Source organism: Carassius gibelio, chromosome A8 (assembly GCF_023724105.1).
Source record: "Carassius gibelio isolate Cgi1373 ecotype wild population from Czech Republic chromosome A8, carGib1.2-hapl.c, whole genome shotgun sequence".
In the NCBI taxonomy this organism is placed as follows: Eukaryota; Metazoa; Chordata; class Actinopteri; order Cypriniformes; family Cyprinidae; genus Carassius; species Carassius gibelio.
In genome coordinates, this window is record NC_068378.1 from 4,000,944 (window position 1) to 4,073,032 (window position 72,089).

At 42.0% G+C, this 72,089-nt stretch overlaps 1 protein-coding gene across 3 annotated transcripts; it reads right to left on the reverse strand.

Moving 5' to 3' along the window:
- Nucleotides 1-13,492: 13,492 nt before the first annotated feature.
- On the reverse strand, nucleotides 13,493-46,648 carry LOC128018204 (cytosolic sulfotransferase 3-like). 3 transcript variants are annotated; one of them, XM_052603574.1, is made up of 8 exons: nucleotides 46,453-46,648; nucleotides 44,441-44,579; nucleotides 31,088-31,216; nucleotides 24,993-25,093; nucleotides 16,115-16,241; nucleotides 14,457-14,554; nucleotides 14,197-14,371; nucleotides 13,493-14,106 (listed from the first exon to the last, which is right to left on the reverse strand). In XM_052603574.1, the coding sequence occupies exons 2-8, from the start codon at nucleotides 44,577-44,579 to the stop codon at nucleotides 13,994-13,996; spliced, it is 882 nt and encodes a 293-aa protein (XP_052459534.1). In that variant the 5' UTR covers nucleotides 46,453-46,648; the 3' UTR covers nucleotides 13,493-13,993. The 3 variants fall into 3 exon arrangements, with proteins under 3 accessions (XP_052459534.1, XP_052459533.1, XP_052459535.1); XM_052603573.1 differs by having other exon boundaries at nucleotides 46,442-46,648; XM_052603575.1 differs by lacking the exon at nucleotides 44,441-44,579.
- Nucleotides 46,649-72,089: the final 25,441 nt, after the last annotated feature.

Below are 72,089 nucleotides of genomic sequence, written 5' to 3' on the forward strand. Positions count from 1 at the left end.
ATCTTTGAAGACTTGAACTGTCACTAAGATACTGGGTCAATATAATGGGACATGGTCAAGAACACCCAGCTAGGGTAGTTCTAAAACCTTTATGGGAAAAAGGAAAGAAAGAAATCAAACGTTTTGGATGGGAAGTGCCTAGAGTGGTAAAAGATATAGAATTAGGAGAAACTCTAATAAGCCCCACAGTTCCATTGTCAACAAATCCCTCTGTGGTTAATATACTGTATCAACCTACGGTGGATATGACATTGTTAAGTAAGGAAAATAAGGATAAGTTCAAATCAAATATTCAGGTAATACATAAGTACATTCATGAAAATTATTATGGTTATGTTTAAATATATTCTGATGCATCAAAAAATATGGAAGACAAAGTAGGTGTGGCATTCAGTACCCCAGAATTTAATGTCAAAATCAGTAAAAGAATCACAGATAATTTGTCAGTGTACACTGGTGAAATAATTGCAATTTTACTGGCATTCCAATTCGTGGAGGAAAATAGGGCCAATGCAGACACTAATATGTTCTGATTTAAGTTTATATTTTACAATTAAACTAATTACAATTAAAACATTTCATTCAGAGAGCAGAGTAGATTTAATGATTGTGATTCTTCAAACAATAAATAGAATCCAGATGATGGGAATTTATGTAGCTTTCTGTTGGGTACCAGCACATGTGGGAGTAAAAGGAAATGAGTTAGCAGACCAATATGCAAAGGAAGCAACAAAGAAAGTAGACAGATATGCAGAAAAATGATGGTAAGAGTGAAATGGAGTGTTTTATCAGGCAACATATAAGGAATAGATGGCATAAATATTGGGAAGAAGAAAGAACAAGGAGATGGTTTTATAGCATTAAAAGAATTGTTGGCAAGTTCAGAGTAACAGGAAGAAATAGACAGGAGGAAAATATAATCTCAAGGCTTAGATTTGGTCACACTGCTCTTAATAACAGTTTGAAGAAAATGGGGAGACATGTGAGTATTGTAATATGAAGGAAAATGTAGAGCATGTTATAATTAAGTGTCCACAATACAGAAAGGAAATAAAGATTCTGATTGTTTGACTCAAGGAAAATAAAGAAAAACTTAATTTGATGAACATTGGGGGAATAAATCAGGGGATAAAAACGTTCAATGTTTAATGCGTTATTTAAAGAACACATGATTACATAATAGAATTTAGGGAAGATTATGCTCCTGATCCACACTCCTAATCAGTAAGTGGCAGTAATGCACCTAAAAGTTGTATGCTATCTGCCATTAAACACCAAGAAGAAGAAGAAGAGAAAAAAAGTAGAACAAGGATCCAGTCTGTATCCAGATCAGAGGGTGGATTTACACCTAGAAAGGACCTCTACAGCCCTGAAAGACAGCGGAGACCAGGACAACTAGAGCCCCAGATACAGATCATCTGTAAAGACCTTGTTCAGACGACCACCAGATCAAGACCACAGGAAGCAGGTGATTCTTCTGCACAATCTGACTTAGCGGCAGCCTGGAATTGAACTGCTGGTTTCGTCTGGTCAGAGGAGAACTGGCCCCCCAACTGAACCTGGTTTCTCCCAAGGTTTTTTCTCCATTCTGTCACCAATGGAGTTTTGGTTCCTTGCCGCTGTTGCCTCTGGCTTGCTAACCTGGGGTCACTTCATCTACAGTGATATCGTTGACTTGATTGCCAAGGAAGGATCCTCGGAAGCCAGTATTTCGAGGATGCTACGTCATCGAAATCCGTCGAAGGACTGTTCCAATGTCGAGGATCCTTGGAATTTCAACCAAGGACTGAGTCCTTCGTTCGAAGAATATCCCATACACAGGAAAGGATGCATATGTGTATCCTTCGCGCTGTTCGCGCTCTCAAATCACCCACAATCCTATGCGCGCTACTTTGCTATCTAACGTTAGCAAAGAGTAGTTCGAAAATGCAAAAATGTCGGAGCGTTAGCGGTTTTTATTTACGTTACCAAACATTTGTTATAACTGTAGTAAATATAAGTAAAGTTTGACATTTAAATGTATCCAAAATAATTAATGATATTATTATTTTTTTGTATCCAAAATAATTTAATGATACCATTCACAGCGTTATTCAAACGGACCTTTTCACTGATGTAATTACGCATTTACGTGTTCTCCGAATGCGAAGAGGAGTCTCGCCTAGCCTCTGAAGGAAGTGACTTGGAAAGATCATCATTGTATACTTGACATTGAGAAACGCCTACTCTCTGCAATGTATTGCCAGTCTCACTTCCTTACCAAGCATTCTAGTACCATTGCCTGTTGATAGTGTGTAAGACTTCTTGCATGTTTGATTCTACTTCTGGTTAGTGGATCTTCCCTCTGTTTTGGCTGCTGATTGGATTAACTGACTGTGTTTAGACAACTGCCTGTTTCTTATGCTGAATTGCCCTTTTAACCCTCTGGAGTCTAAGGGTATTTTTTGGGGCCTGGAGAAGTTTTGTCATGCCCTGATATTTGTGCTTTTTTCAGTTTCTTATAAATATCTAAATGGGTAAAGTCTAATATCACTGTAATCAGCACGAACTGGGCTATAATAATATGTGAAATGCATGTATGTACATGATTGTATTTTTGAGAAAAAAAAAATGTTATGCATGGTTAGTGAAAAACTAAAAATGTTAAATCACTTGAATAAGGCCATAAAACACATACATAACATTGGTTTCCGGGATTGTTGAGAACTGGAGTTTGTAGCCTAGAATTTTATTTTATAAATTATGTGAAAATCATCTTGTTTCCTCATTCACAGAAAACATTATATTGATTTAAATTTTCTAAGACACATTTTTATATTGACACGCGGGGGCGTGGTCACATTAAATATAATGAAGGGAGACATGAAAAATAGACATCGCGTTGTTTTCATATGGATTACTTTATCTCAGAATATTTGTTCGGCAGCACTTGTTTAGTTTAAAAGTAGACATGTCAGGCTTTCTATAGATATCTCTCTCATGCCTCTTCGTTGGGTATTCACGGAGTTACAGTTCATTTTAATGACGTGTTTGTAAATGAAGATCAGAGCACACAAAGGCTGCAGACAGCGCACCTTGTTTGTTATCTTTATTTTATAAGTGCACAAAGGTGTTTTGTTATTATGTCTGTATCCAAAAAAAAAGTAGACCCTTTACAGATTCGATTGATGTATTGCTCTTATCTGTATGATTAAAGCTGAGAGTGTAATTTAAGTTCTTTTCGGGGTTATCCGGAGAAAATGACTCAAAACACATATATGCGTTAATCGACTTCAAAGGGTTAATAAACTTCTGCATATGGATTCTCACTTGGCTTCAGCCTCCTCGTTAAAGAATACTTCACCACCTATGAATCCAGCGGAAGTTTCGGAGCTGCAAACGGCATTTGCCTATCAAAGCGAGGTACTCAAAAGCTACCGGAAGCCTGCAGTCCACAAACGAACACCAATGAATATGATGTGTCACTGAAAACAGTTTCGCAGTGAAGCCCAACCCTGGAACTTCGATGACTGCACAACTTGTGTTTCTATTGTGGTGAGGCCAGACAATATAAGCTGAAGTGCCCACACAAGACTCAGACGTTCTCCAATCCCACATCCCAGATAAATATTGATTAGTTATTTATCCTGCATTTAAAACACTCACCATTCCTGTTCAGTTGGCTTCTGATGAGAACTCAATTTTGTTGACTGCACTGATCGACTCTGGAGCTGCCTTAAACCTCATCCACCAAGACATCGTCATCAAATACAACATTCCCACGCAACCTTGTAAACAAACTATCAAGAGCTGACCAATTGATAATTCACCCATTGGAGATGGCATAATGGAACAAACTCGACCCATTCCTGTTCCATCTCCTTTTTATGTAATCGACTCTCCAAGAAATTGAATCATCCTAGGGTTTCCTTGGCTATCAGTTCATGACCCAGTTATTTCCTGGCATCATGGTGAGTTAAACCATTGATAACATTTTTGCCTTACCCACTGTATGCACTCTGATATTTCACCTCAGTGCCTGTCTATTGAAAGCCCTGTCACAGAGCAAACCACTGAAGTACTAGACTGTTATAACAACTATGCTGTGGTATTTAGCATGGTGAATGTCAGCCAATTGCCACTTCACCATCCATGGGATTGTGCTATTGATCTCCTTTCCAATACAATACCACCTAAAAATATTGTACCCACTAACCAATAACAAAACCCAAGCTATGTAGAATTACACCAAAGAAGCCTTAAACAAAAAGATTTTTACTAAATTGGATTGAGAAGTGCATGCAACCTGATCCAGATCCGCGAAAGGGGATAAGTGGATAAGTGGCACTAGGGGGCACCAAGAGTACCTTGTTTTGCTATATGAGCCATCCAATGCTCCAGCTGTGTTCCATTAGACCCCCAAGAACTAGTTAATTATAGACCGATCTCACATCTCCCTTTTCTGTTCAAGATACTAGAAAAGGTAGTATCCTCACAACTATATTCCTTCTTAGAGAAAAATGGTATCTGTGAGGATTTCCAGACAGGATTTAAACCTTATAGTACTAAGACTGCACCCCTTAGAGTTGCAAATGACCTGCTCTTATCATCTGATCGTTGTTGTATCTCTCTATTAGTTGTATTGGATCTTAGTGCTGCATTTGACACTATTGACCACAACATTCTCTTGCATAGACTTGAACACTTTAATGGCATTAATGGAAGTGCATTAGCATGGTTTAAATCATACTTATATGACCGCCATCAATTTGTGGCAGTGAATGAAGAGGAATCATATCGATCACAAGTGCAGTTTGGAGGACCTCAAGGCTCATTACTAGGGCCGCTACTCTTCATGCTTTATATGTTACCCTTGGGAGATATCATCAGGAAACATGTTGTTAGCTTTCAGTGTTTCAGCTCTATATTTCTTCGCGGCCCGGTAAAACACACCTTTTTGAAAAAAATAATGGAATGCATAGTCAATATAAAAAACTGGATGACTTACTGCTAAATTCTGGAGAAAAAAAAAACAGAGGTGTTAATTATAGGACCTAAAAACTCAGCATGTATTAACATAGAACAATGTCTAAGACTTGATGGCTGCTCTGTCAATTCTTCGTCATCAGTTAGGAACCTAGGTGTGCTGTTGCAACCCATTCTCACTCCAAAGGCGTCAAAAACCGAAGCATGGTCAAGCGCCCCTATCGTCACTTTTATGACGCCAAATGTGCCTCTCGGCGTCGAATATCGAAGCACTACGACCTTCATTGGTTTCAGTGGGAAACTTTTGGCGTCAGAATTCGACACGAGGACATGAGATGTTTATTGCTATGAAATCACGTTCAAGAAGTCTCATTCAGCACACATCGAGATACTTGCTATCAGTGACAGTTCCACAGTTTGGGTGAGTAGTCGTAAATACACTCTTTTAATGCCTTTTATTAAATGTATTCTGTCTTCTTTATTAATCAGATTAGTGCCATATGTTTAATCGCTGTATTATATCGGTCATCCGCGGCTGTCTTTGAGTTTCATTGCGTTTAAATAAATGAACACAGCTGCTAATTAGTCTGATTAAACTCTATCTGTCACGTGACGTGCCATAGACATTCGATCCGTTTTATATTATTATTAATTTCAGGATCAATGATGTAAGTTGTATTTGTAGTAAAATCATGGTAATCACGACACTTACAATAGTAATAAATGAAATGTGAAGTTAAAACACAGTAAACGGGACATTAGTAACTATAACTGTAGTTTTACTATGGTATATTAATAATCAGTACAACAATACAATAATCACCAAACCAGCTATGTTTGTATCACTGTAATGTTAGTGTTTTTATGTGCTTTTATATGACAGATATCACAGTAATCATATTTTCTGTACCATGCTTTTAATACCTTTTAATGTAAATCTAAAAATAAAATAAAATAATAAAATAAATCAATTTAAAAAATAAATAAATAATAAAACATGTATTTTTCCATCTTGCAGTTTATTCATATCAGTTTATATATATATTTATATATATTTATTATATATAAATATTTTGCTCACAGATCATTATTAACATTCTGTATATAATTCAATTTTATTTTCTCTCCCCTTTTTTTATTATTTTTATTTTTATTTTTAGCTGAAAAGATGTAAAGGAAGCCCAGTGGTGTTTCTGGAGAGGGATTCCTTCAGAAATGGAGAAGACAGAAAGCTGCGGAGGCAGATATTTGCAGCAGTAAGTCTGTGATAGTTTGTCCCTTTTATCAAACATTCCTGCTGTTATAATTTGTACAGCATTTGTTGTTTCTTAAACTGTTGTACTGTCCAAATACCCACACTTGCCATCTTTGCACTTGACCACTTGATTACTTATTTGACGTCTTTCCTGTATTTGGCCTAGTGTTCAAGTGAGCATGATGACCACAAGTGTGTGTCGAACTTTTCATGACCTGATGACTGTGTTTCCCAATCCTGATCCTGGAGAACCCCAGCACTGCACGGTTTTGGTGTCTCTCTTATCTGCCTTGGTGTCTTCACTGATGAGCTGATGAGTTGAATCAGGTGTGTTTGATCAGGGAGACATCTCAAATGTGCAGTGTTGGGGTTCTCCAGGACCAGGATTGGGAGCCACTGCCTTATGGGACACTTATGTGTTTACAGAGATTTTTAATATCTAATTATCAATATTTCACATACTGTACATTGGACAGCTTTCCGTGACCTCTTGTGAGATCTCGGCAAAAAGTCTGACGATTTATTCCAAAACATGATGCATGATGGGATACACTAAGCTTTGTATAGCGCTCTGGAGCCTGTATTGGAGAGGTTTAGTGTGTGTCAAGGACGCTGTGCTTTGGCATTATTAAGACCGGGGACAGTCTCGTTCACACACTGTCATGTACACACACTCTCAAGTGGCCAAGACTGCAAGTGTGGGTATCTCGAAAGGGTCAAAGTCTTAAAAATGATCCCTAAACACAGTCGCACATCACAGTCTTAATAATCCAGTTTGACACTTGTCAATTCACAATTTATAACATAACATTTACAAAACAGTGAAATAATGTAAATTGGTGTTTATATCAGCTAAACCAATTTCATGATACTTGTCTACTTTTAAAACAGGTGGTGTGTTTTTAAAAACATAATATTAAAAATGACCAGTCACACTTTGCTAACATGCTGTAAATGTAATAGTATAAAAAGAAATCAAGGCTGACATGACCAGTTCTGTGAGAGATCATCATACAATGCTGTATAACACAGCATTGCTTCAACACACACATACCAGAGGACTTTTGTTTGTTTGAGCTCAAGATGGCCATCTTCATTCCTCATCCTGAGCAAATCATTTCCTTGGTCTTCCTTCTCTTCTGTGAAACAAGATAATCTCTACTTACTCTGTGTGCAATTAGCATTGCTCATTAAACATAATTAAGTTAATTTAAAGTAAGATTCAGACCAGAGCATTTGATGAGTAAATGTTGATTAAAAAATATTCTAAACAAATGTACCTGGGAAGAGGTGATCATGGCAAGATTCGCTGAGACTCAGTAATAGCTCTTTTAGTTTTTAGGAAGGTTTGTGAGGGTTGGCTCTTAAAATAGCTGTTGAGCTTGATATTTTAGACCTGAAAAAGAAGAACAGCATTATCTGCAAAAAATCCTGTAAGACAGAAAGAAGGAAATATTATTAATTACGTGCAACTTGTACATTACACCTCTGTAAAGATGCTGTATAATTAAATGTTAAATGCATCCATTATTGAAAGCAAGTAATTAATAGCAAGCTATAGTCATATAAATTCTTTTGATAGTGTCAGATGAGACAGTCCTGGGGCTTGTACAATATCATACAAGTGTTAAACTGGATTATTAAGACTGTGATGTGCGACTCCATTTTTTGGAATAAATCGTCAGACTTTTTGCCGAGATCTCACAAGAGGTCACGGAAAGCTGTCCAATGTACAGTATGTGAAATATTGATAATTAGATATTAAAAATCTCTGTAAACACAAAAGTGTCCCATAAGGCAGTGGCTCCCAATCCTGGTCCTGGAGAACCCCAACACTGCACATTTGAGATGTCTCCCTGATCAAACACACCTGATTCAACTCATCAGCTCATCAGTGAAGACTCCAAGGCAGATAAGAGAGACACCAAAACCGTGCAGTGCTGGGGTTCTCCAGGATCAGGATTGTGAAACACAGTCATCAGGTCATGAAAAGTTCACACACTTGTGGTCATCATGCTCACTTGAACACTAGGCCAAATACAGGAAAGACGTCAAATAAGTAATCAAGTGGTCAAGTGCAAAGATGGCAAGTGTGGGTATTTGGACAGTGCAACAATTTAAGAATCAACAAATGCTGTACAAATTATAACAGCAGGAATGTTTGATAAAAGGGACAAACTATCACAGACTTACTGCTGCAAATATCTGCCTCCGCAGCTTTCTGTCTTCTCCATTTCTGAAGGAATCCCTCTCCAGAAACACCACTGGGCTTCCTTTACGTCTTTTCAGCTAAAAATAAAAATAATAAAAAAGGGGAGAGAAAATAAAATTGAATTATATACAGAATGTTAATAATGATCTGTGAGCAAAATATTTAGATATAATATATATATATATATATATATATATATATATATATATATATATATATATATATATATATATAAACTGATATGAATAAACTGCAAGATGGAAAAATACATGTTTTATTATTTATTTATTTTTAATTTGATTTATTTTTTTATTTTTTATTTACATTAAAAGGTATTAAAAGCATGGTACAGAACATATGATTACTGTGATATCTGTCATATAAAAGCACATAAAAACACTAACATTACAGTGATACAAACATAGCTGGTTTGGTGATTATTGTATTGTTGTACTGATTATTAATATACCATAGTAAAACTACAGTTATAGTTACTAATGTCCCGTTTACTGTGTTTTAACTTCACATTTCATTTATTACTATTGTAAGTGTCGTGATTACCATGATTTTACTACAAATACAACTTACATCATTGATCCTGAAATTAATAATAATATAAAACGGATCGAATGTCTATGGCACATCACGTGACAGATAGAGTTTAATCAGACTAATTAGCAGCTGTGTTCATTTATTTAAACGCAATGAAACTCAAAGACAGCCGCGGATGACCGATATAATACAGCGATTAAACATATGGCGCTAATCTGATTAATAAAGAAGACAGAATACATTTTAAAAAGGCATTAAAAGAGCGTATTTACGACTACTCACCCAAACTGTGGAACTGTCACTGATAGCAAGTATCGCGATGTGTGCTGAATGAGACTTCTTGAACGTGATTTCATAGCGATAAACATCTCATGCCCTCGTGTCGAATTCTGACACCAAAAGTTTCCCACTGAAAGCAATGAAGGTCGTAGTGCTTCGATATTCGACGCCGAGAGGCACATTTGGCATCATAAAAGTGACGCTAGGGGCGCTTGACCATGCTTCGGTTTTTGACGCCTTTGGAGTGAGAATGGGTTGGCTGTTTTATAGCAATCTTTCATTAGAAAGCCCCGTTTCTAGCATTTGTAAAACTGCATTTTTCCATCTCAAAAATATATCTAAATTATGGCCTATGCTCTCAATTACAAATGCAGAAATGTTAATCCATGTATTTATGACCTTAAGGTTAGATTATTGTAATGCTTTATTGAGTGGTTGTTCTGCACACTTAGTAAACAAACTACAGCTAGTCCAAAAATGCAGCAAGAGTTCTTACTAGAACCAGGAAGTATTAGCCTGGTCTTGTCAACACTGCACTGGCTCCCTATCAAACATCATATAGATTTTAAAATATTGCTTATTACTTATAGGCCCTGAATGGTTTAGCACCTCAGTATTTGAATGAGCTCCTGTTACATTATAATCCTCCACGTCTGCTGCGTTCTCAAAACTCAGGCAATTTGATAACACCTAGAATATCAAAATAAACTGCGGGCGGCAGATCCTTTTCCTATTTGGCGCCTAAACTCTGGAATAACCTACTTAACATTGTTCGGGAGGCAGACACACTCTTGCAGTTTAAATCTAGATTAAAGACCCATCTCTTTAACCTGGCTTACACATAACATAGTAATATGCTTCTAATATCCAAATCTGTTAAAGGATTTTTAGGCTGCATTGATTAGGTAAACCGGAACCGGGAACACTTCCCATAACACCCGATGTACTTGCTACATCATTAGAAGAATGGCTTCTATGCTAATATTAGTCTGTTTCTCTCTTATTCTGAGGTCACTGTAGCCACCAGATCCAGTCTGTATCCAGATCAGAGGGTGGATTGACACCTAGAAAGGACCTCTACAGCCCTGAAAGACAGCGGAGACCAGGACAACTAGAGCCCCAGATACAGATCATCTGTAAAGACCTTGTTCAGATGACCACCAGATCAAGACCACAGGAAGCAGGTGATTCTTCTGACTTTGCTGCAGCCTGGAATTGAACTGCTGGTTTCGTCTGGTCAGAGGAGAACTGGCCCCCCAACTGAACCTGGTTTCTCCCAAGGTTTTTTCTCCATTCTGTCACCAATGGAGTTTTGGTTCCTTGCCGCTGTTGCCTCTGGCTTGCTAACCTGGGGTCACTTCATCTACAGTGATATCGTTGACTTGATTGCAAATTAATGCACAGACACTATTTAAACTGAACAGAGATGACATGACTGAATTCAATGATTAACTGCCTTTAACTGTCATTTTGCATTATTGAATGTTGTTCAGATGCTTTGACGCAATGTATTCTGTTTAAAGCACTATAGGAATGAAGGTGACGACTTGACCAGTCATTCATTAATGAGATACTTCATGATTTGTTAAATCAACATGCTCATATCGATGACATCTTAATCTATTACAAGTCAGAAACAGAGCACATCCAACACATCAAGATGGTTCTTTCACGTCTCCTCGAGAATCAACTCTTTGTCAAAGCAGAGAAATGTGAGTTCCACATTAAAAAAAATATATATTTCTGGGGTATAACATCAGCCATAAAGGTGTAGAAATGGATGAATCCAAAGGTAAGGCAATCAGCAAATGGCCAAAACCCACTACCATCAATAAACTGCAGAGGTTCTTGCTTAACCAACTGGACCTCATCTACACGCGCTGTTGCTCTGTGGACAATTCTTCAGTTGCTCCACTGCACACCTCAGACCACTTCCTCATTACTACTAACCTAGCACTTACTCCTGAAGTCTCCTGTCCAATCATCCTACTACTTGTCCACTTGATCTGACTTGTCCACTTGATCTGATCCCCACTCACCTCCTTCAAGTGATCTCTTCTTCAGTCATACCTTCGCTTACTCACATTATCAACTCTTCTCTTCACTCTGGAACATTTCCCTCAGCATTCAAGCAGGCTCGGGTAAGCCCACTGCTCCAGAAACCATCTCTAAATCCAGCGCTTCTTGAAAACCGCAGACTTTTTTTTCCCTTTTTCCACTCATTGCAAAGACACTTGAGCGAGCTGTGTTCAACCTGCTTTCTATGTTCCTTGTACAGAACAACCTCCTGGACAGCAACCATTCTGGCTTCAAAAGTGACCTCTCAACTGAGACTGCTCTGCTCTCGGTTACTGAAGCCCTGTGACTAGCAAGAGCAGCTTCAAAATCCTCGGGACTCATCTTACTGGACCTGTCTGCTGCTTTTGACACTTTTAATCACCAGATTCTCCTATCCACCCTCAGAAAAATGGGTATCTGGAACTGCACTCCTGTGGGTTAAGTCCTACCTCTCTGACAGGTCCTTCAGTGTGTCTTGGAGAGGTGATGTTTCAAAGTCACACCACCTTGCTAGTGGGGTTCCTCAAGGCTCAGTTCTTGGACCACTTCTCTTCTCCATCATTCAGAAGCATGGCTTTTCTTATCACTGCTACGCTGATGACACCCAACTCTACTTCTCATTCCAGCCAGATGACCCGACGGTAGCTGCTCGCATTTCAGCCTGTCTGAGTGACATTTCTAGCTGGATGAATGACCATCACCTTCAGCTTAACCTTACCAAGACAGAATTCCTGGTGATTCCAGCTAACCCATTGCTTCATCACAGCTTCTCTATACAGCTGGGCTCATCAACCATTACTCCTTCGAAAACAGCTAGAAACCTAGGAGTTGTGATGGATCATCAGTTAAGCTTCACAGACCACATTGCTACAACGACCCCATCCTGCAGGTTTGCCTTCTACAACATTAGGAAGATTAGACCCTTCCTGTCAGAGCAAGCAACCCAACTTCTTGTCCAAGCTCTTGTTCTCTCCAGACTGGAATATTGTAATGCTCTCCTGGCGGGCCTTCCTGCATGTACTGTCAAGCTTCTGCAATTGATCAAGAATGCAGCAGTGAGGGTTGTCTTCAATGAGCCAAAAAAAGCTCATGTTACTCCTCTCCTCATCAGGTGACACTGGCTACCAGTATCCGCTCGCATCAAATTCAAGGTACTGATGCTTGCCTACAAGTCAACCACTGGCACGGCACCAACATACCTAAACTCACTGGTTAAATCTTATGTGCCCTCCAGAAGTTTGCACTCTGCAAGTGAATGACGCCTTGTGGTGCCATCCCAAAGAAGTTCAAAATCACTCTCACGGACCTTTTCCTGGACTGTGCCCAGTTGGTGGAATGACCTCCCAATCTCAATTCGTACAGCTGAGTCTTTACTCATTTTGAAGAAACATCTAAAGACTCATCTTTTTCGCCTCCACTTAACCAGCTAATACCAGCACTTTTCCTTTTATTTATTATATATATATATATAAACCTGGCTATGCATTCTATACTAGACTAACTGAGACTTGTCATGGCACTTGTATACTGTTGTTGTTCTCTTGTTGACCAGACTGCTTCTATTGTTCTCATTTGTAAGTCGCTTTGGATAAAAGCATCTGCTAAATGATTAAATGTAAATGTAAAAAAAAAAAAAAAAAACTGTCTATTTTTTCTGTACTAGACTAACTGAGACTTGTCATGGCACATGGTATTCTGTTGCTGTTCTCTTGTTGATCTGATTGCTTCTATTGTTCTCGTTTGTAAGTTGCTGTGGATAAAAGAGTCTGCTAAATGATTAAATGTAAATGTAAATGTTAATGACATTTGTTAGTTTTTCCTCATTGAATAACATGATCGTATAAATTGGAAGTTTAATGACATCTCTAAATATTTTGTTTACATCAATGATCTGTTAATCATTTTGCAATGTTTGTTTATGCTTCATTAATGAAGCTTTTTGTCATTGTAAATGATGTCAAATTAAATTGAAGATTTTCGAAGTGTATGATCATATGAATTGAAAGTTTAATGACAATTGTAAGCATTTCAGTTTACATTATACAATAATAATTGTGTGTTAATCAGTATGTTATATAAGTTCATTAGTCATGTTATACAATACTGATTGTGTCCTTGAAGTTTTAGTCAAAGTCAAACAGGAAAATAATTTGTCAATAATACAAGAGGACTATAACAGTCAAATTTATTTATTTGTATTTTTTCTATAGCCAGAATCAGTTAATTGATGATTTAGTGTCGTCATCATCCAGTTCAGCTATCTTCCAGTAGAAGTTCAAAGGGCCAGAGGAAACCAGCATGGTTTAATTTCAGACTGGCTGTGCTGAGGACTTGTCTGGTTCCCGTGGTTTTGATTGTCAAGGTAGTAAACATTAACAAGCACATTGTATCATAGCTATGTGAATATTTATTAACTAACAATCTGTTAAGCATTATATAACGTTTTACAATGATTTATTAATGAAAGTCAATGTGAAGTGTTTCCACTGGTTTTATATAAACAAATCAGCCTGTGAATGGCATAGTAATAGTTGTTTCTGCATACAGTATTACACTGGGAAAAATATTTGTAATATTAAATATTCTCTAAGTCAAAACAGAGAAGTCTTAATTAGGCTTCTGTCAGACTTGATTATTTTATTATTATTCTGGCAGAAGACCTAGATCTAGTATTAAATCTCAGTGCGGAACTTGACAGTAGTGTTCTTCATTTTTACTTTGTAGACCTCATCAAACTGTTCATTTTGTGCTACGGTGAAAAGATTTTTCCAGTCTCCAACTTTACCTTTTGGAAAGAAAACCAAAAGAAGATTATAGCAAGTGAAATAACTCAATTCAGAAGGACTAAATTAAATTGATTTTGTGGTTTGTTAACCTTTCCGCATGAAGGGTGAGATCTTGAAATCCATGACTGGGAGAGTGGAATAGTTGGTCATCTTGTTCTGTTTCATGGCATCAAACTGAACCCCTTTAGTTATTTTCTCCCTCTGTTCAGCTGGAATGGACAAACCCAAGAAGGAACACAAACGTTCCACCTCACGTCCTGTGTCCTAAGGAAGACATGCACATCTGACATACTTTACAGATTTTATGCTAATATATTTAATAAAATGTTTTTTTATATAATGAACTTACTTCAACCAAATCCTCATAGAACATGTATATTAGGTTAGAATAAGTCTGTTCTTTCTCCCACCATCCACTGACATGGTCGTACCAAGGACCAAACACATCTATAGGGTAATTGTGGATGTTAAAACAAATTCTTTAGTGAAACATTTAATGATAAATGACATACAGCCAAGTATGGTGACCCATACTCAGAATTCGTGCTCTGCTTTTAACCCGTCCAAAGTGCACCCACACAGCAGTGAACACACACACAAACTGTGAACACACACCCTGAGCAGTGGGCAGCCATTTATGCTGCGGCGCACACACACAGCACTGAACACACGCACACAACGTAAACACACACCCGTAGCAGTGGGCATCTATTTATGCTGTGGTGCCCGGGGAGCAGTTGGGGGTTCAGTGCCTGTACATGCACTCCCCCCACCTCAATTCCTGCCGGCCCAAGACTCGAACTCACAACCCTTGGATTGTGAATCCAACTCTCTAACCATTAGGCCACGCACATAATAGAGCAATCAAATCACTTTACTCTCTTAATGTTTATGTATTGCAGAATATAGATTGTATGGGGGTTGGGGGGGGGCAAGTTAGTAAATTGTTAGTTATGGAATTGGTGCAATTGTAGTGCTTAGCCAAGTGCTAAATACTCTCAGCATGTTTTTGTAGCGTTGAGTAATGTAGCCTATCACAGACATATCTGTTGGTCTCTTGAATGCAGTGGCCAATCAGAAACGTTTTGTCAGAATTCACTCACCATTGAAAACAGTTCGCGACCTGAGCAAGATCTAATTCATGGACCAAAAGAGTGTGCAAACTTTACTGAGATCAGGACATAGCAACCAGTTATTTAATTGAGTTTCCAGTCATGGACAGAAGAAAGTTCAGCAATGAATGATATGCGACTTATGACAGAATATTGTCCCAAAACTGCTCTTTTATTTTTTTCCTTGACGTGGGAAAAATACACAGAAAACTTCAGTGAACATCAGAAAAGCAGCGTGCACATTTCTCGTTTAAAATTAAAGGCCATCAACTGACAAACGGGAAGCATTGCCATTCAAGTCAGCAGCAAGAGTCAAAGCTCCATAGTTTACTTAATGGTTGAAACCTCTTTAAGTTATTATTGACTGTGTTGTATTGACTGCTTTAATGTGTTGCAATGCAATATGACATTGTTTTGATGCTTACATCAAAAAAAAAAATACTTTGCTTTTAATTATATATTTTATTTATTTATTTTTTTTCTTTGCCCCCTTGACACAAGAGTCAAATATCACCCATGATTGTATGTTTATGTAAAAATTATTTATGATCTATATTATAATGGTTCTGTAAGGCATTTTACCAAAATCTTGCTAAACACTTTTTGTCCTGATGATTGAGAACATTTTTATTCAGATTTTGCAGAGAAAAAATATCCGCCCCAGCTTGGCATGAAATAGAAAGGATGCCCTTTCTTTTTCCACTGTCATGCTATGAAATCAGAATAAATATTTTATTAATTAATATTTTCCCTAAATGTAAGCAGGGTGATTCAATGTTGAGTGGTGCTCAAGTTAAAAAGCAAAAAGGCTGAAAAGTAAGTTTAGTAATATCCACATTATTGTTGAACAATACGATGTTGTTTCATTATTTAACTTTTCAAATATTCTACTTACTCTTTCCTTCCATAAATGTCTGTAAGTACGTGTTCCAGTCTCGTGGTTCAGGCTGCGCCATGTTCATTCGATCAAAATGAAAATAGGAAACTGCATTGTCTTTTGCATTCCGTGCTACATACACAATCTGAATGAGTGCAAAAAAAAAAAAAAAAAAGACAAGAAACAAGATATTCATTATATTCAGCTAATAACGCAACTATTGCTGTCCCAATCAGATGTAGTCAAAATTGGCCTGCAATACAGACCATAACTTTATTTTTTTATGAAGTTCTAATGCTGTTCTGAGACAGTCATTTTCCAAGTCAAACTGACTTGCCTGTTTCAAGAGCAAAGTTCAATTATGTGCTGTAGTAAACTGCTAATTAGGCCCACCATAATTAGCAGTTTAATATTAATTAACAGTTTACACTTTTCTGAAAATTACCTTTGTCAAAGAAAAATTGCCTTTGTTTAGCATTTGTCTACCTCTGATTTATGTATAGTTGTTAGGCTCTCCATGAGCCTCCTTCATAGCTATCTTGAATATAGGCCTCCTCTCACTTTAGTATATCCATCATGCTGATGCCTTCATCCTTAGAGCCAAATCATTCAGTGTTGCCAGGTTGTTAGGCTACCTTAGAGTCTCTTCGTTAGCTGCCTTTAGATAGGTGTATTATTAGGCTTCCTTTCACTATAGAGAGTCTTCCTGCTGAGGCCTCTGTTCCCTAGAGCCCCACCTGGACAGCAGTTGTTAGGCTCTCTGTAAGTCTCATTGATAGCTGTCATGTTTGTTGGATGTAGTCATACCTCATCTTGTTTCAGAGAGTTGTCACGCTTAGGCCTCCATCCTTTGAGCTCAGTCAGGCAGTAATGCCAAGCTATTAGGCTCTCTGTGAGCCTCCTTGGCTAGTTACACCTGCAGAGGAGTTTTTCAAAGCTTCCTCTGACTATAAGAGTCTTATTGCTGACTAGATAATAATCTGAGATTTTATTGCTCTATTGCAGAATTTCAACACCATTAACATCAATTCCATATGATAGTATTAATTCTAAAGTATTATTATGACAATGAGTAGGTCCTGACATGTGTTGTCTAACCTCAGTAGAGTTTAGAATGTCTATAAATACTGATCCCAATGCATCTTTTTCATTATTTACATGAGTATTAAAATTAAGATATTATCTGCATCCAGCACTAACTCAGATAGAAAGTCCCTTGATCACACTCAGCTCTGTTCTGATGTTGTAGTACTGAGAACATTTTCTTCAAGCCCAGCTAATTCAGATGTATAAAGACCTGTTGCAGATATCTGTCTTTCTCAGTCTCCACTGCAATTAGATCGAGCTTCGTGTCTATGACTGGAAGAGTTTCAGCTACCATATTTTCATGCTGAGTCACCTCAACATCTTTTGAGCTTTCAGCATGCTTTCCACTCCATACTGCAGCTATGGAGAATCTGCCAGAGCAATGTACTTCCCTTGAGTATAAAATGGCTCCATGTCATACCTCGGCAGACACATCATTAGTCGCTGAATTCTTGGAGACATTTGATTTAAGTTCTTAAGACTATATTATTATTATGGCTTTTTATGGTTTGTGATCAGTCTCTGCCACAAATGTCGGTAAACCATACATATAGCTATGCAATCTATGTCTGTTCACTTTTCAGAGTGCCATCAGTCAAATCTATTCCACTTTATAAACTTTATAAATTTAGGGCATTTCACATTTTAGCCACAGCCTTGACTTCCACGCTGCTGCTTCCTCAAATCCATTCCACTTGGCTGATTCAGAGTCCATATAAATTAAACTCCAGTCCGTGTTTTCAGTACTTCAGTACTCTCGCTACACAGTAAGATAAACAAAACATCAGATCAAACAAAGCATCTTTGCCGCTCAGGTTAGTCTGGCTGTGTGTTCAAATAGGCTACTGTCACTAAACAAGCTGCTATTTAACTGAATGTTCATTATTTGTTCGCCTGTTGCTTTTAAAGGCATCATATAGTCTTTTTTGCAGCACTGAATAACAGTTACATTTACACTATGTTGGACCCACCCACATTTTTGTTGCTTCTGATGCCCATGCTCTCAAGCACACTGTTTTTAAAGAAAAGTTTGGTACAAACTTTCCAACAAACCTGATCATCCCCATGACTCTTAGTACAGCTTTTCTTTCTGTGGGACTGGACATTTAGACTATTGCTTATACTTTACTCTTATCTGGTTCCACTCCCCCTTCCATCAGCTTGTCTCCAAGAAACATTATTTCCTTAACTTCAAACTGACATTTGTCCTTATTCAATTTCAGGCCATACTTCCTTACTTGCTGTAAGAACTACCATGAACCTTTTGTTGTGCTTTTCAATTCTGGGTCCCTACAACATAATATCATCTTCATAAACACGCACACCCTTGATGCCATACCTAATTGTATGTTCCATGGCCATACTCAAGAAGCAATATCAGCTGAGGGGTGTGTTAAATGTGCAATACCCTGTGCTGCCGTTATTTAGCCAAAAGCTCTGAGATGCATCCATCTTCATAAAGAACTTTGCATATGCCATCTTGCTTATGATTTCTTCTTGCGTCAGTGTCACGTGAGGCGTTTCAGGAACGAGAAGAGAGAACCATGTGCAGGTATGTATCTTTATTTATAGGGCAAATCCAAAAGAATAAACAGTCCAGGCCGGGTCAAAACCATGAGATCCAAACACAAAAACACACGGGAAAACAGACCCAGGAAAGTACATCGAAACGACATTCAACAAGGACTCCGTAACACAGACTAAGACAGACTGGGTATTTATACACAGAAGGATAATAGGGAAACAGGAGACAGGTGGGGAAACAATCAATTACACAACAAGGAGGAAGGTGACCAAATAAGGGAAAGTGAGACCTCTAGTGGACACCCAGTGATACACAGACCAGACGCACTGTGACATAACCCCCCCTCTACGGAGCGGCTCCCAGACGCTCCAAGACAAGACAACACAGAGACCAGGAGGGAGGTGGACAGGTGGAGGCTCAGGGGGAGGGACGGAGGGCCGGAAAAGGAAAACATGGGAAACAACACCAGAAATGTAAACATAAAACAGGGATACCAGGAGGGAGGAGGACTGGAGGAGGTTCAGGGGGAGGGAAGGAGGGCCAGACAAACTAAAGGGAACAGACAGAAACATAACAGAACTCAAAAAACACAAAACAAAAGTCCATGAAGGACATGTTGAGGCGTCCACCAGGGCAGAGCAGATGACCACCACAGCCGTGTGGTCAAGGCCAGAGCCCTCCAGGGCGGAGCGGAAGACCACCACGACCTTGTGGTCAAAGTCAGAGTCCTCCAGGGCGGAGCGGACGACCACCACGTCCTCGTGGTCACCGCCAGAGTCCCCCAGGGCGGAGCGGACGACCACCACGTCCTCGTGGTCACCGCCAGAGTCCCCCAGGGCGGAGCGGAAGAACGCCACGGCCTTGTGGTCACCGCCAGAGCCCCCCAGGGCGGAGCGGACGACCACCACGTCCTTGTGGTCAACGTCGGAGTCCCCCAGGACGGAGCAGCCGGCCACCCAGTGACTTGACTTGGCTCTGGAGAGAGACCGGTGACTGGCCCTGGCTCTGGAGGGTCATCGGTGACTGGTCCTGGCTCTGGAAAGGTCTCGGGCACCGCCTCGGTCAAGGCATCGGGCACCGCCTCGGTCAAGACATCGGGAGCGACCTCGGACACTGCATCGGGAATGGCGACAAGCACCGCCTTGGTAACGGCCTCGGGAGTGGTCTCGGGCACCGCATCGGACTTGGCCTCGGGCACCGCCTCGGCCTCTGGAACCGCCTCGGGCACTGCCTCGACATCGGGCACCGCCTCGGCCTCCGGAACCGCATCGGTCACCGCCTCAGCCTCCAGAACAGCATCGAGCACCACATCGGGAACGACCTCGGGCACCGCCCGCCTCGGCATCGGGCACCGCCTCGGGAACAGCATCGGGCACCGCCTCGGGAACAGCATCGGGAACAGCATCGGGCACCACCTCTCGAACAGCATCAAGCACTGCCTCGGCCTCTCGAACAGCATCAAGCACTGCCTCGGCCTCTCGAACAGCATCAAGCACTGCCTCGGCCTCTCGAACAGCATCGAGCACCTCCTCGGGAATAGCCTCGGCCTCGGGAACAGCATCGGGCACCGCCTCGGCCTCCAGAACGGCAACGGACTGTGCCTCGGCATCGGGAACAGCATCGGGCACCGCCTCGGGAACAGCATCGAGCACCTCCTCGGGAACAGCCTCGGCCTCGGGAACAGCATCGGCCTCGGGAACAGCATCGGGCACCGCCCCGACCTCCAGAACAGCGTCGGGTTTCGCTTCGACCTCTGGAACAGCATCGGGCCTCGCCTCGCCCTCCGGAACAGCATCGGGCCTTGCCTCGCCCTCCGGAACAGCATCGGGCACCGCCCCGACCTCCAGAACAGCGTCGGGCACCGCCTCGGCCTCCGGAACAGCATTGGGCACCGCCTCGGCCTCCGGAACAGCATCGGTCACCGCCTCCAAAACCGTATCGGCCACGACCTCGGACACCACCTCGACCTCCAGAACAGCATTGGGCACGGCCTCGGCATCGGGCCCCACTTCGACCTCCAGAACAGCATCGGGCACCGCCTCGACCTCTGGAACAGCATTGGGCACCGCCTCGGCGTCTGGAACAGCATCGGGCACCGCCTCGGGAACGGTCCGCTCGGGAACGTTCTCCAGGCCTTGAGGGACGGTCGACGCCTGTCTCCTCGTCCTCCGCCCTCTATGACAGCGAGTCGGTGGCACCTGTACTGGCGACTCAGGCGTTGAATCAGCCATCTTGTGCTGTGGCTCTGGGCTGGCGGCCATCTTGTGCTGTGGCTCTAAACTGATGGCCATCTTGGTCTGTGGCTCTAAGCTGGCGGCCATTGTGTGCTGTGGCGCTGGGCTGGTGGCCATCTTGTGCTGTGGCTCTGGGCTGGCGGCCATCTTGTGCTGTGGCGCTGGCTCAGCGGCCATCTTGAGCTGTGGTGCTGGGTTAACGGCCATCTTGTGCTGAAGCGCTGGCTCAGCAGCCATGACGTGAACCGTCTTGGGAACTTCTAGTATTCTCGATAGCATCTCGAAGTAGTCGAGAAGGGTATCAGCGGCCCTCTTGGGCATTGGTGTTGAGCTGGCAGCCATCTTGCCCTGTGGGGTGAGGCTGGCTTCCATCTGGCCTCGTGGTGCGGGGTTGGTGGTTACGCACCACAGCGGCGCTGGGTCGGTGGCCATCTTGCGCCGTGCTTCCTCTCGCCCACCTCCTCCTCGACGACCTCCCCTGGTTCCGCGGAAAACCACCAGGCGAGTTCCTTCAAAATCGCCTCTGTCCCGCTCTGTGACTGGGGATGAGGCATGGGCAGACATACCTGCTGGTTCTCTTGGTGACGGAGTCCTTCTGTCACGTGAGGCGTTTCAGGAACGAGAAGAGAGAACCATGTGCAGGTATGTATCTTTATTTATAGGGCAAATCCAAAAGAATAAACAGTCCAGGCCGGGTCAAAACCATGATATCCAAACACAAAAACACACGGGAAAACAGACCCAGGAAAGTACATCGAAACGACATTCAACAAGGACTCCGTAACACAGACTAAGACAGACTGGGTATTTATACACAGAAGGATAATAGGGAAACAGGAGACAGGTGGGGAAACAATCAATTACACAACAAGGAGGAAGGTGACCAAATAAGGGAAAGTGAGACCTCTAGTGGACACCCAGTGATACACAGACCAGACGCACTGTGACAGTCAGAGTTTGATAATGTTCTCACTTAAAGTTTTCATTTTAAGTCCTTTGGTTCCAAACACACATGTAGATCACCATTTGCTTTTTTCATGCACACCATTGAATTGACCCGATCTGTAGGCTCATCCACTTTTTTATGACTCTCATTGATGTAATTATTTCCAGCTCTTACCTAAGCTTTTCAGAAAAAAGTTCCAGAAGCCATCTTGGGGCTGTGTATCTTTTTTTTTAACTGTATTTTGTAGATGAATGGTAATTCTCTGAACCCATCAGAAATGTCAGGAAACTGCTTCACTATATTTTCCACAATGTTTCTCCATTATTTATGATTTATATTCTTTTCACTAGACCTAGGTCTTCACATTACTTGTCTCCCAACACCAAATCATGTCCACCTGAAACAACCAGAATATCACAACATGAGGTGATATTCTTTATTTTGTTATTTGTTTTTATCTTGAGTCAGCATGTTCCTTTTGTTGGGTATTCTGGCCATTATAGGCTTTGAGTTGCACCATTTTCTGTTTTATACATGGCTTGATTGTCATTGCTCTGAAATTATCCTCTGAAATCAGGCTGACTTTTGCTTGAATGACACAATTATTCAATTTCTTTCCATCAGTATGTTCTGTTCTTTCCGGACTGGAATCGGCCTGTGCCACCATTCCAACAAAGAATGCGTCGCTGGGCATTGCTTTGGTGTTTTTTTTTTTTTTTTTTTTTTTTTCTGTCACATCTCTTACAGTTAAACAGTTCCTTCTACTTTGTTGTTTCAATTTACCCATTCTGCATTCCTGCATCTTGTCTGTTACTTCAGTCACAGCTGAACTCTCACTTCCACTCATCTTGGCGTTTTCATAAACAGAGCTGAAGAGCTATCTCACTGGCATGACATATCCACACAGCTTCATTCAAAGTAAGCTCAGTCTCTCTCTAGTGCCTCTCCCTCGCTTTTTCATCACTGATGACAAACACAGTTTGGTCAAGACTCGGATCTCGAAACAGTCCGAAATTGCATGTCCTTGCTTTCAACTTTAAATCCATTAATAAACTGTCTCTCCTTGTTGCTAAATATGAGAAACAAAGCATAACTTTCAAAAGTGTTTTTTTTTTTGGCAAGCAATTTGAATCAAACTTCTCAATTACCACGTCACATTTGCCTTTGTATTTGGCCTGTTCAAACACAAGCATGTTAAACATCTCTATAGATTGAAGTCCCACAACAGTGAGTAGCAGTGCAATCTGACACATTATCAAGGCCCACTGCTTGCAGGTACAGCTTAAATCTTCTTTAAACATTCTCCATTCACAATCAATATTCCAAGTCCAGTACACAGCTCTAGGTGGTTTAACACTTTCCAAGACGACTGTGGGTGTCGGTGATCATTACCAACCCATAGTATCATTTATTGATTTCTTGATCCAGTAAAGAAGCAGTTTTGTAACAAACTATTTTTTATTATATTTTCAGGACAGGAACACAGGTTCACTTCTGATTCATGATCTAGGCGCTCATAGTTAGGCCTCCTCTCACTTCAGTTGTCATGTTAAGGCCACTTTCCTTGGAGCCCGAATTAGGGTTGTGCTAGGTTGTTATTCTCTCTGGGGCTTCCCTGGTTACTGCCCTTAATTAAAACAGTTTATTAGGCCTCCCCTCACTATTAGAGTAATCCTTTTGAGGCCTCCCCTCCTAAGAGCTCCGCCTGAATAGGACATCAGAGTGTCCTCTCATTTTAGAGAGGACTTTGTCTCACTTTAGAGATTTGTCATACTGAGGCCTTCATTCTTAGAGCTCAGTTAGGCAGTGATACTGAGTTGCAGGTTCTCTTTGTGCTTTCTTGGTATTCCTGGGTTGTTAGGCCTTCTTTCACTAAAGAAAGTTGTTCTGCTAAGGTCTCCACTCCCCCGAGCTCCGCCTGGTTGCTAGGCCCATTCATAGGCCTCCTTGACAATAGTAGAATGTAGCTAGACTGCCTCTTACTTTTTCTAATTGTTGAATGTAGTTATGCCTCCTCTTGCTTTAGAGAGTCATCATACTGAGGCCTCTATTCTTAGAGCCCCAGTCAATGACTAAATCCCCTTAAAGATAATCTCTGGAATATCAATTCCTGAAAACCTGAAAACATTTTACTGAGTAATCAGCTTGGTGAAATTTAAGGCAAATCTCTGTGCCTGTGACCAATATTTACCCAGGTTTGATCCAAAATAATTCAAAAATAGTTAAATGTTAGCTATTAAAAAGAATACCTGAATAAGTTATCAAATAAAACATATAGTTTAAATTGTTACTGCCTTGAGTTATTATTTTGGAATAGGCCTAAATGTAAAATTGTTAAAGACATCCACTTAATGAGATTCATAATTGACAGAATATTGATTATATTGTTAAAATTAATGTAGAAATCTAAAATAGAATTGTTTCTCTCTCTCTCTCTCTCTCTCTCTGTATATGTGTGTGTGTGTGTGTGTGTGTGTGTGTGGTGTGTGTGTGTGTGTGTGTGTGTGTGTGTGTGTGTGTGTGTGTATAAGTGATGTTTATTTATCCAAGAAAATGTGACTGGGACATGAATTTACATATTTGATAAAAAAATAAAATAAAAAAAACCTTTGCCCCCCATTTTAGAACACCATTCACAAAAACATACACTTTCAACTTTCAATCTGTGAACTTGTCTCTCTCTTTCTTTTTAATTATGAGACACTTTTTTGTCATTGAATTATAAAAACATAAAATTATTGCACTGTAATTTGTATTACCAAAACTGTCAACATGATCCATCTATATTGCAGAGCTTATGCAAAAATATCCACATCATTCTGCTGGTTACTCACTCCTGTTATTTTTGTGCTTATTTTGTTATTAAGAGGAAAGGTCACAGCACATATTTACATCTAAATGTCACTCTCAGTAACATGGATGTTCGATATCAGTTCAAATATCACTTTGTATTTAACTAAGTTGAATTTCCAACTTATTTTAAGCAAAGAATGTAAAAATGCTAAATTCTTTAAAACAAATGTATAGGATGATCATAAACTGTGGTGGTTTAATGGCATGACACCTACTGCATCACTAAATGAAATAAAGCCCCATATACTTTACCTTTGAGTTTTGCTCCCAGAAGGATTTGGGCACAAGCTGAACAGGTAAATGAGTTTTGATGAGGCGAGGAGAGGTGGGCAGATCATCAGCCAGTTCTGTCCCTGTAAGTGAAAAATGTAATGTTCTAAATGAAATGTTCTAGTGGTCATTCCAGTGAAGCCACAACATACAGATAAGTATCATATAAACTGGTTATATAAACTGGTTATATATACATATACATATATATTAGTGGTGGGCATAGATTTTTTTTTTTTTTAAATCTAGGTTAATCTATTTGAATACATTTGAATTCTGCCGAAGGCATTCAGAATATGTGTGCTACCCAAATAAAATAATGACTAAAAGTAACATTAAGTCTTTGAGAACGGGTTTCTCAAGCCAGGTGGTGCATTAGACCAGGGGCTCATCTCCTGTTTCCAAAATGCATCAAAAACTGCTGTTAACGATGTTAACGAATTCCACATTCCACATTGCACAAGGTGCAAACAACCTTAAGCCTGTTTTACACATAATCCGTTTGCAGTGCGTATGCGTTTCATATTTTTTTTACGCACCCATGTTGACAGATTCCAGCATTCACGCAGAATAATACCTAAGTCATGGTATTGAAGGTAGAGAGAGAACTGTACATGCATTATTCACGCAGAATAATACCTAAGTCATGGTATTGAAGGTAGAGAGAGAACTGTACATGCACTCCCCCTCCCTACAATTCCTGCTGACCCGGGACTCGAACTCACAACCTTTCGATTGGGAGTCCGACTCTCTAACCATTAGGCCAAGACTTCCCACGACTTCCCCAAAGGTATGTGTCAGAACTCACGGGCGGGGTGATGTGAGCACCCAGGAAGCTATAAAAGCCCATGCCGCGCAGCTGGCATCAGCTTTGAGTACCAGCATGCGCCGGCAGGGGGGCTGGGGATATGGCATCAAGATGCAGCGTCTCGTTCCCTCGAGGAGCCATGGTTACATGCGTGACCTAGAGACGTTCCTCTTCAGGAATTCGAGCTGCATTGAAAACGCTATGCGAAAACTGTGCATTAAATATTTTAATGCTCAATGCACAGCTAGCACAAGGGCCATGAACATGTGGTTGATATAAGATACCACCGATGTGTTGTCAGTGCGCACCAACACATGGTGACCTCTCAGGTCTGGGAGGAAATATTTTCAATGCACAGCTAGCTTCTCTAGCCAACTGATATGCCATGTCAGATGGCGACCGCTCCACAGACCGTGGGCAAGGTGACCACTCATGACCGCACCCCAGCCGGTGAGGGACGCGTCTGTCGCTTGCATTACATGGTGACAAGGAGCTCCCAACACCAGGCCCTAATTAAAGAACCAAGGTTTCTTTCACGTGTCTAAGGCACGGATGCATCGCTGTGTGACCTTGATATTCCGAAGTGGGGTCCCCCTCCGGGAAAATCCCTTGGTCTTGGTCTCATGTATAGCAGGCCAACAGGTTTCACGTTTGACGCAGCTGCCATCAGACCCTGCAGTCTCTAAAACTGTTTGACAGTGAGTGACTGGCCTTCTTTGACTCTCTTGAATGACGTGAGGATCGACTCAATACGAGCAGGAGACAGACATGCCTGCATCGTGTCCCACACTACGCCTAGATAGGTGGTTCTCTGAACTGGAGAAAGTACACTTTTTTGGCGAAAGTGGGGCAGACATTGCGAGGAATGCTGGCAAAGACTCCCTCTCGAGGAGAGCCCTTCGGGATCGAAGCGTCCACACTGGCTCGTACACAGTGTAGGTAGTCGGCTCCCTCAAGAGCTTAAACAGCATACTTTGATCCCAAGCAGACCACGCACAGACTGTGATTATCCCCACTCGTGATGTAGTGAGGGCCGGGAGGAACACACAATCTGAAACGTGATCTGGATTCGCCTTTCAGAAGTTTCGTCTTAGCTTTGCTCTTTGACTATTGCTTACTCTTTGAGTAGCTAATAGTGACAAACAGCAATAAATAAGATTGACAAGACTGACAAGACTAGCTGCAAAGACTCATGTACTTTTATAGCGTCCTTGTCGCTTTGACGTCACACTGTTCCATGAGACAGATTACACATGATATTCAGAGTCGCCCATGCTAAACACGTTCCCCATAGTGTTTTTGACGCAGTTCCAGTTCCTGAAGATGATCTTAGTTTTGGCATCTGGCTATATAAGAGGGCATTTCGCCATAGGATCTCAGATCAGTTCTCCTTCAGTGACGAGGATATCCCTTCGCTGATCTCAGGGCCGCATACTCTTCAAGCTTTTCAGAGACCAGCGGAGATGCCAGCTCGTCCCCTGCTGTCATCCGGCAAAGCCTAAAAAAGCTAATTTCTCTAAAAGAGCAAATTCACAATGTTATTTCAAATGCTTTTACATCCTGCATTATGTCTCTACACGATGATTATAGCCACTCAGAGTGTACTTCCTTCTTGGGTAAGCCCCATGCGGAAGCTGCTATGACCAAGATGGATTGTTCACATTGTGTGAACATGAGTCTCGCAACTCTGCACGCTCAGATCGCTTTCTTCTTTGAGAGCTAATCCTCCCTTCACGCCATCACATTTTCTTCCTCCCACGGATCTGTTAGGAAAAAACAGCAATACAAAGGGACTAAGTGCTCCAGACCTGTGCACCTCGCCCCCGCCAAGCAGAGAGGATTCTCCCATACTTTTTCAGCACATAGACCAGCGTCCCTCAGCTCACGCAGGTGACATGGTTTCATTTGGTCCAACAGAGAAAAAGTTAGTAGATGCTCTAATAGCATCAGAAGCGGAAGAGATTTTGCACTCCATTGCCAACCCCACCCCTTTGTCGTCTGCCAAGATCATTGACTCTAGGTGGTCACAAGACCATCCTCAATCTCAGACACATGAACAGTGCCCTCATGAAACAGTCGTTCAGAATGACTACACTGAAGCAGATCCTCTCACAAATCTGCCCAAGGGACTGGTTATTTTCACTGTATCTGAAATATACTTACTTTCACATCAAGATACTTCCCTCAGCATAGATGATTATTGAGATTCGCCTTCGAAGGAGTCGCTTATTACACGGTCCTTCCCTTCGGGCTGTCTCTGGATCCCTGCACTTTTATGAAGTGCAAGGATGTGGCCCTTTCCCCTCTGAGACAGATGGGAATCCGTATCCTTAATTTCCTTGATGACTGGCTTGTTTTAGCACAGTCAGAGGCCAAGCTGATAGCCCACAGGTCCCTCCTTCTCAGCCACTTAGCAACTGGTCCTCAGGATCAACTTTGCCAAGAGCGCTCTGTCTGCCAGCGAGTAAACTTCATTCCTTGGGGCAGTTTTCAACTCACTCCACATGAGGGCGATAGTCATGGCAGACTGTGCTCTTGCTATACAGCAGCTCACGGCTCGTGGCTTCCTTAAAAATTGGAGACTCCTATACCTCAAGAGGTTTCAAAGGATGCTGGGCCTCATGGCCTCTTCATCACCAGTACTTCAGTTGGGCCTGCTCAGAATGAGAACCCTTCAGTAATAGTTAAAATATCGAATTCCACCCCATGCTTGGCATCATGGACGCATCCGCATCAAGGTGGAACAGGCCTGCTTGACGGCCCTGGCCCCTTGGAAGGACCCACAGTGGTTTAAGCAGGGTGTGACTATGAGATTGGTTTACAGAAGGAAAGTGGTCTTGACAGATGCAGCCAACACAGGTTGGGGAGCTCTGTGCAAAGGCAGGCCCCACGAATGGTCCAACCTCCTCCTGTATGCTTTTCCCCAATCACCCTTATCCCCCAGGCAATCAAGCGAGTCAGGGAGCACAAGCACATAGTGCTTCTAGTAGGTCGATCTTCTCCGCCTGGTGTGAAACCCACAGCAAAGACCCAATAACATGTGACATATCGGTAATATTGACCTACGTACAAGAGCTGTTCCACAAGGGCTGCTCCCCTTCCATGCTCAAAGTCTATGTAGGAGCTATAGCAGTGTCTCTGTCACGGCCGGGATACAGGAACACACGGAGAGAGATCCAAATGCGGGTATGTCATTTATTAGGGGTAATCCAAAGAGAAAACAGTCCATGCAGGGGTCAAAACCAAAGATCAATCCAAACAACATAAACTTGACAAGGACACAAAACGAGAACAAGACTTGAAATGGATGTGATAATTAAACAAGGACTCCGTGCCACATACTAAGACAGACAGGGTATAAATACACAGGGAGATGACAAACGCTAATGGGGAATTGACTGAGTGCAATGATTAATGACCAGTGACAGCTGAGTGCAATGATTAAACAGAGATCGTGGGGAATGTGGTTAATGAAGTGACAGACACCGTGGGGAAGGAGGACATATAGTGGTTACCCAGGGAACACAAACAAGACACTCTGACAGTCTCACACTTCTATAGCCGGACAGTCAGTGGGTAGGAACAACCTTGATGTCATTTTTCTAAGGGGGTACAGGAGGCGCCATCCACCCTGGCCCTCATGGGCTCCCCCTTTGAGCCACTCCAGTCTGCAAGCTTAAAAATACTGTCGCTGAAGACCGCTCTGCTGCTGGCACTAGCATCGTTAAGTGAGTAGGTGACTTGCAGGCTCTCTGGATAATCCCTGCATGTCTTGAGTTTGGGCCCAATGACATCCAAGGTCATCCTAAAGCCAAGAAATGGCTATGTCCCTATAGTGCCATTTAGAGCCCAAGCTATTACTCCCTCTGCACATCCTCCTTCTGAGGTGGACCAGGAGTTTAACATTCTCTGACCAGTTAGGGCATTGAGAATTTACATTGAGTCCTGCTCCCTTCAGACAGTCGAACAACTCTTCATATGCTTTGGCTTTTATCTTTTAAAATAAAAGTCTCGCATCAGAAAAATGTTAATAATTTTTTTGTTGTTGATGTCATTTCTTTTGCTGACAATCCACAAACCAGTGGTACTGATACTGATATAAAGTATATGCGGGGCAACCTCAGACAACAAAGAGAATTTACTTGGGCAACCAATAAAGAGCTGTTCACCAAGGATGATAAATATAAAGATGACGATGAAGATAAAGTTCTAAAAATCATTATCAATATTAAAGAATATCAGGGTCCACAACACAGCTATAACAAACTATGTTGGAATCACTTGGAATCACCTCCTCTTGTGCTGATTGTGCCTTATCCAGCTTTGTTAAATTAAGTTCATATAATTCAAAAGTCTATTGCCCATGAATCAGACAATTTGACCAAAAATTCTACCTGCAAAATTAAGTCAACTCCAGAATAACAGTGTGGTTTTATCACTCAAATTAGCATGCAAAATCAACTTTGAACAAAGCTGTTTGTAACGGCTGGTCTGGCATGTTTGGTTCTAGCAAATTTATCACCTTGGGTTCTTCAGACTGTGGAAAAAGGTTAAAAGAATTTAGTTTCTCAGGAAACAGTGTCCTCTCCACACTAAACATTACGGAGGCCCCATTTCTAGCACACAAAGTCACTTCTAGAAAGAGGGGCCATAGTGAAGATTCCCTTTACATCTGAGAACATACCGGTTCAAGATTCTAACATTCAATCATTATTTCTCAAATTTGAACAGTGAACTTCTGCTTACATTTTGCCCCTGGACTACTAAAAAAATTTCCTGCATCCTAGACCTGACTATATTCTTAATGTGCCTTCTTCTACTACCTTTTTATGCTTCGAGGCTTTTTCTCTCTGCTATTTCAGTCGTCCGGTCTCTTAGGATTTATGTGGATTGTTCTAACCAGTCTGGACAGGCCTGAGGAGCAACACCAAGTACATATGGCTTTTGATTTCATGAGACTTGAATCTGACTATCTTGTCTTTATTACATATTATTGTGTGCCTATTTAAACTCGTTCCTATTCAAATCAACAGTGTGTCTTTACTTTCAGACGTAAACCAGCCAATCAAATTATATATTACTATAAAGAGAAAATGTTTTCTGCTGTTGTGTTTAATATGGACCAGAGATTTGCATGCACTGTGGACTGTGCATACATTGATTGCTATGGACATATATATATATATATATATATATATATATATATATATATATATATATATATATATATGATTAATTAGTAAACACTCATTGTACTGTGGTGTCTGACCTGAAGGTATCCCTTGAATACAGCACTCCAAGAATGGCACTCTCATATAGATAGGCTGGGAATTCTGGCGCTCTGGAGCATCATTACCAAAGTACAGAAGGTCAAGTATATAAGAAACCCATGTGGTACCTAGACAGTGTTAGAAACATAACAACAAAAAATTATGAAAACATTATAAGCACTGTAAATCTTGTGCATGGTCTTAAATCTTAAGCATTAGACCTGTCTTTATATATATATATATATATATATATATATATATATATATATATATATACATATGAACCAATCAGACACGTAACTATTTGTTAAATAATATCTTACCCCACTCACCTTACCAAAGGGTCTATGGACCCTTCCCCCAAAATGCAACTTACACCTCAAAAAGGCCAACAGGCCTTTGGTTCCATGGTAGCCAAAGACACACTCGTCAAGTCATCTTTATTTATATAGCGCTTTAAACAAAAAAGATTGTGTCAAAGCAACTGAACAACATTAATTAGGAAAACAGTGTGTCAATAATGCAAAATGATTGGATTCAGTGATGCCATCATTCAGCTCAGTTCAGTTTAATAGTATATGTGCAATCATTTGTAATCAAGTCAACGATATCACTTTAAATGAAGAATCCCCAACTAACTAAGCAAACCAGAGGTGACAGCAGCAAGGAACCAAAACTCTATTGGAGACAGAATGGAGAAAAAAACCAGGCTCAGTCAGGGGGCCAGTTCTCCTCTGGCCAGAAGAAACCAGCAGTTCAATTCCAGGCTGCAGCAAAGTCAGATTTGCAGAAAAATAATCTGTTTCCTGTTGTCTTGTGGAATTGTCCCGGTGGTTGTCTGAGACAAAGTCTTTACAGGGGATCTGTATCTGGGGCAATATAGTTGTCCTGGTCTCCACTGTCTTTCAAGGCTGTAGAGATCCTTTCTAGGTGCTGATCCACAATCTGGGCTGCAGGTTTTGGATCCGGATGACTGCAGTGACCCTCTGATCTGGATACAGACTGGATGGCTATAGTGACCTCTGAATAAGAGAGAAACTAATTTTAGCGTAGATGCCATTCTTCTAAAATTGTAGCAAGTACATCAGGTGTTATGGGAAGTGATCCCACTTCCGGTTTATCTAATGAATGCAGCCTAAAAATCCTTTAACGGATATGGGTATTAGAAGCGTATAAGTGTGTTATGTGTAAACCAGGTTAAAGACATAGGTATTTAATCTTTATTTAAACTTTGATATGGTCTAAATCTTGACTGGAAATTCTCACAGATACCATTTATCTCTAAGAAGGAATATAATTGTGAGGATTACTATCTTTTCTAGTATCTTGGACAGAAAAGGGATATTTAAGATCATCTGTAATTAACTAGTTGTGTAGTGCAGAATCTTACGCAAACACACATGTTAATGGACAAATGAATGAATGCATGACAGTTAAATTTTTCCCATCATGTTTATACATAATGTGACACTAATGTGTGTTTGGACTATGCAAGTAAGTTGCACAGGAGGAAAGAAGAGGGGGCCGCACTGTGTCCCCCACTCTGATGGAAACAGCCAATAACAGCCTGGAAATGGAGTATTGCCAGATTGCAATCTCCTCCTCATCGAAAAGAGATAAATGTTCCTTGCCAAAAGACACTCTTTGTACTGAGTCCTGTGAGGGACGAGGCAATAACCACTAACTGGTTCTGAGTCTGAATCATGTCAGTGAGAGACACTAACAGAGCAAGTTCTGAGTCTCTGACACATCAAGCAGTCACTAAGAGATCATCAAACATTATGAGTCTCTGGCTTATGAAGGTGAGATTGCAACAGATCAACCTCTGTTCTGAGTCTGAGTCCTGTCAAGGAAAGGACTACAACAGATTACCAATATTTTGAGCCTCAGGCCCGTGAGGGAAGAGGCAATAACAGATACCAAGTCCTAAGTCTACAGCTTCGAGGCAGCAACAGATACAGAGCCTCCAGTCTGCGAAGAAAGAGATAATCTACATTCAGGCTTCATTCAAAGTCTTTGTCCAATGAGACAACAACAGATGTAGCACGTCCCGAGTCTCCAGCCTAGAGAGACAAAGCGATTTGACCAAGTTCTGACTCTCTAGCCCAGAGAGGCAGAAGACACACAGACATCTTAAACAAGGTTATGCTCCGGCGAGCCAACCTTCATTCCAAGGTAACTTTGCTTGTGTGTTCCAGGCTAAGGACCTTCTGCACCTTCTCCAGGGCCACATCTACATGTTCCAAATTTTAGGAGCTTTTGGTTTAGGAGATCAGCGTCCTCCAGCGCTTAATGGTCAAGGCTGTCGAAACAGATTCCTGCTCCATTCTCCACTGCATTGGTACCAGTGAATGAAGTCACCACTACCGGACTGTTCACTCAACCACAGAAAGTAAATAACACTTATACAAACCTCTTTCAGAGACCTTGGCATTGTTCGTTATTATCAGTATATTATTTGTCTAATTTACATTAGATATTATATAGCTGATTACAGTTAATAGCAAATCTTTTATGTATTTGTGCAACACCCAACATAATCTCTTGCATTGTATGCCTCTTATGCACTTTATTCCCATTTCATTTATGGCATTCATTTAGTAGTTTTTGATTACTCTTGTCTATCTTTTCTTTATAAAATTCCTTTTTGTTACACTTGTGTCTTCCTTATGTTGATGATACAGAAGACGTTCTACAAGTTAGATTCCCACCAATCTTTATTATGTTCTCCCTTTTATGTTTGATTTGTTTATTTTCAACATGTGCTCTAATCTTATGACCCTATTACACAAGTCATCTAGATCAATACTAGGGCACAACTATAGTCCTGAGCACCAAGTATTAAGCATAATCTGAATAGGAATGCTCTTTTCTTCCGTTAACCTCCTCTACCTCACTTCCTCAGAGATCGAGCCTGTTGTGAACTATCAGTAAGTTCTGAGTGATAACTTCACAATAAGAACAGTTTTAAGTCGTCAATTAGAACTCTGCTTACTCCACTTTCAGAAAACATATGCTGACCCAAACCTATCTTAGCATTCTGCCGTCCACTGCTAAGATAATAACAGAATACTTTACCAGCTAACCACACCTGGCAAAACCTAGCTGTAAAACCTAGCACCACATTCGGTTTGATCTTGCATTATCTCTGGCCCTTACTTTCAACATGAGTTTGACAAAATGTTGCAGACTACCCAGATGTCAGATAAAAAGGACTGGCCAGGTGTTGTGAGGAACACCCTTCAATGTAGGGCTGCCAACAACCTACTGCAGAGTCGAAAGCAACTGAATGAGTCATGACTCAAGCCAGAGTTATGACTACAAAGAGATCACCAAGATCATCATCTTGCTGGTCAATGTCCTCATGGGTCTGAAATAGGAGGTAAATGATCTTATGTTGTTCAGTTGCTTTGACGCAATGTATTTTGTTTAAAGCGCAATATAAATAAAGGTGACTTTCACTTTAAGCAACGGATCAAGGATCTCACAGATCCCACAAGGACCCCACAGAATGGAGTTACAGGAGGAAACCAACAGACTTCAAAAGCCTCTGACAGCTGCTGAACAACAAGATCAGCTAGAAAAGGCAGCCGGAAATGACCTGGGAAAGGGACTTTTTATACTGTGAACCCCCAGAGACCTTGACAAGCTAGCCAGACACATCCCAGTACTCACCATTGCTTGCAAGCAGACACATTAATCAATCTTATGTGTTTGTCTCAGAAGTTTTAGTAACTTCTTATATGTGCATGTACCAGTTTCTGATCAAAATCAGATGAAACTAGGTTGAATGTGCCTTACTCCATGTAGTTGAAAGTTTTCAGTGCTATAATGTGTTTAAAATCATACGATAAGAAACTAACCAGGTTTTTGCGAAGAAACCCTAATTTCTGTTGTTAGTAGAGGGTGTGCCTTTTCTGGCGAAGAAATCTCAGATAAGCAGTCCATAAAAATGGGACCAGAATAAATCAGTTTGATCTTGGGTGAAGAAATACCCACTTTCAGCACTGTTATAGGTGATCTGTGCAATGCTCCTCATTTCCCTGATGTAAGGCCTTATTATGTGTTACGTATCATTGTATTGACATTGATCCACTCATGTGAATCATTCACTTCAAATTAATGATGTTATTCTAGAGTATCTAACAATGACCTCACTATTGCCTGTGAAGTGAATGTGCTGTTTTGATTTGTGAATGAAGTTGAATGCGAAACATCATAACTGACTGTTATGCACCACTTGAGTTTCCCGATTGCATGATGTGAGCTTGCATTAGTCTCTTAGCATCACGTGACCATGGAAGTATGAGCAGACTCTTTCTGGTTAATCTTATAACAGCACCCAGTTCACAGACCTTTGTGCAAACAAAGACATGTGTGTAGCCAATGCTCTAACTCTTTAGCAGTCATACAGGCTGCACTTTCACACTGCCAGTGGTTACCCGGGATATGTGCGTGCTTTCACACACAACCCGTAAAGATCCCGTAACGACACGTGACATCAGGGCGTGACGTGTAATGTACGAGTCGAAAACGTTAGGCACATTATACGTTCACTGAAGAAAGTTAACGATCTCAGCGTCAGCGCAGAAATTGAGGAACAAACTGATCTCTGCTTCATTACAGTTTGCACATATTTATTCGTCACAAACATTGATCTTCCTTCAAAACAGCCGGTAAAAGAGTCACGCGATAACGCGTGTCATCACTTCAACACGGCATTAGATCTGGCTTTTGTTCACACATCGCTCGTCCCTGGTTGATGCCGCAAAGTTACTAGGTCCCCGACCCAGGTTCAATGCTGGAATCAATCCCAGGACATTTGCTTTCACACAGAAGGCGACCCGGCAATGTTCCAGCAATATACCAGGTCCGACGTGCAGTGTGAAAGGGGCTTTAGATAGGTGTGAGTGTAAAGTGACTTTCAAATAACTCTCTCTCTCACCCCAACCCTCACCATCTTCCCTCTCAGTATAGGATTATAGCAGTCCCAGGAACTGTCGTATCCTTAATGAACCATAGAATTTATTAGTAGCACAAATCCTGTCTCTGCTCTAAACCTCTTTACTTTTCAGCCCGAGTTGGGGTTTTTTGGACATTGGGACGTTCCTTCTGTTAATAAAGTTACCATTTTTAGCCTCATCCGCTCTTGGGTCCTTATATGTCCTGACACTGACAGTCACCACATATAAGCTACTACTAAATATTGTAGAAACGTAATTTTCTGTAAAGTTGCTTTGTAATGATTTGATTTGTAAAAAGCGCTATACAAATAAACTTGGAATTGAATTGAAAACTTGAATTGAATTAATATCATCTCACTTATACCATGTTTGGTCTCTATCAAATAGTTTTCTGATGATCTAAACGAAAGTGTATATTATATGTTGATACATATGCAACATATTAATGTTGTCTAAGAATCTTTACTAGTTTGTATATTAACTTCTGATTCAGAATTATATATTGTATATTAACTTGTATATTAACTTATGTTACATTTGCAAACTGCCATGCTCTCAGACAAAGGCTCATAAAACTCCATTTCAGCTCCAATACAAACAGTATTTCCAAGAATTTCTGCCTTTCTCATTGGACAAGCCCATCCTGAGTGGAGTGGACCATTGACACTCCTAACTGAGAATGAAGATAGAGTGTCAATGGTCCATTTGAGAGATAGGTTGCAGAAATGCACTTATAAGTCTGCGACCTGCCATAATGCAAAAAAAAAGAAAAAAGAAGAATGCCTCACGTGCTTGCTGCTGTGAAGCACGTTCACAAGAGTTCTAACAGTTTAGACATTGCATGAATCAGAGGTAAAAAAAACAAAAAAAAAACAATATAAATATTGTTTCTTGCACAAACCGATCGTTTCATGTCTTTACACATCAATGTATTGACACGAGCCACAGGGTTTAATATGGATTTGTCTGTTCTTTTTTGTTTTTGTTTTTTACTCCCATAGATTCTGTTACCATTTGCCATACATTGTACTGCTGAGAGACTACAACGAGCTAAAAGTCATAATTTGTGTTTGTTACATCCCATGTTATAATTATGATGTGTTTTGTGTACTATGTTTGTGTCTCCCTCCCATTCATTTTTTTTCCCTCTGTCTTTACTTTGTAATTCAGCAGGGCGATGCGGGTACTGGAGTTGTCTAATTCTGTCAATCATCAAGGAAAATTCTAAGTGACGACAACGCATGGCTTCACTAATGAGGGTGTGCTATATGATTAAAGGCTGCACCTGTGCAGGAAACGGGTGTTCTCTCGCATGCTAGAGCACTCATTCTGTTACGATAGCATTTGGGTGCTTGGTTTGTTTTTGTCCTGGGGCCTGTTTCACTAAGGAGGTTCAACCAACTCTGAGTTTAAACTTGAACTCTGAGTTGACTTATCCTGAGATGTGAAACTCTGAGTTTTCGGTTACAGAACAGCTGAAATGAGTTGGTTTAGTCAACTGTACATTGACTGACTCTGAGTTAAGCATGTGCACCACAACTATAAAAAGCCATTATCAATGGAGCGCCGATATTACGATTCAACATGGCAACAGCTCCCACCAAAAAGTCGTCTGCATACTTCAGACTCAATAAAAATACAATTCTTCTCAGTGTTATAATATCACAGGTGTAATATCACAGGTGAAAACTGGCAGAACGTTAGATTAATTAACTAATGGGTAATCATTTTATGGTATCTCATGGGCAAAAAAAATATATAAAATAATAATATTAATAATAATATTTTATGTGCATTTTTTATTTTACAAATGATCTGCCAATAGAGTAAGAAAAATACGGCAGTGGCTATTTACACTAAGTGGAATTAACATACTTTCTTAGCGATAGATTCTATTTATAGTAGGCTAAGTGCAAGTAGCTCTAGATGCTATTTACAGAAAAAAATGTACAGTGAAATTCATGATATATTCTATTTACCATGTAAAAGTAGCAGTTCTTTGCAACAGGCTAAGTGTCAATAGTAATTGGATGCTAGTTATACTTTATACTGGCAGATACATACTAGAGCTGAAGATCTTTGCCCGAACCCGACGGGACCCGATGGGACCTGACGTGTTCGGTCGGCTTCGGGCTTAATTTATATAATCTTACGCGGGCTCGGGTTTTTGCTCCGGTTTGCGATGTAAACCAGCGGTCATGTGATGTGTTTCGATTAGCGCATGAAAAATGCGGAGACTTGCCTCTGGCGATTACGCTTTGGTTGCACCAGCAACTAAAGCAAAGTTTGAGGTGTGGAAAAGTTTTGACCATGTTTATAATGAGAATAATGAGTGAATAATGTGGTCTAGTCTACGTTAGTTATGAATAAATTATGTTAAAACATGTATAAATGACTCATACTTGACAAAAGGCAAAAAAGCTGTGTGTGCGCACACATTTGAATAATGTTGGGCTGTAAACGGGTTCAGGCTTTTAAAAAGCTGTCAATCAAAATGTACTTGTCGGGCTCGGGACGGAACCTGTCGGGCTCGGGTCCTGTCGGGCCTAACTTTTAAGGCCTGATTACAGCTCTAATACATACTAGGCCCATTTGCACCTCAGTATTGTTATACATTAACATTTGCATTAAGATTATTTTCATTACCACACTGGCATATAATTTTACTTAAGCAAAATGCACTTAATTTAGACCCCCCCCAGGAAACAAGACTAAGTATCTTATATCATTTTCTTATATAGAGAATCAATTTTTTATTTTATTTTTCCAACCTGCATCAATGAAGTGTTTAAAAAGGGGGAGGAGACCGAAAGAAACTTTGGGTGTACTGAAGAAAACCTGCCCCTGACCAGGTTAGGTTCATAGAGTAAGTTACCATGGATAACTGACTCTGAGTATAAGTTAGCTCTCTTTCAGAAACGGGCTTGACTTACCCTGCATTCTCAGGTTTGACAAATCTCCCATTCTGAAACAGAAAACCTAGAGTTTCCCTCATTTCAGGGTTAACATACTCAGAGTTTTCACTTAACCTCATTTGTGAAACAGGCCCCTGTACTATCTTGTTGTTTGGATACCATTCGTGGTAAAATCTGTGTTCTTTGATAACTCAAAAATGAAAAATGGCCTATTCGATCTTTCTTCTCTCTGAGGTTTGTTACCTGGTTGTCAAAATGGAAAAGAACAGGTACGATATCACCTGAAATACATGTGCCACACTGAGGTTTCAATTGTGTATAGAACACCAGTTTAGTGACACATGCCACCTCATAGTATGTTTTGTTTGGCTGGTAGCTAGAGTAGTTTATTTAGAGCGTCTTTCACGCTTTAGATTTTTCCTTTATTCTATATAGGGGTTTGTTTGTGAATATTGATGGTTGAGTTGGATTAGAATTTTCTTTTTGGTTTTTTTATTAAGATTGGTGTGTGACAGCTGGTTATGTTTTGTTTCTTTGTTTGTTTGGCACTGTCTTGCTCCTCTCTCTTTTCATATTTTTGCTTGGTTACAAAGTGTATATAATTTTTAAAGTTATGTAAATATTCTGGGTTAATATGTTGTTTTGCTTCATCACTGTAATAAACAGACACTTGCCAAATTTAGAACGGGTTGTGTGTCGTTGTTTTTTGTTTGTTTTTTTTTTCAGTACATGTTCAGTTTTTTTAATGTTACACCCGTTTATTTTTCTTCTAGAATTCAAAAGGGCTTGTAACAGTGTTCTAATGAAGAAACAAAGTCACCTACATCTTGGATGCCCTGGGGGTAAGCAGATAAACATCTAATTTTAATTTTTGGGTGAACTATCCCTTTAAGCTTTGACCCTTTTTCCTATGCCCTGTGTGTGTGTTAAACTAGTTTAAGTGTTTATGTAGTTAATAAAGTCTTACTTCCCTTACGAAAGGAAAATATATTTACCAATATATTTCTTAAAATATATTGTGATATATTGTAATATATTATTTTCCCTTTTTATTTTCTAATATTTTATATATTTGAATACATTTAATAATATATTGATGATACATATATTATATAATATATTGCAAAATATACAAATGATTGCCGCTTTCAATATATTGCAATATATTGGAAAAAATAAATATATATAAGAATATATGCCTAATATATTACATGATTTTTTCCAATATACTGCAATATATTTTTGTTTCATAAGGGTTGTATCACACTTGAGGTTGTTCATAGTTTGATCATAACTGGAGTCCATTATCATGCAGATTTTTGCTACAAGCTCTGAGTAATATTTTACAGAAAGAAAGTTATTTTCCTTAACCAAGTGAAAGTGGGGGGGAAAAAATCACATTATGAAATATTTTTCTTCAATGCACCATGGCCACAAAATGGCTTAGATATTTTTGAGTAAAATATCTCTAAAGTATATTCCCATTCATACTTGCCTGATTTGGGGAGCAATTTAGGGTTCAGCACCTTGCTAAGGGGCAGCTCAAATGTGGGTAACGGGTGGAAGAGAGTGTTGTTGATTCACTCCCCCCACCTACATTTCCCGCTGTTACTGAGACTCAAACCTGCAACCTTCTGGTTTACAAGTCTCACTCTCTAACCATTAGTCTTCACTACTGGGTGTATATTGTCTTAAAGCAAGACAAAGAGATCATTATACATTTACATTTACATTTATTCATTTAGCAGACGCTTTTATCCAAAGCGACTTACAGATGAAAACAGTGGAAGCAATCAAAAACAACAAAAAGAGCAATGGTATATAAGTGCTATAAGTTATTATAGTGCCCAAAGTCTCTACAAGGATCACAGCTTGGAGAATTTCAGAAAAAAAAGTTCAGAAAAGCCTAAAAAAAATATCACACAGCACATACATTACCATATGTTGTTTGGGGGGTTTCAAGAAAAGAAAAAAAAAAACACTCCGGCATACTCCGCTGTGAGACACGATTGGACCTTCACATGGGCCTGGGTTTTAAGGTCAGATGAGATGAAAAAGAAAAGTGCTTTTTAGCAGCAAACACTCAAGATGTGGTTGGTGCACACAGGGGTAGAAAGAATCACATGTGTACAATTAAATACACTGCTGTATATGTAATGCCATAGGCCTATTTTTCTGTTGAAGCTGCTCGACATCTTGTTCAGATAGATGGCATCATGGATTCTAGCAAATAAATAAATTTAAATAAATGTATGCATTTAGCAGACACTTTTATCCAAAGCGACTTACAGTGCATTCAGGCTATCAATTTTTACATATCATGTGTTCCCAGGGAATCGAACCCCCAACCTTGCGCTTGCTTGCTTGCTAGCGCAGTGCTCTACCAGTTGAGCTACAGGAACATTAATACAGTCAGATAAAAAATAATTATAAAATAATAAAAATTAAAAACCTCACTGCCTCTGCTAGAAATCTTAGAATGGGTTGTATATTCCAACAGGACAGTGATTCAAAAGCAAACACCAAAAGAAAAACAAAAATGGGTTTTCATTTCAGCAATTGCAATCCCATCTACCTGACCTGAATCCTATAGAAAATGAGTGGGGTCAACTGAAGCACCAAGATGGAGCTAGGAATCTGAAGGATCTGGAGAGAATCTGGATGAAGGAATGGTCTCTGATCTCTTGTCAGGTGTTCTCCAAACTCATGAGGTATTATAGAAGAAAACCCAGAGCTGTTATCTTTGCAAAAGGTTGGTTGGAAAAGGTACTGAATAAAATGGTAACATTAATTGTTGCCAAGGTGCATTAGAGAAAAACATTTATTTCAGAATGAAATTTTCAACCCATTTTAAATTTCTAATCTCCAGGGAAGGGTTACATTTATTTCTTTATTTTTTAATAAATGGATCAAATCAAATGGATTAACAATGCAGATTTATTTTCACAGGCTTCTTTGATCATATTTACCAAGGGTAACAATTCTGACCATGAACATATATGGATTTTTGTTCATGTTTCGTTCACAAATATATATTGGATTTTGTTCATGTAATAAAAAAAAATAATAATAAAAATAAAAATCATATTACATGTGATCATACTCACATTGTATGTTGCAAAATTAGAATGAAGTGGAGGTAGAGAAAGCTCTCAGGTCCGTGGCATAGCAAGTCAGCCCATGTTTATGCAAAAGCATTTTGGTTATAGGTTAAATAGGTTATTGGGGGCTCCAACACTCCTTGTTGTCTTTTTTGAGATGAATAGCATTACATGACTATTCACAAGCTGTTTCATTGAAGGTATAAATGCTTGGAAATAATATTTGTAGTGCACCAGCCACCCATTAATTGCAATATGCCTGTTTTGCTTTTAATATAACATAAATCATAGTGTTTCTTTATTATTATATAAGAGTTATTTTCCTTAGTTTGTTGAGTTTAAGCAACGAAATACAAACAATATGATGTCTGATGGGTGTTGACAAATAAAACAGTTTCATGGCACACTTTACTAAAATACAGGGGGGAAAAGAAAGAATAGGGGAAACAAATCAATAATTAAAAAATACTGCGTCGTCGTTGTATCAGACACTTGCAATTAACATCAGGCTATATGAAAAACAAGCTCAATGGAATTAACAAGGTCTTTGGCTGCGAATGAGGAGATCTGTGTTTTGTCCGCATCTCAGGAAAGTGCAGTGCATTATATGCCATTATCACCTTTTACAGGTAAGGATATAATGGTTATTTTTTTATTTTTTTTTTGCTGTTTAACACTTGCCCAAAATCTCAAGATATAAAAGATTAAGAAGCACTTATGCACAGATATTTTAAGCGTAAAAAAGCTTAAAGATGGCAAAAAACCTACTTCTCCAGTCTTCAAGCACACATAAACAATAACCTTTACAGACATAGTGTTTGAGTAAAGAAATGCTGTACTATTCAAAGTTATTTGTTTACCCTTGCTTTGCAAATAAGCGGAGATCTGTCTCCTCCTGGCTGTGCATGGCACGTCAATCTGAGTGGAGGCGGGGTGAAGTGACGAGGTTTCGCGAGAGCTTGAGGATCCAATTGCATTACGAAGTTTTAAAAGTACCTTTAAATACTTGTCATTGGTTAAATATGTCTAAAACCCTGTGATTTAAAATAATAATAACAAATTATAATAGTTTTTCACGGCACATATCTGGCTATTTTCTGTCTGCCATACTGAAACGCCGCCCCTGGAGGAGAGGGATCCGCCAAAATGAGGTTCCGGATCGGATTTCGGAGGTGCCGGATCCATATCCGGTTTGTTCCGGTACAAATTAAGCCCTGATCGTAAGTACCGGAATTTGTGTTTTGAAGATGAACAGAAGTCTTAAGGGTTTAGAATGACACGAGGGTGAGTAAATAGTGACACAGTTTTACAAGTTTTTGGATGAACTATGACTTTAAGAATGAAAGGGATCATGTGAAGAATACAATTTGCCTTGACCTTTTGATATAAATTTCATAGCACTATGAAAAAGTTCCAGAACTCATAAAGAGTAAAGAACAGTTTTCAAAGATAATTTATTGATATGTAGCAGGGTCAGATTAACCTATTTGCATTTCCCACATGGAAAGAACCTATATGTGGATATATGCGCATATATGAAACCTATATGCAGTGTGTATGCACATATATGTTGCATATATGCACATATATGAATATATATATATATATATATATATATATTCATATATGTGCATATATGCAACATATATGTGCATATGTGCACATATATGCATATATGTGATTTTGTTGCTCATATCTCATTTTTGACTGTCATATATGATGCCTATCTCATATTTTTTGTTTTGTACTATTTGATTGATCTTGAGTAAATAAATAATGTACATTTCTACATTTTGGAATTTTATTTATGTTGCCTAGCAGCTATAGATTTTAATTTCAATATTATAGGTGAACATATAGGTGCATATATACATGCATATATGTACCTATACAGGTATATGTATGCACATATATATGAGTACATATATTTACACATATGTGTAAATATATATGTGCATATATGCAGCATATATGTGTATATATATATATATATATATATATATATATATATATATATATATATATATATATATATATATATATATATATATGTACATATATATGTGTGCATATATGTACATATATGTACATATAATATAGGAAAATGACCAATTTTATATACGTCACAAATATTAAAAACCTATATCAAAACCTATATTAAAACATATATGTTTTGATGTGGGCTGACACATATGTCAACATGAAGTAATATAAAAGGAGCATTAGAGAAGCATTAGAGAAGCAATATTATTCCTAAACACAAGAATAACTAACTTTAAGACTTAAAATACAGTGAAGTGATCATATCACATGGTCACATATCACATGCTGACTATTTTATTTTATTTTTTAAACCTGTAAAGTGCTCTCACCTGCTTTAGGGTAAGTGGCAATTAGAATGTCATCAGGTCTTGCCTGAAAATTTTTCACCTTTTCCCAGTTGTCAGTGAAGTAGTGGGTCATAGAAATTCCTTCAAAAGCAAACAGCTCAGGTCGACTAGTTAGTTTCATCTGTAACAGCGAAATGTGTCAGATTAATGCTGAAAGCTACACAGCAATTAATGTTCATTAGAAAATCAACGTTGGCTAATAACAGTCAATGAGAAAACAAGCAAGATTTCAGATAATCAATTGATAAATATTAAAATTATTAAAGTAAATAATAATTAAAGGGGGGGGGGGGGGGGGGGGTGAAATGCTATTTCATGCATACTGAGTTTTTTACACTATTAAAGAGTTGGATTCCCATGCTAAACATGGACAAAGTTTCAAAAATTAAGTTGTACGTTTGAAGGAGTATTTTTGGAACAAAAATACTCCTTCAAACGTTTTGTCACAAGTTTGTCCGGTTTGTCACAAGTTTCGGAAAGTTTTTTTCGAATATGGGTCTGTGTGACGTTAGATGGAGCGGAATTTCCTTATATGGGTCCTAAGGGCACTACTCCCGGAAGAGCGTGCGCTCCCGTAGAGCAGAGCAGAGACATTCACTGATAAGAGCGAGAGCGAAATGTCACAAAAGAAGTGTGTTTTTGGTTGCCAGGGCAAAACAACCCTGCACAGATTACCCCCCCCCCCCCCAAATAAAAGCAGCTTTAAGGGACCAGTGGATGGAGTTTATTTTTACAGAGCATCAACGGAGTTGTGCAAGTGTTTTTGTTTGTTCCCTGCATTTTGAAGATGCTTGTTTTACAAACAAGGCCCAGTTTTACGCCGGATTTGCGTATCGTTTATTTCTTAAGGATAATGCAGTCCCAACGAAAAAGGGTCACAATCGTGTGTTGGAACCGCAGGCGATTAGTAAAACTGTTTCAAATATCTCTGTGTTGTTTACTTAACTATCGGCGCGTAAGCACATCAAGTAAACAACATGCGATGTTGGCATCAAACTGCACTTTCCACATGAACACCTTAAAAAAAAAAAAAAAAAAAAAAGACGACATAAAGTGGAACTTAGTCATTTTCCAAAACCGCTAAGTAAATATATACAGTTTAAATACATACTACATAGAGACATCCTGCTGTAGTCGTTGCTGCTGATGCTCTTGTTCAATTTCAGCCTCGGGATCTGATTCTGGACCATAAATATATGGATGAATCTGACTGTTAGCCATGGTTTGTTTTGGATGATGGTTTTTTCCTCACGGTAATGTCACAGCTTCCAAACGCTCTTAACGCAAAAGCCTACTCGCGCTCGTGATTCTTTAGCTCCGCCCACACGTCACGCCTCCAGCCGCTAGTGTTTTTCCGGGAAAAAATGGTACAGACTATCTTTCTCTTATAAATATAATAAAACTAAAGACTTTTTTGAGTTATGAAGGATGCAGTACTACTCTATAGGTACTCAAGATTAATAGGATATTGAGTGAAAACGAGCATTTCATCCCCCCTTTAAAGAAGTAAAATCATCTTCATTTTCATTTACAGGATCATATTATATGAACATAATAACAAATATATTGAATAATGACAGGGATATCCTTATAATATGTAGCACTGCAAAATTGTGTATTTACATTCACTGTGCTTGTTTCAAAGTCATGTTGATAGCTAAATTATTTGTTATTTATAACTTGCCAGTTATACTCCCACATATTCACACCCAAAGGTCAATGAAACAGCTGTTAATCTAGTGGTCTCGAAGCCTGTTCCTGGAGAACTACTGTCTAACCTCTGTCAAACACACCTGAACAAGCTAATCAAGGAGTTCAGGATCACTTTATATTTATAGGTGTGTTGGAGCACAGTTGCAACTGAAGTCCGCAGGACTGTAGCTCTCACGGAGTAGGGTTGGAGATCCCTTTGAAAATCTCTTAATGAAGATCAAGTATTTCATCAATTATCTGAAAATATATTAATGAAATATATTTACTTACTGAGGACATACCAGGGGTTTCCATTATTTTTGTTTCCATTATATTTCAGGGACTTTCTTTTTTGTTTGTTTGCTCCTCTCTTCTGCTCTCCTCAAATGTCTCTTCGTTCTCTTCTGTGTTAAGCTATATTTCGTGCTGTCATGTAATGATGTCGACAATTACAGCTTATCTTATCTTCAGAGTGCTAATTAAGGTCAATGTACTGTACATTGCTCCCACAAAAAAAAAAAAAAGTGAAGTGACATGACATACAGCCAAGTATGGTGACCCGTATTTGGAATTCGTGCTCTGCATTTAACCTATCCAAAGTCCACGCACACACACACACACACACTTTTGGATTACAACTCTATATCTCTAACCATTAGGCCACAGCTTCCCCAAATTCATGTAGTTCTACTTAACAGAAGTGGCACTGGTTTATCTGCTAGGCATATTAATTAATACAATATAGCTAAATCTCAAATGGTGGATAATTTATATAATCAACACATATCTTCATATTTCTCATTTTTAAAATGCTTAATGTTAAAGCATTAAGATATTATAAACATACCAGTATGACAAACTGCAAAGCTGCTGTACAGAACTGTGAAAAACACTATGCAAATACATATGACTTTGTTCATTTTGCTCATTGTAAGTTCTTGATGTTACAAACTTTAATATTATAAAACTGATTGGTGGACAACTGGCACAATTTAAATACCTTTCAGAATAATGTTGTCATGTCCGCTGTCTGATCACCCAGTTCTTCGGTGTATGTGTGTTTTTGTTTATGTCTGCACTTCGTGTGCACATGGTGTTTTGTTTTGGTTTTGATCGTTCGTCTTGCACCTATCTGTGGCGTTCCTCCCTCCCCTTCATTACTACAGTTTCCGCTTCTAATTGTTTGACTCCACTCACCTGAATTCAATGTCTGTTCATCTCTTGGTCTATTTATTCCTGTCTGTCGTGCCAATCGGTGCCAGATCGTTGTTTGACTATAGCCCATGTGTAGCCATTCTGTCTAGTCCTGTTCTGTCGTGCCATTGTCTGCTGCAACTGGTTTTGGTTTGTTTTCTATTTTTCCCCCTCCCTCATTTCCTAGACCGGGCTACGTTACCGGTTCTCTCGTGTCTTCCTCCCCCCTCCATTCTCTACGCGGCCGCGCCGTTGGGCGCCCCCTGCCGGGTGTTTACGCAAGGACATTGAAGTCTCTTATTTTTCTGTTGGACCTTTTTCCCTTATTTCCCGGCCTGTTTCTGTTTGTTGGAGGGAGTTTTTTTCTTTTGGACTTTTTGAATAAATTCTCACACTGTAACCTACATCTGTGTCCAGTTGTGTTCCTGACAGAACGATCTGGCCAAGAAGGACACAGCAGGCGCAGATCCTGTCAGAACCTAGCCAACCAAGTGACTGAGCTGACCAACCGCATCCAAGAGCTGCAACAAGATGCTGCTCAGGGTGGTGCAGTTCACCATCTTTCTCGCCATGAGCCTGAGCCCCGATGCAATAACCCACCACCCTATGATGGGGACCCCAATTCCTGCCGGGCCTTCTTGTCCAAGTGTTCTGTGGTGTTTGCCTTGCAGCCACGCACATACGCACTTGAGATGTCCAAAGTGGCTTTCGTATTGACTCTTCTCACCGGCAAGGCTAGAGACTGGGGAACCTCTGTCTGGGAGACAAAAAGCTCCCTGTTGTGCTTCTTTTAAAGATTTCCGCCAGGAGATGGAGAGACTATTTGACCGCTCTGCCAGAGGTCAAGAAGCGGCTGACCAGCTAGCACGGCTCCGTCAAGCGGGTCGCTCAGTGACGGACTATGCAATTCATTTCAGGTCTCTGGCAGTTACCTGTGATTGGAATGAGGAGGCCTGTCTGCCTATGTTCCGTGCTGGGCTAGAGGATGATATCCAGGATGAGCTGGCCACTCAGGACCTGCCACGTGACTTTGACGATCTTGTTAACATGGCGTTGCGGATCGAGGGTCGCCTTCACCGCCATCGTCAACGCCTGGCAGTTCGTGCACCCTGGAGGACTGAGGAGTCGTCATCTTTTTCCCCCACAGAAACCACTGAGCCTGAGCCTATGCAGGTGGGGCACCTTCGGTTCACTCCTCAACAGAAGCAGCAATGCCTCGCCCTAGGGCTATGTTTGTATAGCGGCAAATCAGGTCACTTCGCAGCAGGCTGTCTGCTAAAAGTCAAGGCTCACCAGTAAAGAGGGGGATCCTGGTGAGCGCTACCCCTTTATTGCATCCCCCCTCCTCTCGCACTCTCCTTCCTGTCTCCATTCAGTTTGGTGATGTCCTTAACTCCTGTACAGCACTGGTTGACTCGGGAGCTGAGGGCAACTTTATGGACCTCTGTCTAGTCACCAGTTGGGGAATTCCTTCCATTCCTCTTCCTGAACCTATTCCTGCCTGTTGATTGAATGGCACTTTGATCACCACTGTCTCCTATGCTACTCCTCCTGTCAATCTTATAGTCTCAGGCAATCACCGTGAGGTGACCACGCTTTACCTTCTTGAATCCCCGAGTGCTCCCATAGTTCTGGGACACCCGTGGTTGGTGCAACATGGCCCTCACGTGGATTGGTCCAGCAACTCTGTCTTGTCTTGGAGTAAGTTTTGTCTTGCCTCTTGTTTGGGTGCTGCCTCTTTTCCTGTGTCTGTGTGTCCTGTCTTGCAGGTGGAGGCTGCTGATTTGAAGGGGGTCCCGGTGGAGTACCACGACCTGTGCCAGGTGTTTAGTAAGTCCCGGGCCACCTCCTTACCTCCACATCGCCCTTATGATTGTGCCATTGAGCTCCTGCCAGGCACTTCTCCACCCAAGAGTCACTTGTTTTCCCTTTAAGGCCCTGAAAGAGAGGCCATGGACAAATATATTAATGAATCCCTCAAAGCCAGTCTCATCCGACCCTCTTCATCTCCTGCAGGTGCTGGGTTTTTCTTTGTCAAGAAGGACGGTTCCTTGTGCCCTTGTATAGATTATCGAGGCCTGAATGAGATCACTATTAAAAACAGGTAACCCTTGCCTCTTATGTCGTCTGCCTTTGAGCTATTGCAGGGAGCCAAGGTCTTCACCAAGCTAGACCTTCGGAATGCCTATCACCTAATTTGCATACGTGAGGGGGATGAGTGGAAGACCGCTTTCAACACACCCACGGGACACTTTGAGTCTTCGTGTATCTTGATGATATCTTGATATTTTCCCCATCTCTGCAGTTACACACTCAGCATGTTCGCCAGGTGTTACAATGGCTGCTGGAGAACCAGCTCTAGGCGGAGAAGTGCGTCTTCCATGCCCAGTCGGTTCCGTTCCTGGGGTTTGTTGTTTCTGCAGGGGAGATCTAAGCGGACCCCTGTAAGGTAAGGGCCGTTGCCGAGTGGGCAGCTCCTGACTCTCGTAAATCTCTGCAGCGATTCCTGAGGTTTGCCAACTTCTATCGGCGGTTCATCCGGAACTTTGGTCAGATTGCTGCACCTTTAACGGCACTCACCTCTCCTAAGGTTCAAGTGGAATACTGGGGCACAGGAGGCCTTTGATAAATTAAAGTCCCGTTTTATCTCTGCTCCGGTCTTGTCTATTCCAGACCCTGAACGTCAATTCATTGTTGAGGTGGATGCCTCCGATGTGGGTGTGGGCACGGTCCTATCTCAGCGGTCGCACGAGGATGGAAAGGTGCATCCCTGTGCCTTCTCTCACCGCCTGAGTCCCCCAGAACGGAATTACGACATAGGTAATCGGGAGTTGTTGGCGGTCAGGCTGGCTTTGGGGGAGTGGCGTCACTGGTTGGAGGGCGCAGCTCGGCCTTTCCTGGTCTGGACGGATCACAAAAACCTTGAGTATATCCGTTCGGCCCGGAGGCTGAGCTCCCGACAGGCTCACTGGGCCCTCTTCTTTGGCCAGTTAAATTTCATGCGATCTTACAGGCCCGGGTCCAAAAATGTTAAGCCCAATGCTCTTTCTCGTCTCTTCAAGGCTCCTGGGGGGGAGGAGTCAGAAGACACCATCTTGCCCAAAGGGGTGGTGGTGGCATCCCTCTCTTGGGACATCGAGGATGAGTAGAGGAGGCCCTACTGAAGGGGCCTGTGCTGAAGGGGGCTCCAGTGGGTAATCTGTTTGTTCCCACCAAGATGCGCTCTGAAGTCATCCAGTGGGGTCACTCGTCCAGGCTGGTCTGTCATCCAGGAGTCCGGAGGTCGCTGGCTGCCATCCGTCAGCGATTCTGGTGGCCATCCATGGCCAAGAATGTCAGGCAGTTCGTGGCTGCCTGCTCGGTGTGCGCTCAGAACAAGACTTCCAATGCGCCTCCCATTGGTCTGCTCCACCCTTTGCCCATCCCTTCTCGCCCCTGGTCACATTTGCCCTTGATTTTGTCACTGGCCTCCCAGAATCTAAGGGTAACACCGTCATTTCTTATGGTGGTGGACTGTTTCTCTAAGGTGGCCCATTTCATTCCCCTTCCCAAGCTCCCCTCAGCCAAAGAGACTCAGGTGATTGTTGCTCACGTATTCCGGAGTTATGGTCTTCCGGTCAACATCTGCGGTCCCGTCTGCTTTGGCTTTTGTCCGGTGTCGACGCACCTGGAAGAGGGGCGGCCTTGGCCCAGGCTAATAAGCGGACTAAAGCAGCGGCTGAATGTCACCGGACTCCTGCTCCCCGCTATGTGTGTGGTCAAAGGGTATGGCTCTCCACCAAGGACCCATACCGGATCACCAAGGTCCTGAGTCCGGTGGCGGTACAGCTCAAGCTCCCTACCATGCTTGGTCGGGTGCACCCTGTTTTCCATGTTTCCAGGGTTAAACCTGTGTTCCATTCCCCTCTTGTTCCATCTGCCCCAAAACCCCCTCCCCCCTGTCTAGTGGATGGCTCCCTGGTCTATACGGTGCGGAAATTGCTAGATGTCCGACGGGCTTACAATATCTTGTGGACTGGATCGGACACTGGTCGAGGACTTCTACCGGCAACGAGGTGAGCCCCTTCCTGCGGCGCCTGGTGGCGTCCGTCGGGGGGGGGGGGGGGGTACTGTCATGTCCGCTGTCTGATCACCCAGTTCTTTGGTGTATGCGTGCTTTTGTTTATGTCTGCATTTCGTGTGCACATGGTGTTTTGTTTTGGTTTTGATCGTTCGTCTTGCACCTATCTGTGGTCTTCCTCCCTCCCCTTCATTACTATAGTTTCCGCTTCTAATTGTTTGACTCCACTCACCTGAATTCAATGTCTGTTCATCTCTTGCTCTATTCACGTCTGTTGCGCCAATCGGTGCCAGATCGTTGTTCGATTATAGCCCATGTGTAGCCATTCTGTCTAGTCCTGTTCTGTCGTGCCATTGTCTGCTGCAACTGGTTTTGTTTTGTTTTCTATTTTTTCCCCTCCCTCATTTCCTAGACTGGGCACCTGCATTCCTCAGTGTTTTTGGTTTGCTCCGTTACCGGCTCTCTCGTGTCTTCCTCCCCCCTCCACTCTCTACGCGGCCGCGCCGTCGGGCGCCCCCTGCCAGGTGTTTACGCAAGGACATTGAAGTCTCTTATTTTTCTGTTGGACCCTTTTCCCTTATTTTCCGGCCTGTTTCTGTTCGTTGGAGGGAGTTTTTTTTTTCTTTTTGACTTTTTGAATAAATTCTCACACTGTAACCTGCATCTGTGTCCAGTTGTGTTCCTGACAAATGTTCAGTCTTAGTTCATGTTAACAAAAATCAGTGTGTAAGGAACCTTACTGCAGTGTTACTGATACACTGTACAAACAGCAGTCATACAGTTCTTCCAATGATAGACAGCCCTATGTACTATGTACTTTCGTAATTAATTCTAAACTAATTATTCCTACTGAATAGTAAATAACTACAACAAAAACTGCCCTCTTTGAACCCTTTCTCTGGCTGATGATTTTTGTCACTGGTGACTGACAGTGACTGACATTATTATTCTTAAGAAGTCCTATTTTAAATAGTGCATTATGTCAAATCGTTTTGAGTAGAGTGTTTTTGAGATTTTCTGATAGATAGAGCCATGCATGCTTTATAATTATGAATCAACTGTTCAGTTGTGAGTCCTACACAATGTTAATACTTGACTATGTGCAATAAAGTATTACTAAAGCTCACTTTGTCCAGATAAACAATATAATCCTGTTATTAATTTACAAAAAAAAAAATCTTGAGATCAAAGGGGTTTTGTCATGAACTGTGGCTGAGGGAATGATGCAGAGATGTGGATCAAACAACAGTCTTATCCAAACACAAGGTAGGCTATAAGTGGGTGATACATGAACATGACAATTAGTAGACCCGACAAACACAAACTGAACAGACTAGAACCTAAGTACATAGGTAAACGGGGAAATTAACGAAACTTGAATCACATGACACAATCAACAGAAAATAGGTCACACAGAGCACGTGGGTCAAGAAAACACAACCAAATGTCCATACTAGGGACAGTTCACCCCCCTCCCAGAAGGTGCATCCTCTGGCCACAGAAACAACAAAGGGTGGGATGGTGGGGGACTTAAGAGGGGGACAAAGGAGTAGAAGTGGGATGGAAACAGGGGATGCCAAAGGACTGCCAGGAAATCTGGCAAAGAAAACTGGTGGAAATTCAGGAGGAGAACGGACAACCGTGAGGAGAATGAGACACTGAGCCCAGGGGAGAGAATATGGAGGCCAGGACGGAGACATGAAGGAATTGGAGCAGGTGGAGCCAGGCGGGACCCAGGCCACAGCCATGAAGGCGACCCATGGTAGAGCCAACGGAGGGAGGAGCCATGGTGGAGGAAGGGCTGACAACGAGGAGCCTAAGGCAGAAGCTGGAGGCGGAGGCAAGGGATTTTCCATCCATTACTGATGATGGAGAATGGCAGACCCGCAGTGATTCCACCGCAAAGATGGAGGGATGAGGGTGAGCAGAGGGGCTGCCAGACAACAACAGTGGAGGAGGCATGAGCAGGAGGGTGGGTGGTAATTTTTGACCTTCTGGGCTCTCAGGGCTGGTGTGCACTGCCCCCACACACCAAATCATGACTCCCAGCACTGGGTGCACTTCAGACAGGGGGACAACAGGGCTGGCAGTCAGTTCAGGGCAGACTGGCAAGTTAGAGGAAGGTGGGAGGAGGATGGGCATGTCCACATATTTATCTGCCTCCCAGTATGAAGTCCTCTGAGTCCAGCAGCAGCTCACCCTCAGCAGAGGTGCAGTGGGCAGGGTTTTCCAAAGTGCTCTCGCGCTCCACTGTGGAATCCTCAATGGAGGGCTTCATTACCTAGTCAGATGTCACTGGAGGCTCTGACTCCAGGGCGATCCTCAGCTCTGTCGCTCCTGTGGGTGATGGCTCATTGGTCACAGCGGCCATAGCCTCTTCTTCTGTGGTGGGCTCAGGCTTGGCTGCTTGCATTGGGGTGATGGTCAGAATTCACCTAAGGGCCATCTTCGGACGACGGCACTCTGCACACAGTGTTAAGGCTGGTGTGCATTGTAGAACATGCAGAGCGCATCATCCCAGTAGCTGGTGTAATGAGCTACCTCCAGGAACAGTCTTGAGATATCTTTCCCCCTGCTCTGAAGTTTATTTATATAGCACATTTTGTACACAATGGTAATTCAAAGTGCTTAACATAAAATAAAGTAAAATAATCATGAATAAAAAATTAAATAAAAACAAGCAATTTTAAAACTTTGGAAATGTTTTAAAAATTGACTTATTTAAAATTAATTTAAAAGTTAAAAATAGAAAATGATTTTACATGAAATACAGTGGATATGTAAAATACAGTGCAATCGGTTTGGACATCGCACAGAGCTCATTCAGTAAATGCATGTCACAGTGTCTGGTTTGTGTCCCCTGGTTAACCACTAGATGTCCTCCTTCCCCACGGTGTCTGTCACTTCCTGAACAACATTCCCCATGATCTCTGTCTAATCATTGCACTCAGCGGTCACTGGTCATCAATCATTGGTAACTTGCATTTGTTCATGAAGATCATTGGTGACTTGCATTTGTTCATGAAGATCAAGGGAGACTTGCCTTTGTTCATGAAGATCATTGGTGACTTGCATTTGTTCATGAAGATCAATGGCGACTTGCCTTTGTTCATGAAGATCATAGGTGACCTGCATTTGTTCATGAAGATCAATGGTGACTTGCCTTTGTTCATGAATTTCACCGGTGACTTGGCTTGACTCTGGAGTGTCGACGGTGACTAGCCCTGACTCAGGAAGGTCAATGGTGACTAGCCCTGACTCTGGAAGGTCAATGGTGACTAGCCCTGACTCTGGAAGGTCATCGATGACTAGCCCTGACTCTGGAGGGTCAACGTTGACTAGCCTTGACTCTGGAAGGTCAACTTTGACTAGCCCTGACTCTGGAAGGTTAACGGTGACTAACCCTGACTCTGGAGGGTCCCCAAGCACCTGACTCGACTCTAGAGGGTCAACGGGAACCTGACTCGACTCCGGAGGGTCCACGAGGACCTGACTCGACTCTGGAAAGTCAACAATAGCTGCCATCCTCTGCAGTGGCTCCGGGCTGGTGGCCACCTTGTGCAGTGGCGCTGGGTTGGCAGCCATCTTGTACTGTGGCACTGGCTCAGCAGACAGGACGTGAACAGTCTTTGGAATCTCTAGGATGTTAGACAGCATAGAGAAATAATCCAAGAATGTTTCAGCGGCCATCTTGGGCAGTGGCGCTGGGCTGGCGCCCACTCTGTGCTGTGGCGCTGTGCTGGCGCTCATCTTGCCTCGTGGCGCTGGGCTGGCGGCCATCTTGTGCAGTGTCGCTGGACCTGCGGCCATCATGGGCAGTGGTGCTGGGCTGGGGGCCAGCTTGGGCAGCGGCGCTGGGCCGGCGGCCATTCTGCGCAGTGGCTCTGGGCTGGTGGCCATCTTGTGCTGTGGCGCTGGGCTGGCGTCCATCTTGCCTCGTGGCGCTGGGCTGGCGGCCATCTTGTGCAGTGGCGCAGGATTTGCGACCATCATGGGCAGTGGTGCTGGCTCGGCCGACGTGCGCTTCCTCTCCCTTCTCCGTCCCACACGAGCCCCGGGTCGAAAGGGGGCCATGGTGGAGAGCAATGCTGAATCTCCTCTTGTCCACTCACTCCTCTGCGACCAGACACTGTGACAATGCACAGCTAAACAGGTGAGTTTTGAGTCTAGATTTAAATGTGACTAATGTTTTAGCACATCTGATCTCTTCTGGAAGCTGATTCCAATTGCGGGTGGCATAGTTACTAAAGGCAGACTCCCCTTGTTTTGTGTGAACCCTCGTTATTTCTAACTGACTCGATCCTAATGATCTGAGTGGTCGGTTTATATTCAGTGAACATATCTGCAATATATTTCGGTCCTAGGTCATTGAGTGATTTATAAACGAGTAAAAGTACTTTAAAATCAATCCTAAATGTAACTTGAAGTCAGTCGAAGGACCTGAGGACTGGTGTGATATGCTCAGATTTTCTGGTTATTGTCAAAATCCTGGCAGCAGCATTCTGGATGAGCTGCAGCTTTCTAATGATCTTTTTGGGAAGGCGGTTGAGGGGCCCATTAAAGTAGTTCACCTTGCCAGTGATAAAGGCATGAACAAGTTTCTCCAAATATTGACTGGAAACAAAGCATCTAATTCTTGCAATGTTTTTTAGATAATAGTATGCTGATTTGGTTACTGCTTTGACATGACAACTGAAACTAAGGTCTGTCTCTAGAATCACACCAAGATTCCTGACTTGATTTTAGTTGTTTGACCCCTAGAGTCAAGGTATGCATTCACCTTGAAAACTTCATTTTTGTTTCCAAATGCAATAACTTCAGTTTTTTCCTTGTTTAACTGAAGAAATTTCTGGCACATCCAACTATTTATTTCACCAATACATTGGCATAGGGAGTCAATGGGGCTGTAGTCATTTGGAGATAAGGCAAGGTAAATCTGGGTCTCATCAGCAAAGCTGCATGGCAATTTGGTTCTTTCTCATTATTTGACTTATTGGGAGCATATACAGGCTAAACAAGAGCGGTGCAAGAATTGAGCCTTGTGGGACTCCACATGTCATGGACATCCACTTAGACTCTCTCCTAGACTTATGCTCTCCTGTCACATGGAATTGATGTTGATAGTGCTGAAATTATGCAGCCAAGTGATGATATCTCAGATCATAGTTTAGGTTTGTGCAAACTTCATATAGCCAAAATTGTAAACTCTACTTTTTGTTACAAGTATGGTAGAACCATCACTTCCACCACAAAAGACTGCTTTTTAAGTTATCTTCCTGATGTATCCAAATTCCTTAGCATATCCAAAACCTCAGAACAACTTGATGATGTAACAGAAACTATGGACTCTCTCTTTTCTATCATTTTAAATACAGTTGCTCCTTTATGCTTAAGGAAGGTTAAGGAAACCAGTATGACACCATGGTATGATGAGCATACTCACACCCAAAAGACAGCAGCCCGAAAAATGGAGGGCAGCTGGAGGAAAACAATAATACAGGCATTTTGTATTGCTTGAAAACTGCTAGATCCAATTACTTTTCTTCTCTTTTAGAAGAAAACAAACATAACCCCAGGTATTTATTCAATGCAGTGGCTTAATTAACGAAAAATAAAGCCTCAACAAGTGTTGACATTTCCCAACATCACAGCAGTAATGACTTTATGAACTACTTTACTTCAAAAATAAATACTATTAGAGATAAAATTGTAACCATTCAGCCGTCAGCTACAGTATCGCATCAGTGCACTATAGACCCCCTGAGGAAACGTTACACTCATTCTGTACTATAGGAGAGGAAGTATTGTATAAACTTGTTAAATCATCTAAACCAACAACATGTATGTTAGACCCTATACCATCTAAGCTCCTAAAAGAGGTGCTTCCAGAAGTCATAGATCCTCTTCTGACTATTATTAATTCCTTATTGTCATTAGGATATGTCCCCAAAACCTTCAAACTGGCTGTTATTAAGCCTCTCATCAAAAAACCACAACTTGACCCCAAAGAACTAGTTAATTATAGACCAATCTCGAATCTCCCTTTTCTGTCTAAGTTTCTAGAAAAGGTGGTATCCTCACAATTATATTCCTTCTTAGAGAAAAATGGTATATGTGAGGATTTCCAGTCAGGATTTAGACCGTATCATAGTACTGAGACTGCTCTTTTTAGAGTTACAAATGATCTGCTCTTATCATCTGATCGTGGGTGTATCTCTCTATTAGTTTTATTGGATCTTAGTGCTGCGTTTGACACAATTGACCACAACATTCTTTTGCATAGACTTGAAAACTTTGTTGGCGTCAGTGGAAGTGCATTAGCATGGTTTAAATCGTACTTATATGCCCGCCATCAGTTCGTAGCAGTGAATGAAGATGTATCATATCGATCACAAGTGCAGTATGGAGTACCTCAAGGCTCAGTACTAGGGCCGCTACTCTTCACGCTTTATATGTTACCCTTGGGAGATATCATCAGGAAACATGGTGTTAGCTTTCACTGTTATGCTGATGATACTCCGCTCTATATTTCTTCGCGGCACGGTGAAACACAACAATTTGAAAAACTAATGGAATGCATAGTCGATATAAAAACTGGATGATGAGTAATTTCTTACTGCTAAATTCTGAAAAAACAGAGGTGTTAATTACAGGACCTTAAAGCTCCGCTTGTAATAACCTAGAACACTGTCTAAGACTTGATGGCTGCTCTGTCAATTCTTCGTCATCAGTTAGAAACTTGGTGTGCTATTTGACCGCAATCTTACCTTAGAAAGTCACATTTCTAGCATTTGTAAAACTGCATTTTTCCATCTCAAAAATATATCTAAATTACGGCCTATGTTCTCAATGTCAAATGCAGGAATGTTAATCCATGCATTTATGACCTCAAGGTTAGATTATTGTAATGCTTTATTGGGTGGTTGTTCTGCATGCTTAGTAAACAATCTACAGCTAGTCCAAAATGCAGCAGCAAGAGTTCTTACTAGAACCAGGAAGTATGACCATATTAGCCCAGTCCTGTCAACACTGCACTGGCTCCCTATCAAACATCGTATAGATTTAAATATATTGCTTATTACTTATAAAGCCCTGAATGGTTTAGCACCTCAGGGTGGTTTAGCACCGCTACTTTCTCAAAACTCAGGCAATTTGATAAAACCTAGATTATCAAAATCTACTGCGGACGGCAGATCCTTTTCCTATTTGGCGCCTAAACTCTGGAATAACCTACCTAACATTGTTCGGGAGGCAGACACACTCTTGCAGTTTAAATCTAGATTAAAGACCCATCTCTTTAACCTGGCTTACACATAACATACTAATATGCTTTTAATATTCAAATCCGTTAAAGGATTTTTAGGCTGCATTAATTAGGTAAACCGGAACCAGGAACACTTCCCATACCACCCGATGTACTTGCTACATCATTAGAAGAATGGCATCTACGCTAATATTAGTCTGTTTCTCTCTTATTCTGAGGTCACCGTAGCCTCCAGATCCAGTCTGTATCCAGATCAGAGGGTCGCTGCAGTCACTCGGATCCAGTACGTATCCAGACCAGATGGTGGATCTGCACCTAGAAAGGACCTGTACATTCCTGATAGACAGCGGCGACCCTGACAACTAGAGCCCCAGATACAGATTCCCTGTAAAGACCTTGTCTCAGAGAACCACCAGGACAAGACCACAGGAAACAGATGATTCTTCTGCACAATCTGATTTTGCTGCAGCCTGGAATTGAACTACTGGTTTTGTCTGGTCAGAGAAGAACTGTCCCCCCAACTGAGCCCTGTTTCTCCCAAGGTTTTTTTTTCTCCATTCTGTCACCGATGGCATTTCGGTTCCTTGCCGCTGTCGCCTCTGGCTTGCTTAGTTGGGATCACTTCATTTACATCGATCTCATTGACTTGATTGCAAATAAATGCACAGACACTATTTAAACTGAACAGAGATGACATAACTGAATTCAATGATTGTTGTGTCAATTCATGGTTACAAGTTGTACTGAGCACTCCAGCCTAGATTCACCCAGGATACTCAGAGCACTCCCAAACTGCAGGGGGCAACCATACAACAGGAGGTGGAACCAATTTCTCGGAAGTGCTCTTGGGACCATATTTACCGGCGCACCCACAGGGAGTGCATGGCATTGAAATGTTTGGTAAGAGCTCAGTTGGCCCTCTCACCTGTTCCTGGAAAAAGATACCTTAACCACAGCTCCTTATCATCCAAAGACGCAACTGGTAGGACAGAATGTGATTGTGTTTGAATGTGTTGAGTTCAGGATATATGATTTTTTGCTTGGTTGTAATGTGCAATTTAAATTAAATAGCGAAGACTTTATTATGTGAACGTAGAACTTGGCAGAAGTAACGTTACTCTAAGCATGTGTATTGTTTAAATTATATAAGTTTAATTATGGGATTGGTATTTTAATAATTAACTATTAGAGATCCCAGGTTAATCTAAATTACTTTGTTTGGTTTGGTTTGAGGATTCAGTAACATCTATTTATTATTACTTTGAGAAAGTGGTATTGAGATTTATTTGTGATTTAGATTATTTAGTCAGATTTTCCTACACGGGTTTTGAGCGATTCTCGTTCTCGAGTCAAGAACCGGTTGTATCAGTTTTCAGTTCATCAGTAAACTGAACCGAAAACCGTTTCTTTCGGACGCGTCCGATTCGAGAACCGAGGAGCTGATGATACTGCGCATTCGTGATTCAGCATGAAGAAGGATTCACAGCGCGTCTGAACCGAACTGACTCTTTTGGTGATTGATTCTGAACTGATTTTGTGCTAATGTAATGAGTGCGGGTAAACCGAGGGCTTGAATGAAGGGCAATCTGACGAAACCTAAGTTCATTTAATAACAAATACATCGCAATGGATTATGTATCCGGTGAACTGTTTTTTTTCAACCGGTTTATTGAATCAAACCGTCCGAAAGAACCGGTTCGTGGAAAAGAATCGAACTTCCCATCACTAATCCACATTGATATCCAGTGAGTGGTGCGTGTGTTTCGTCTGCAAGCATGAGACTTCTGCCTGCCGGTGTGGTGCAGTAAAATGACAGAAGGGGAGACATTCATTAATTTATCATTTAAATTTTATGCTGGTTTTATTGTTACACATGACGTGGACTCGACTGTACTCGGAATATTTTCCGAGTCCAAAATGTTCAAGTCCGTGTCAACTCCGAGTACAAATTCACCCGAGTGCGTGACAAGTCCGAGTTCATTCAAAATTGGACTCGAGTCCGGACTCGAGTCCGAGTCCAGGTTCGAGTACCCCAACTCTACAGTAGTCCACACAGAACCTTAACTTTCCATTTTTCTTTGGAACCAGAACTACCGCTGAGGTCCAAGCAGAATGTGATGGCTCTACAATTCCCTCTTTCAACATTACCTCCAATTTTTCCTACATTGCTTGTTGTTTATCAGGGAATAATCAATATGGCCACTGTTTGATAGGAACCTGGCAGGTGGTATAGATGTGATGTTGCAGGACATCTATTCACCCAATGTGGTGTGTACATACTTGTTGGTTGCTTTGTAAGATCTGAAGTAGTGCTGTCTTTCCACCCATAGGTAGATGTGCTTTACTGACAGCGTCTCTAATTAATGTTGCATCATGCACACTGTCAATTTGTAACATGGTTAAGGAGGGTAAGGGATGAGGAACAGCACTTATCAAGGTCAAGTTTAGTTTGCTTCTGCTGTTTTTTTTTTCCTTCCTTCATTGGTGGCGAGTTCACCAGTGGCTGACTACCATTTCCAAGTTGAAATGGATGTTCTTCAGCAGGGTCAGACTTGAAATAATATTTTTGTTCACTGACATTAATTTGCAAGTCCAAACCCAGGATGATGGAATAAGCAAGAGCATGAGAAGGGTGGACCACACCAGGTACTGCAATGGCTTTATTGTGCAGGTGAATATTAATGTTCATCCATCCTAAAGGACTCTCAGCTTTGTCATAAGCCAGGTAAAAAGGACCACAGGACCAAGGTTGGAGCTGAACAGGGGTTGCAATTTGCTTCATAAGACTGAATTAATGTATAGCTTGCTCCAGTATCCAAAACTGCTTTCCCTGACCAGGATGCAATGCTAATTGGAAATCGAGTATCGCGTTAGTTCAGTCAGGCCACGTTAGTCATGCTTGCATCAGCTGACAGTCAGCTGTCCCTGACGTGTACCAACCCAGTCTTGACACCTATCACATGCGGTCTATTTAAATTCCCATTCTTCAGCGTCCCTTCCATTTCATCGCTTCTTGCAATTAACTGATCGCATCGCTGCTTGCAATTAACTCACTCCTCCAACCCCAACTCCACCAACTGAACCTGTTATCCGATCTAACTTTGTTTTCTTTACAGTCCCTTCATTGCAAGCAGTCTATATCACATTTTGTTTACAAGTCATGTAATTGTGAATTGTAATTAAGTATGCTTATAATGGTTCTGTTCTGTATCCCAGGGGAGTTTGTCTTGCTGTTCTCCCCGCTCTGTCCAAGCATGGCTGCATGGACAGGCGTGTGCAGTGTTGCCCAGAACATAACCATACCGCCAACACTAACTGTATGCAATATAATTGTTATAAATATACTTGACAGAAGTGGTCCTGATTGAACTATCAATTGTTGTGGTATGGTCATGAATACATTTGCTCTTGAAGGGGTTAAACTTCTGAGTTTCTTCTTGTGCCTGGGATATTTCAGAGGCTGCTACATTGTTATTGGATGGCCGTCCTCTTGACTTTGTAGAGTGGGTAGAATACTTTCCATGGTTGAAATGTTGTTGAGCAGAAGACTACTGGGAAGGTGGATGTACATACATTGGATAGCTGCCCGGAGGATGTGGTCCATTACATCTCCAACACAGTACAGGCAGTTTCTCAGCAGATCAGTTGGATGGGAGTTTTTGTGAATCGGCTTGTTGTTTAGAGCTCGCACAACCTTCATACCAAAGCTGTTCTTCATGGTTTTTTTCCAGTTGATGTCCGAGTTCAACCAGTTCTTCGACATTGTTAACATGACTGCCCAGCTGGCTTGCAAGGTAAGGCTTAATAGTTTTTTTTAAGATCGTTTTGACAATCTCATTTTCTGTATACGTGCCTTTCCATCTTTTACAAAGTGCTCGATAAGTGAATGCAGAGTACTGATTCTTTCTCCCCTTTAACTCTTGTGTGGACACGCTCAGCCAGCTCATTCTCGTCATTTTCGGACAAAAAAGCAGAGAGGAACGCATTCTCAAACTCCTCCCAAGTGGTTATATTAAAAGCTACTTACTTCCCACCAGTCGCGTACAGTGCCATGCAACACTGTGCGGAAGGTAGCCAAGAGATCTGCATCTATCAAAGGATGTAGAGCTAGAAAATCTTGACACTTGGTCAAATACAACAGGGGGTCAGAATCATCAGTAGGCTGCCCAAATGTGGGAAATTTTAATTTTATATGGTCACTTTTAACCAGAGGCATTGGTAGCGGAGTTAAAACAGTCTCTTTTGGAGGTATACTTGAAACTGGAGTTGGTTTTTCTATTTGCGCTTCAGTTTTTTCCTAATTGAACACTTGGAGATCATTTTGCAGCTCATCTGCACCATCACATTGCAGAAGATTTGTGGTTATATAATCAAGGGTACCATGAAGTGTGCGTTGGAGCATTTTGGTATCCTGTTATACCTCCACCACATAAGTGGAAGGTGGTGAACAGGAAGTGGCCATGTCTTATAATGTGTGGTAATATTTGAAATGTTGGGAATAATAAGGCAAGTAAAATAAGATATGTGTATGTATTAGGGGCAACAGGGCAATATATATATATATATATATATATATATATATATATATATATATATATATATATATATATATATAGAAAGATATATATAGAAAGATATATCCAGAACAGATAACAAGATAGATTTTACAGTTTCCCAAATTATTGTTCCCACACACTTTCTTAGTCAGACTCAAGTCAAAAAGATTTAAGTCAACACAGAAATAAAAAAAAATATAAAAAAAATAACAATGGATTCACATATGTACATTTACCCACCAATTTTCCACAATTCGTAGTCACAATTTCAAATGGACATATCCAGTTTGTGTTTTAGTTCACGTCCCTGTTTGTGCACCATTTCTGTAATGGTGGTTGCCTTGTCTCAAGATATAACACAAATCAAATACCCCCACACACACACAAAACTTCTGAACTCGAACCGAACCCAGGTCATCTGTGTGACAACACAAAGTCCTAACCACGAGACCACACCTTACTCTTAGTAATGACTGCATGCAGACTTTAGTCTACTTACCGTCCGAAAGACTCAAAAGAAGAAGAAAATAAACTATTATTGTTCAGGCACCAGACAAGTTTATACCTGCCACATTTGTATATTCATTAATTTAATTCATTCCGGATAGCACAATCGACAAACCAAACCATCCGCTACATACAAAAAACATAAAGACAGAACAAAGACAATACTATGGGAAAGTTGTATGCATTCTTCTCAGTTTTTTTATGAGGTAACATTACTATAATATAGAAAGGTTTTTAGATCCACTCACTTCCATTCAAGAGAAAAATAAATACAAATAACAACAACAACAATAATTCCAATACCTGCAACAATAAAAGTAAACTAAAAAAAAAGAAAACAAGACCGAAATCAAAACAAAACAGAAGAGCACATACAGAAATGAGTCCAAGGTGTATGTGTGACTGATTGAAAGAAAATATCAGTAATGCCATATCCCCCCCCCCCCCCCCCCCCCCAAGGAAATATATATGAATCATTCTTCTAGTTTTGGGACGGGATGGGATTTTCCCCTAGTTTTTCCGTGGGACTGGGATGGGATGGGATTTTTTTTTTTTTGCAAGAGTGGGACGGGACAGATTTGAATATCGGCTACCGTGTCACCCTCTACTCCACACTGGTGTTTTCTCTCATCATTTAGACAGGCTCGTATAACTCCACTACTTAAGAAACCCACCCTCAACCCATCACTTTTAGAGAACTACAGACCAGTTTCCCTTCTTCCTTTCATTGCAAAAACACAAAAAAAATACACAAATACACAAAAAAATCTCCTGGACAACAACCAATCGCTTCAGAAATGGACATTCAACTGAGACTGGCTTGCTCTCAGTTGTTGAAGCCCTAAGACTGGCAAGAGCGGAATCCAAATCTTCAGTACTTATCCTGCTTGATCTGTCCGCTGCTTTCGACACAGTTAACCACCAGATCCTCCTATCAACACTACTGACAAAGGGCATCTCAGGAACCACAGTTCAGTGATTTGAGTCTTACCTGTCAGATATGTCCTTCTAAGTATTTTGGAGAGGTGAGGTGTCCAAGTCACAACATCTAACTACTGGGGTACCTCAAGGCTCAGTTCTTGGACCGCTTCTCTTCTCTATCTACATGGCATTCAGGTTCTGTCATTCAGAAACATGGCTTTTCATATCACTGCTATCCTGATGACACTCAACTCTACCTCTCATTCCACCCTGATGATCCGATGGTAGCTACTCGCATCACAGCTCGTCTAACAGACATTTCTTGCTGGATGATGGACCATCACCTTCATCTCAACCTTGCCAAGACAGAACTCCTTGTGGTTCCAGCAAACCCATCGTTTCAACACAGTTTCACCATCAAGTTAGGCACATCAACCGTAACTCCTTCAAAAACAGCAAGAGGCCGTGGAGTTATGATTGATGATCAGCTGATTTTCTCAGACCACCAGGTAAAACTGTCTGATCCTGATTTGCTTTATTCAACATCAAGAAGATCAGACCCTTTCTTTCGGAACATGCTGCACAGCTCCTTGTTCAAGCTCTTGTTCTGTTCAGCCTGGACAATTGCAATGCTCTCTTGGCAGGTCTTCCAGCCAGTTCTATCAAACCTTTACAATTAATCCAGAATGCGGCAGCAAGATTAATGTTTAATGAACCAAAAAGAATACACCTCTGTTTATCAATTTGCACTTGCTGCCAATAGCTGCTCGCATAAAATTCAAGGCATTGATGTGTGCCTACAAAACTACCACTGCCTCTGCACCATTTACCTAAATTTATTAATTCAGACTCATGTGCCCTCTAGAAGCTTGCATTCTGGAAGTGAACGTCGCTTGATTATGCCATCCCAAAGAAGCACAAAGTCACTTTTACGGACTGTTAAATTAAAATTCCTGGTGGAATGACCTCCCCAACTCAATCTGAGCAGCTGAGTCCTTTTCAAGAATCGACTTAAAACCCATCTCTTCCATCTTTATTCGACCCTCTAACTTTAGCACTCACTATTCTATTTCTATTCTTAAAAAAAAAAAAAATCTTACTACCTTTCTAATCTTTTTGTATTCTTTTTTCTGTTAATTTATTATGCAGTTATGTGTATATATACCTCTAACCTCTAACACTAGCTTGCTCTATTTCTTTTCAATTCTGCTTTCCTTTTATTTATTATATTATTTTAAAGCCCTTGCTACATGTACCGTGTTAAGCTAACTGAGACTTGTTATAGCACTTATATATCATTGCTCTTTATGTTGTTTTTGATTGCTTCCACTGTCCAAATTTGTAAGTCGCTTTGGATAAAAGCGTCTGCTAAATGAATAAATGTAAATGTATCTCAGATCATTATCTAGTCTTGCGTAAACTTCACATAGCAAAAACTGTAAATTCTACTCATTGTTACATTGTTTGTGTGTGTGTGCTTGCACAGGGTGTGTGTGATGCGTCACGTGCAGTAGTGCGTAGAAGTACTTGTTGTCAGTGCATGTTGCATGTTGTGTGCTGCATGTTGCTCCTGCCTGCTACTCTCTGCTTTCAGCTACTGCCACCGGCTAGCCCCCCTAGTGGAGGTGAAAAAGAGGAGCCGAGTGCGTAAGCCTCTTCCTGCCGGTACACAGCCTCTCTACCACCAAGACTCCTGCAGTGCCTCCACGTGGCCACACATGGATACTGGGTGCCGCGAGGCCCTCAGGCTAATCTGCAGGGGATCTCGGAGCAGCAGTGGGCCCCAGAGGCACGACGTGCAGGTCCACCGGCGTGTGGATACGCCCTGGCGTCTGACAACCACTGCCCCCAGCTAGGGGTCAAATAGCATGGGCAGATAGGGCTCATAGCCTTGGATGGAAACCTGTCTAAGAGAAGGTCACTCTGAAATAAAATCGGGACTGTGAGGAGTTGCGCCCCACAGTCCACTATCAGCATAGTAAAGCCAACCATGGAGCACAAAGACATCCCAAATCCTATACTTCCAGCGGCGGGAGTCCGCAGGAACATCGCGGCGGACGGTGGTGCTGGTCCTCCTCCTGGAGGATACCATGACAACGGGACCTTAAACTCTGGGATTGTCCCGGGGAGGGTCCTGTCCGACTACATCACCCCGTCAAATGCAATCATGCGCTGTCGGAAACCAGTTGTTATGGGAACCTTCAACGCATGCACAGCGAGAGAAGAAGCGAGGTTGATAGAACTTGCACATTGTGCAGAGGAACGGGGAGTGGAGATCCTGGGGGTCCAAGAACATAGGAGAGTGCACACTGATGACCTAATACTGTACTGCAGAGTGGAGAGATGCATGTTTATTTCCACATCAGCATAGAGGAACGATGCCCAAGCCGCAACAGGCGGTGTAGGGTTAATGCTGGGCCCACGGGCACGTAAGGCTCTACGTCGGGGTTTACCACCACACCGACAGGATCATGTGTGCAGAGTTCTCGGGTAACCCAGTAACAACAGTCATAGTCGTGTACTCACCCACCAATGTGGCGCCATCGGACGAGGTGGGGAAGTTCTTTGAAGACCTTGTAAGAGCGCACAACTTCCTGGCAATTCTTGGGGACTTCAATGCGAGGCTTGGACCAGAGGACGTACCTTTCCCCTACCACGACTCTACCAACCGCAATGGCACCTACCTCACTGCCTTCCTCACAGAGCATGAGTTACTGGCGGCAAATACCATATTCCGGAAGAGAACAGGAAAGAGGTGGACCTTCCGGGACCGAGCCTCAGGAACGCTACGGCAGCTAGATTACATCCTAGTGAGGAAGAAGTGGAGGAACTCCATTATGAATGCTGAGCCATACAGCACTTTTAGTTCTGTGGGCTCAGACCACCGCGCGGTCTCAATGAGAGTTCGCCTGAGCCTCAGGGTTCCCAAACCAAGTCCCAAAATACAGTATAACTGGAAAGCTTTCTCAAGTGACCCTGGCCTTCTAACCAGATACACAGAGGAGGTGAGGAGACGATTCCAGCAGCTGGACAGGGGAGTGGAGGCAAGCGACGAATACAGGAGATTCGTCACAGTAAACAAGGAGGCGACTAGACTGTGCGTGCCTAAGATGGAGAAAGTCAGAACCTCCCTGAGATCAAAACATCCAAAGGTCATAGCAGCACGTGGGATGGTGGAGGAAGCCCGCCTCAACTTCGAGCGGGAACCAACTGCGGAGAGGTGCAGCAAGCTGAACGAAGCCAAACAGTTTCTTTTCAGAACCTATGATGCCATCAAAGGGGAAGAACTGATGGAAAGAGTGCAGAGGGTGCAGGCGGCGCAAGGGGAACAGCAGTATGGGGAGGCCTGGAGGGTCATCAATGAAATGACAGACCTCCCAAACCTGAACATCAATGATGGTCCCTTCACACTCGGTGAGCTCGTCAGGGCAAAAGCCACAGTAAGAGTGGGAAAAAGTGCTGGTCCGGATGGCATACCCCCAGAGGTGCTGAAGAACTGTGACTTTGATGACATCATTCTAGAGCTCTGCAACCTTGCTCTGCTGCACAATCGGCTGCCTGATATGTGGTCTCTATCAAACATCGTGCCAGTGCCCAAATCCGGAGACCTCTCGAAGCCGGACAACTACCGAGGCATCAACCTGACCTGTAGTATTGCGAAAATCTACAACCGCATGATTCTGAACAGGGTCCGGCAAGCAGTTGACCCTCACCTGAGAGTAAATCAGAACGGCTTTCGAGAAGGGCGAACTGCTACAGCCCAGATCTTGGCACTCAGAAGATTGATAGAGGAGGTGAGGAAGGACAACCTGACTGCAGTCCTATGTTTCATAGACTTCAAAAAGGCATTTGATTCGATTCACCGAGGTACGATGGTGAAGATCCTGAAGGCATACAGAATTCCTCCGAACCTACTCCGGGCAATAGAGTCCATGAACTCAGGAACAAGGGCCAGGGTGGTGACCCCAGATGGCAACAGTGAGTAGTTTGACATCCTGGCTGGAGTTATGCAAGGGGACACACTAGCCCCCTTCCTCTTCATCATAGTCCTTGATTATGCGCTCAAGAAGGCAATCAGTGGGTGAGAGCAGGAACTTGGCTTCACGCTGACACCAAGGAAGTCAAGCCGACACCCGGCAGTAGTCTTGACAGACCTTGACTATGCAGATGACATCAGTCTGCTCTCCGACAACATGGAACAAGCACAGGAACTACTACACAGGGTAGAGCTAGAGTGCACCAAGGTTGGCCTTAGGATAAATGCAAATAAAACTGAGGTCATGACCTACAACGTTCCACCAGAACATCAACCTCTGATAACAGCAGGAGACACTGTGCTGAAAGAAGTTGAGGACTTCAAATACCTGGGCGCATGGGTCAACTCAACTGAGCAAGATCTAAAAGTGAGGAAGGCACTTGCATGGAGGGCCCTGAACGGCATGAACAGTGTATGGAACTCCAACCTTTCCCGCCAAATCAAGCTCAGCTTCTTCTACGCGACGGTAGAGTCCGTTCTCCTCTATGGCAGTGAATGCTGGATCCTGAATCCAACCTTAGAGAAGTCCCTGGACGGGTGCTACACCAGGATGCTGCGTGCAGTGCTTAACATCAGCAAGAGTGAGACATTGCTGAAGGCATCGAGAGCTGCCAGCCAGCAAGCTGGTGCTATGGGAACCAACACATGGCCATCGGTCAAGAGGGCGTCCCACGCTAACTTACGTGGACATACTCAAGAGGGATGCAGGAGCCCAGAGCACCAATGAACTGGCCAGATGTATGGAGAATCGGGATGACTGGAGGCAACGATGGAAGGCTCATCTGAGGACGACCTAGATGATTATGACCTAGAGTATGGTAGAACCATCACTTCAACCACAAAATACTACTTTGTAAGTAATGTTCCTGATTTGTCCTAATTCCTTAGCATATCCAATAGCTCAGAACAACTTGATGATGTAAGAGAAACTATGGACTCTCTCTTTTCTACCATTTTTGATTTACCATTTACGTTTGCTCCTATACTCTTAAAGAAGAATAAGGAAAACAGTCTGACACCGTGGTATAATGAGCACACTCAAACCCTAAAGAGGGCAGTCCGGAAAATGGAGGGCAGCTGGAGGAAAATAAAACTAGAGATGTTTCTTATAGCTTGGCCGGAAAGTACTCTATCCTACAGAAAAGTCTTAAAAACTGCTAGATCTTTTTTCAGAGGATCATGGGAGAAAACAGTGACCATAGAATCATATGGCATCGCACGGTTATCCACAGTCCTGGGAACAGCAGAACAAGAACACAGGATAGCGTAACACTGAGGTGAGTATACGTTACGTCTGACTTGAAGGCGCTGGGAGACAACTGCGAGGATCTTTCCTGTTGGAGGCTTGACAGGGAACTGAGGTGTGGGTGAGTGTATTTATAGTGCTCTTGATTGGTTCCGTGATAAGTGGCAGGTGTGGCTGGTTAATAGTCAGGTGATTTAGAGTGTTGGTGATTGGCGGGGCCCGGGCTTGCCAGATCCCTGACACTACCCCCCTTCCAGGGTCCTAACTCTCCGACATCGTGGGGGTCTACCTCTGGGTTGTGGAGCGGGATTTTCGGGATTCTGTTTATTAAAGTCCGTGAGTAGGTTGGGGTCTAGGATATCTTGACGTGGTACTCAACATCTCTCCTCTGGTCCATAGTCCTCCCAGTCTACCAGATTTTCCAGTCACCCAACACGATGCCGGGTGTCAAGTATCTCTTGTACTGTGTAGATAGGCCCCGGCATCAATGGGCGGCAACGGGGGTTCGGCGTCAGAGACTGGGTCTGTGGAGGGAACAGAGACAGGAGCGTGATGAGGCTTTAGCAAAGACACATGAAAGGTGGGGTGTATCCTATATTGTGCAGTTAATCGTAACCGGTACGTGACAGGGTTAACTTGGTGTTCGATGGGGAATGGTCCAATATACTTAGGGCTGAGCTTCTTACAGGGTTATCTTAATAACAAATATCTCGGGTAGAGAGATTTGCTCTTCTATGGAGATCATCAAAGCATTGCTGCAGCCTCACTACCTGTTGGAGATGCTGGTGAGCCTGGTCCCAAACCCTCTCACTGTTCTGGAACCAGGTATTGACTGCTAGGACCTCTGAAGTTTCACCTGACCAGAGGAAGAGTGGGGGTTGATAGCCTAAAATACATTGAAACAGAGTGAGGTTATTGGATGATTGACAGAGCGAGTTTTGTGCATACTCAGCCCAGATGAGGTAACGGTTCCACAGGTTCTGGTTCTGGTGGCAGAATGTCCTTAGGAAGCGACTGATGTCTTGGATTTTGCCTTCCGTTTGTCCGTTGACTGACAGTTACATTTAACAGAGAAAAGAACGCCCTCCATACCCTCAAAATAAATTGCGGTCCCCGGTCGGAGGCGATGTCTTCTGGGATCCCAAAGTTCCGGAACACGTATTCGAACAATAGCTCTGCGGTTTCAAATGATGTGGTAAGAGCTTGTAAAGGGATTAGTTTGCATGCCTTGGAAAATCTGTCAATGGCCACTAGAATGCATGTCTTGTCATCAGAAACTGGGAGATCCGTGACAAAATCGACCCCAATGTGAAACCATGGGCGATGGGGAATAGGTAAGGGTAACAGTTTTCCTGTGGGTAGATTTCATGGTACCTTGGTTATGGCACATAGCACACATCCTCTGATGAATTCCTGCACGTCCTCCTGCATTCCTGGCCACCAATATTTGCGCTGCAAAGAAGCAAGAGATTTTGTTACCCCTGGGTGGCCTGTCCCCACTGAGGAATGTACCTGGGAAATCAGAGCCTTGCGATGATCCTCGGGTACAAACATCCTTCCCAGTGGGCATGCGGGTGGCATGGGTTGCTGTCGAGCTTGTTCTTACGACCTGCATAAGCTGTACAGATTCGGGAGAGGCAGCGAGTCACCCTGGCGTTGGTGTCCTTGGCGCGGGCCATCCACTGTAGGGGCACGTGCTCGGTTACCAGGGTGAACTTGCGACCTAGGATGTAGTATCGGAGCTCCAGGACTGCCCACTTGATGGCCAGGGCTTCCCACTCCATGGCGGCGTACTTCCTCTCGGCCAGGGACAGCTTCCTGCTGATGTAGATGATCAGATGCTCTTCACCTTCCTGAACTTGGGCGAGGACCGCTTCCAGTCCCGTGTCAGAGGCATCTGTCTGCAGCAGGAAGGGGCAGCTAAAGTCCGGGGGTGCGGAGCACAGGCGAGGACGTGAGTGCCGCTTTGACCTGGGCGAAGGCCTCTTCCGAACATCTTTTGGAACGTCGCGGGGGCCCCGTGCAAGCCGAAGGGAATGGTCCGGTACTGCCAGTGGCCACTGGAGGATGAGAAGGCCGTCTTCAGTTTCGCAGCTTCCGAGAGTGGCACCTGCCAGTAACCCTTAGTGAGGTCCAGGGTGCTGATGTACCGGGC

What these genes read in the sequence shown, in the direction of transcription:
- LOC128018204 (XM_052603573.1), bottom strand. Translation starts at nt 46,480, where the DNA reads ATGGAAACAAAAATAATGGAAACCCCTGGTATGTCCTCA. An exon ending in GACATTTATGGAAGGAAAGA is followed by an intron (nt 14,555 to 16,114) that starts GTAAGTAGAATA and finishes ATTACCCTATAG; the next exon opens with ATGTGTTTGGTCCTTGGTAC. An exon ending in TCTATGAGGATTTGGTTGAA is followed by an intron (nt 14,372 to 14,456) that starts GTAAGTTCATTA and finishes TGTCTTCCTTAG; the next exon opens with GACACAGGACGTGAGGTGGA.